Genomic DNA, 72,089 nt, shown 5'->3' with positions numbered 1-72,089 from the left:
TATATATATATATATATATATATATATATATATATATTAATTTTAAAAAGAAAACAATAAACAAGAAGGGCATAATTCACCCCATAGAGAAATATGACTCAAAAATTCGAGAAAACATGCAAGAGTGGAAAACGTGAATTATGTTTAAACGTGGACTTAGGATCTGGTACTTACAGCCACACACTCCATAGGGAGGGCCCGATTACCTTAATGGTGCACTCACCAATATATGGAAATGAAAGGAAATGCACCAAACACAAAAGTTGAGTCATTTATAGTCAGATACTCGAGACTTTATCTAAACATATGTATGAACATGCAGTTTATCATATATCAACAACCGAAATAGTTGTGGATCATTTCATAAATAAATATCACAGAAAACATATCCAAACACAATCAAGCACCAAGATTTCCTATGACGCACCCTAGTGAAATGAAAGCGAAGTCGGATAACCCTATTACGTAACCTAGCGTGCACCTTCTTTTTCATTTTTGAATGAGTGGGTGTTCTAGTAAATAAGTGTGGTAAAGTGAATGGTTGTGGAGAATATGGTGGATATGGATAAGTTGTAGAAAGACAGCCTGTAAACAATGAGGATGTGGTTTTAGCACAAAACTCATTCATTGTGTGTGTAGGGACTGTCTCAAGTCTGAAAATGAAGGTGTCCAATGGGTTGTCTTTCTGAAGTATTTGTTTACTAGGTGGATTTAAAAAATTATGGAGCACAGGAGAAACAAAAGGATCGAGTGCAAACTCGAGATTCCTTTCAAAGGGTGGAAGGAGGGGAGATGAGGTGGATGTTGTGGAAAGTAGTTCTTGATAGGGTGAATTATCACTTTCTCTAAGAAACTCATCGAATTACTCATCTAGATTGGTCATATCCTCGTTACTATGATAGTCCTCTACATCTTTGAGAAAGTCATCTATCTCATCCTCATCCGTAATATTTGTATCGACTAGTGTAGGGATGGAAATGTTGGAGTCTGAACTTCCAAAGGAAAGAAATTTGGGCATATGATTATCCGGGAACGTGTTGTTGAAATAATCTCGAGCAAAGCTCTCGATCATGCTAACCTCTCCATCCATAGACGAATCCGGTAACTGTGTCTTTGTTTTAAAAACATTGACTTCAACAGCAAGATGGCCAAAGGACATGGACATTGAACCATCGCGGCAATTAATGAGCGCATTGGCAGTTGCCAGGAAAGGACGCCCTAAGATGATCGGGACAGAGTCGTTAACGACTTCTGTGTCGAGGATGACAAAATCAGCCGGATAGTAAAAATCCTGAATTTTTACCAGAACATTTTCGACGACACCCTTAGGATACTTAATAGACCGATCAGCTAATTGCAACGTCATTTTAGTGGGTTGCATCTCGTCTAGACCTATTTGTCTATACAAATAAAATGGGAGTAAGTTAACGCTAGCCCCCAAGTCTAATAACGCGATCGTCGTATAGGAATCTCCTAAGGTGCATTGTACAGTAGGACGACCAGGGTCCTTGTACTTAACAATTCCATTATGTTCAGATAGAGTTGGGAATTGTTCTGTTAAAAAGGCGTCTTTTGGTATATTGGTCTTACGCCTAGTATAACACAATTCCTTAGGAAACTTAGCATGGTGTGGTAGCTTTTTAATAGCTTCGAGGAAGGGAAGGTTTATAGTTATATTCTTGGAAACGTCCCTAATTTCCTCATAATTTGTATCCCTAGTTAACATGGCTAATTTTTGTGGAAACGGCGGTTTCTGTTTATATTTAGCAATGGTATCACCTGGATGTTTAACCGTGGCTTCCTGTTTCTTAGGTTGTGTTGTAACTGGTACCTCTACAGTGGTAGGCTCTTCAGTTTCTATTTCGGTATCTAGTAATATAGCAGGTGTAGGGGCTACTGGTTGGGTAACTATAGGCATAGTTACTTTGTTATCAACCACTCTGCCAGAACGGAGAGTGGTGATGGCCTTTAGCTCACCTACATTTTCATATTCTATACTAGTATTATCGGTTACCTCAAAGGCTGTATTTGTTATTTTAGGATTAGGTATTTCGTGACCTGGCAACACACCTTTGGGTTGGGCTTTATCTTGAGCCAACTGTTTGGTTAAATTATTAACGGATTGTAGAAGCTGTTGGTTAGATTGAGCCATGGTTTGGAAAAGTTTTTGGCTCACTTGTATGAAGGTGTCAAGACGATCCGGTTGTGTGAGTGCAGTAGTCACGGGTGGTGTGACTGGAACTATTTCACGTGAATTATTTATGGGTGGATTTTGATAGTTATTATTTATCGGAACGATACCTCTATTAGCATTATAATTATTATAACTACCTTGACTTTGTGCTTGACCTTGTCGAGGTTGCGCTTTGGTTGTTATAATTATTAAAATTACCCTGACCGTGTCCTTGTCGTAGTGGGGCTTGGTTAAAGCTGTGTGTAGGCCTAACATATTGATTATTGTACCCTTGAGGTGTGATGTTTTGGTTATTTCTCCAACCGAAGTTGGGATTTTGTCTCCAAGGGGAGTTAGGTTCACTATTAATGGAACAAGCCTGTTCATAGGCTATAGGACCGATTAAAGTCGGGATGCTTCGGGGCTCCAAATGAAACTACATGGATTTGAATTTACATTCATGACGGGGATTGGTTTTGTTGCACAAAAATGGCCTCTTCCTTTTTGTGAGGGATTCAATTAGAGTTTTAAGCTCTGGATCTGATTTAACCTCAAAAATACACTGGTAGCCTTAATCAAGAAGAAGAACTAGCGGAGCGGGTGTAATCATCACTACCCCCAATTATTATTAAGCTTTAGTCCGATCTTCCAAAATTTATATGCCTCTCGGTGGCTCCTTTACTTAAGAAACTACCCCATTCATTATGTCTAGGACTTCTTTATGGTGGTGTAGAAGTCCTTTGAAAAAGGCACGCGAACTAACGTGTCTTTAAGCTAAATTATGATGTGGACACTCTATAAGGAGATCGGTGAAACGATTCCAAGCCTCTGAAAATGATTCATGAGGATTTTGTCGAAAGAAATGAATCTTGGAAAGCATCTCATTCGTCTTTAGGGGTGGGTAAAAATATTCTATAAACAGCTGAACAAGTTTAGCCCACGAGTCCACGGAATTAGGCGCGCCAGGCGCTTAACCAAAACGACGCCTTTATCGGCTAAGGTGAAAGGGAATACCCTTAATTTAATTTGTTCCGCACCAACCGTAGGGATGGTGGAATGTTGTTAGGACTTGTTCAATCTTACGCGTATGTGATAAGGTTTTTCATGGTCTAATCCATGAAAAGCGGGTAACAAATTAAAATATTTGGGGGATTCGAAATCCCCACCGGTCTGCTAGAACGATGCAAGATTTGGGGCTATCGCTCAAGGCTTTGTAGAAGTCAGAGAGAGGAGTCTCTTCTTCGTCGGGCATTGTGTCAGGTGATGTGTGTGAAATAGTAGCTAGAGGTGTAGTGGTTGGTATACTAGATAGACTTGATTGTTGATGTTGTTGTGTATTTACGTTCGGTGTTTTTGTTCGGCCAGACCTTAACCTCATACAAGGCTAAGACCAAACTTAGCTAAACACGTCAACACTCCAAACAATTCTGATATACTAGTATAAACCTCTAACAGGAGATGCGAGGTGTCGAAGAAAGGAATACCTGATTGCGTCCTTGCTTCGCTTATGAATAGCGTCTTGTTTACGCGTGTTCAGTGTATATAACAGGTTAGAACACTGAAAAATATGAAAAATCAAAGTTCGAATCAAAACTGTCGAAATCCGGAAAAATTAACAAAGGGCGGGTATGCGCTCGGATAGGGCGCGGTCGCGCTCCGGGTAATTTTCAAATTACAGTGTTTTTAGGGCGGTTCGCGCTCCACATGGGGCTGGTCGCGCTTTGCTCCAGTATAGAGCGCAGTGCGCTCTACTAGGCCTTGATGCTCTCGGTGTAATTTTTCCCGGAATTTTCCAACGTTGAATCGGATAACCACAGTATGAATCAAACACGGGTGGGTGGGTGAAATGGGACTTTAAGAAAAGTACTAACACTACGAAAACAATGCGAAAGTGAAACTAAGATGGCAGCGACGCCATTTGATAAACGTAAAAAGAATAGTTTTACTAATGAATAAAGCGATGAAACTCTAAACGTAAGTAAAACTAAACGATCTTTCTCGTGCCTAATTTATCAAAGATTTCTACTCTCAATCCTATGAGATATAGTGGAGTAGAGTTATTCGTTCCACTCCTAGTCCTTCCGCATGTTAATGTTCTCTAAGTATAAGTATTCAACTCTTAAAGTCTAATGAGAGATTTACGAAAAAGGCAACTAGACTACGATGCAACTACCCACAAAATGCAACTAGTCGACTATGGGAATAACTAAGGGAATGCTGCGTTGATTCGATGATAAGGAGTTAGAGGGGGATTGATTCCACCTTAACTCGACTTAATCGTATTAACGACGAATCGTCGTAATCCGAATTGAACTACTTCGCAGAACAATTGGTTCTTCCTAATCCCTAATTACATATGGCATTTCTACCAATTAATAACTAGTATGTGAATGATTAAACCCATTCTCATGGTGAACTAATCATTTCTAGAGTGGAAAGGAAATTACGACGAATCTACGATAATCGAAATCAAGCTTTCATCAAGGCTTCTCAACCCCCTCTAATGGAGGTTTCGCCGAGAATCATTACGCAATCATTTTCGATTAAATTTAAACTAAACATGATATAAAGAATTGAAATTTACTAATCTAAATTAAACAATAATTAAAATCTAATTAATGACTAAGAATTGAATGATAAGTAATAAATGAAATCAGATCTAACACAAATGTAAATGACAAGAATCGAAATTGACAAATAGATATTTTATTTATTAATACTAATGAAGAACAATGATTCTAAGAGTTAATCTAAGACAAGAATTGAATTTGAACTACACTTAATTAAAAACAATTAAATAAAAACTAGATCTAGAAGCTATTTTAATGGCTACTTTTTATTCTAACCTATCTACCATTAACTATCTACTATATTCTACCCTTAACAAAGAGCTAAGCTTTTGTTTTTATACTTTCAGATCCAAAAATCGTGCATGGGCTTGGAGCCATGTTTTGGGCCAGAGAATCAGGCCCAAAACCCAATTCTTTCAGTCCAGAAAGGCCTCTTCAGCTACAGTTGGCTTCAACAGACTTTTTGTGCACTTCTACTCCTCTAATTGGATCGAGGCTTAGACCATTGGAAAGCTCTTTCCGAGCCGGTCGTTTTCATATAAGGTAGGCCCTATTCTGAGGTCTGAGTCCAAAGATACGACCTTCGGAAGTTCTACTGACTTTGTGTGCTGTTTCTGCCCGTGTCGACTTTTCAGCTTTTGACTGGGCTTTAGAAAGGCTTTGTCTTCTTGAATCTTGGCCTTTAATCACGGAACTCCTTAGTAACCGACCTTCGCTCCTTTATTTCACTAAAGTGGCACATTTCTGCACATAATGGACTTTGAAGCCTGAAATGCATAAAATCACGTAATCAGTGTTAACTCTTAATTATTACTCACATAATTGGTCTAAAAGTATGACTGTTAAAGGGTTAAAACTACAGTTTTGGGCTCTTATCAACTAGCACCACCCCAATTCAATTCCCCGTATCTGTAACAGACCCGTCTGTGAAGACTCTCCATCCATTCCACATGTCCCAAAATTCCGCCATTGCCTGGGCCTTCTCAGCGGTCCTGGTTTGATATTGAAAAAATTATTGATTTGGGTACCGTACTATAATTGATTTTACAAAATGGGTACTGTATTATTTTTTTTGCAAAATAGGGTACCGTATTTTTCAAATCTTGCAAAAATGGGTACCGTCTATATATACTGTAATGTATATATACGTATTTGATGATTTGGCATACATAGTGCGTACACATGGGCAACTCAGTCTCCACGTAAGCAGGCATGCATGAAGCGCGTGAGTCTCATACCATTATTTCAAATCGCAAAATCAAGAAATTTCCGAAATCAAACACCCACACTCTCTCTCTCTCACGCTTGTTATCTTTGGGCTTTCTCAAAGCCCATGTTCATCTCCCTCCAAAATCCCAAAATTCCGACCCCAAAGTCCCTAAAACTTCACAAACCCTCAGTACGCTTTTATTCAAAGATCAAACCAAAAAGCAAACAGGATCTCTCTTTTTCCAAAAAGCAAAAATGAATGTAATTGTAATATTGAAGCATATGCATTATTAGTTTGAAATGTCTATTAGTTTCTAATGAATACATGAGGTGTTTATAATATGATTATAATATTTATGCTTGTCCTTGTGATAGCTTTATACATTCTTTTAGTTCCAAATTTTGTTGTTAACTTTTATTTCTTAAGTAATTAGTACATGTTTTGTTGAATTTGTTCACCACAGGTTGAATGTTAGGTCTGTGATGAGGTTGGACACTCAGCTATTAAGTGTCAATTTATGTACTCTCCCTGTAAGCAATCTACATGTGATGGGATTCGAAAGTTGGGCATATCACAAACAATAAATAATCCAAGACGGAAGTACTTGAAATGCCAACATCAATCATGTCCAAGTTATATGGAATGGTTGTATGAAGCTGTTGCTAAAAGACAATTTGGGATTGGATCAAGCTCATCAAGAAATGAATGCTTTAAGTGTGGTCAAGCAGGCCATTGGATGCAGGAGTGCCCATGGGTAGATTGTGACTGCAAGAGAAATGATTGTAGGGGAAAGAGGTCTGTTAAGACTACCAAGTATGGAATGAATATTGGGAAAAAGTATTTGAAATGCAAGAGTTGTGGGGAATTTGAATGGCTTGAAGATGCACTAAAGAGGGAGTTAAGAAATAAGAGAACCATTTTGACAACGGAACCCCTTGTTACCTTAAAAATGACTCTATCTGAATTCTCAAACCTAAATATAAAAGGATGGGCAAGTCCAATAGAAATGCAATAGCAGGAGTAGTTGCAAAAGCTGAGGGAGGAGAATTCATGAAGCAGAGGTGATTTCAAGCAAAGGTTGTTGTTGTTGAAGTGGCTAGTCTACTTGCCACAAGCCTGGAATGTCGGCATGTGGAGTTCCTTGGAGACAATCAAAGTATTATCATAACTAAATGTCTAGAAGAATGTTGGTATCCATTTAGAAGTGTAGTCTATCACATTTTAGATATTTTGGCTAATCTAGTATGTTTTAAGTTTAGTTGGTTAAGTAGGTCTTTTATTGGGGAGGCTCATGAACTAGCTAAGGCTGCAAATCCGAGCACTCTTCCACCTTGTATTGTTGTATGTTAATGAAATATCCATTATTGAAAAAAAAAGAAAGACTTGTTTGAGTGTTAGCTTCAGTTCTGTTCAACTTTTGTTCCAACTGTTAGAGTGTTAGTTCTAGTTCAAGTTGTTAACAAAAGAAACAACTTAGTGCTAGTTCTACTGAAATTCTGACAGAGAGAGCAAACATATGAAATTTAAACTGTACTAAAGTCTGACAGATAGTTCAATGTACTAAATTCTGACAGGTTTGCATAGATGGCACCATAGCTAACCTTGGGGTATATGTTTGTACTCTTATGCAAGCCTTGTGGGATAATAGAAACTCTATAGCTATAAATGTTAATAACCCTAGTTATTCTTCTTTTTTACATTCAAAGGAAGTACATACTAATAGTAGTAGAAATAATAACAGAGTACAGGAAATGAGAAGTTCCCAAACTCATGTGTGTCCTTATATAAATGTGAGATAATTGATGGAGCTTTTGATAAGAATGCTGGATTAAGAGCAGGAGCAGCTATGGCATGGGATGAAGATGGAAACCTAATAGCTGCTGCTATGGCATGGGATTGGATGGAAACCTAATAGCTTATGCTATGGCATGGGATGGGATGGAAACCTAATAGCTGCTGCTATGGCATGGGTGTTTTTGATAAAAATAATTAGGAGCAGGAGTAGCTATGTCATGCGATGAAGATGGAAACCTAATAGCTGCTGCAGTAAGAAGATTCAGAGCCACTACAGCTGAACAAAGTTAAATTTTGGCAGCTAAGGTGGCAATGAACTTGGCCCCTACAGAATCCAGTATTGTTTGGTCCCTATAGAATATTGCTAGATCCATTATCCAAAACTTTAGTAAGTTTAATTATGTATGGTTTAGTTGGTTAAGTAGAATTTTAAACAAAGAGGCACATGATCTTGCCAAATGGGCTGCCAGGTCTTCTGACATGCATAATTAAATGGTGTCAGTTTAAGTATTATACATGTTTCCATCTCTACCATTTTTTACAGGTGATTATAATACTTTAAAAATAAACATTGTATTTTTTATAGGTGTCTGGATCCTACTACAGGCAGACTTTTTGTTTATAGGCATGTTGTATTTGATGAAACAGAGTCCCATACAAGTCAAATATGTCTCTCTCTACTGACACTAACATTTCCTCTAACTTTCATCCTTTCCTTAAATGGGATACCAATGGGATTACGCTTCAAATGAAAAAGTTTTATGACAGATAGTTGCAATAGAAACATACTAGTTCCAGTTTAAGTATTATCCATGAACTACAAACATAAAGCAAAAAATAGGAAATTCTGACATGCAAACATACTAATTTCTGACATAGAGCAAACATAGAAATGGCAGCAAACATAGGAAATTCTGATAGAAACAACCAAATTCTGAGATACCAAACTATAGCAAACATACAAGTTTGCTTGACATTCCTTAACAAAAGACTCTTAAAAAACTAAACTAGACAACAATACTAGACTCCAATAATACTAGACATCATCACTTCTTTCCCATAGTTTTTCCTTTAGTTTTCATGCATTCACCTCTAGCATACAGTGCTAAAACAACTTCTTTAATTTGTTTTTTAGATGGCCCTGCTGGTGGGGTTCTGCTGGGGCTGGAGCTGGCGGGGCTGCTATGGCTGGTGGGGCTTCTGTGCTGGTGGGGCTGGTGGGTCTTGAGGTGCTTGCACCAAGCCTAGTGGATCTCCTCTGTGACACAGTAGACTTCTGGAATCCTGGTGGTGGCTCATCGTCATTAGTCAGAACAACATCTTTCTCTTTCACAAAATAGTAGGGAAGACTTTTTTGGTTTTCTTTCTTCCCCAAGCACCTCAATGTAGCATAACCTCTGACACTTAGGACAAACTCCAATATGTAGGTCTCCATTATGGTACACCATTTCCATGAACACCTTCCTTCCTTGTGTTGTCTTCATGATTTCACATAGTTTATCATAAAAATGAGATAACTTGGAAGTGTCCATTGAACACTCTTCATGGCTCCTTTCACCATGTCAACCTGAGAGTGAGTGATCAAGTGTTTTCTAAAAGTGTTAGTAGAGAGGTAAGATTGGTGTGGGTGGAGCTGTTCTTATGTAGGAGATAAATAGGAAATGAACCATTGGCATGCATTGGTACCTATAAAGAAATGAAAGAAATGAATGTGAAATGAATAGACACTACTACTCAACTAACACATTGATTAAGAACAAGTTACAAAGCACCAAATATTTACTATAAGCTATCCAAAACAGTTCCCTAATCTAGTAGTGTGCTGCAGTTCCAAAACAGTTTCGAATCCAATTGAAATTCACAGATAATCCAGGCCTGACATTCATTTTCATAGTTCAATTACATGAATTGCCATAATTCCATATTCAAAGATAAGTCAATATCTTAGTTAAAATTACATCCATTTCCATAGTCAAATTACATTCATTTCCATAGTCAAAAGAAATTCAGTCAAAATTACATTCATTTCCAAATTGGCCTAACAGTGTTTGGCTTAGTCTTAGTTGCATCAGCTCTTGTCTTAGTTGCAGTAGTTCCTTGTTTACTTGTCATTGACCTTGTTGTTGGTGACTTGCATTCAGTGATTGTCTTGGTCTTAGTTGGACCAGCTCTAGTCTTATTTCTTGCATTTAGTGATTGTCCTTGAGTTCCAGATGCTTTCGGTATAGGAACATTCATATTTTTAGTTGCAGAAGAAGAAGCTACCGACAATCTTAAACCTGAACCATTATAAACTTTGATTGGTGGTGTATTGCTTCCTGAACAAATGAAATGACTGCCAGTGTGTTCTGATATATATATGCCATAACCTTGTGGAGGCATTCTCCCAGAAGTCTTTCTCTTCTTAGTTTGGTCCTATAATATATATTGCAATATATAAGGATAAAATAATAAGGATAAACATAAGTAGTATAAACACAAGTTGGATAACTACTAACCTGAGATGGTTGTATACTGGGTGGTCGCATGGTTGATTGAGGAGTGGACTCTGGCTGTGATGGTATGTTCTTACTCTTTCTCTTCCCCTTTGTACTAACACTTTCACTACCAGTGTCCTACAATGCAAAAATTAAAAGAACAAAATTCAAACTAATAAACTAACTTGATACCATCATAAACCAATAACCTAATAAACTGAAGAAATTTAGAAAGAAATTTCATTTAGTAACAACTAACCTGAGATGGCTGCACACTAGGTGGTGGCATGGTTGGCTGAGGAGTGGACTCTAGTATGTTCTTACTTTTTATGTTCCCCCTTGTACTGACTCTTGCATTAATAGTTTCCTATAATGCAAACATTAAAAAAAAATCAAACTAATAAACTAACCTCATACCATTATAAACCAATAAACTAAATAAACTAAACTACTAACCTGAGATGGTTGCACACTAGGTGGTGGCATTGTTGTCTGAGATGGTTCTGATTGCACAGTTGGTGGCATTAAGTTGCAACAATTTCTCATATTATGGCCAACTTGAAAACACCTTTGGCATCCAATCTGCCTCCCCTGTATGCTAACCTTGGTTCGATTTGCACCTAGCTCACTTACTTCCTTTTTCCTATTCTTTTTAGGCCTTCCTGGCATCCTTCTATCAACAGGTGGCAAACAAATAGAATAAGTCCTCTTTGGCCATTGCATTTCACCAGTCAAGGGTTGCATGTAGTGCTGGTATGCCTTGATATAATACTCCACTCTGTACCAATGAGCCATATAATCTTCTGGATTTAACTTCATGTAATATATTGTTGAAATGGCATGCTGACAGGGAATGCCATTTAACCCCCACATCCTACAAGTGAAAGTTCTAGCTTCTATATCAACACATTGTGATTGGGAATAGCTTTGAGGTCTTCTAATCTCAAAAGTTGTGGCCCCACTGTAAATGGTTACCCAATTCCTGGCATTATCCTTGTTATTTTCAAGTTTTGCCCTAGCCCTTGGACACAACACATCTTTCCATTTGTTGTATATAATTCTCTTTTTATGCATCCTTTCCATACATTGCAATCTTATATCCTCTAGCATTGCAATTATAGTCTTCCCTCTTGCTTCTCTAATTACACCATTATATGTCTCACACATGTTATTCTCAATTGCATCACAACAGGGCACAAAAGAAAAGAAAGCTCTAAGCCACCATCTTGCATCTTGCTACTCAGTCAAATATTTGTTTGCTTCATCAGACAGCTTTGCTATCTCTTCCATGGTAAGATCAAACTCCTCAGGAATGCTTGCCTTGGCAGCTTGCCAAAACAAACTCTTGTAAATTGCACCTTCTAATTGGAAACATTTAAAATTTTAAATTCTTGTAAAAACAACAATTCCATATATTAAAACAACAATTGTAAAAACAAAAATATTTAAATTGCATATGAAAACAACAATTGTAAAAACAAAAATACATTTACCTGGTTGTCTCTTCCTCAGGTTTGCATAGATATGCCTTGCACAACATCTATGGTCTGTAAATGGTAACATCTCATTAATGACTTGCAGGAAACCTTTTTGTTGGTCAGTGATTAGAGTCAAACCAACACCCTGGGCAATTCCAAGTTCATCAATCAACAAATCAAGAAACCATCTCCAACTGCTTGCATTCTCAGCTTCAACAACAGGCCAATCAATGGGAAACATTTGATCATTGCCATCCCTCCCAACTGCAGTAAGAAGTTGCCCTTTGCAATACCCCTTTAAAAAGCAACCATCTAGACCTATGACAGGTCTGCAACCTTCCACCCATCACTTCTTACATGCATCAAAACAAATGTACATTCTCTTAAAAATAGGTTGAGCTAATCCTACAACTTCATCTACATCTATTCTCACTGTACTCCCTAGATTCCTCTTTAATATTTCAAAACCATAGTTCCTAATTTTGGAATATATCTCAACCAAATTCTTTTCAATGTCCCCCATACACTTTCTCTTAGCCCTGAAGCACATTGTTTCTGATATATTAAACTTGTAAGTTTGCAACACTTCAAACTTGAAATCACTTAACTTCCAACTTGGATTACTAATGATTCTATCATGATAAGCTTTAGCCAACTATTGAGAGTTAGCAAGCCTACTGTTCAAGTTCCTTGAACATTTATTCATATTAACAAGTGTCTTGATTTGGAAACTTTCTTCATTCTGCATAGGACTAGCCCACAGTCTCCAAGGAAATTCACCACCTTTTGGGTAGCATCTTGCTTGCATCCTACTTGCTTTGTTGATAGACCACTTAACTGGGCACCCAGTAGCAACATCATAATCTTTCAAAGCACCTTTCAGTTCATTTCTATGACCAAATCTCATCCCAACTTCAAATTGAATCTTCTTTATCTCAGTCTTGGTATTAAATATTGGGAACTTGTTCCTATTTCTAGCTGCTAACCTAGGCCTCATCTCATCCTCTTCACTACTAACCTCAGGACTATCATGATCATCACTACTAGCATAATCAGTTTCATTTCCATCCACCATTGGTGCTAACCCCTCAATACTTGTACCACCTCCATCAGTTGGAACATCCTCAACATTCACATTGCCATCCAAATTCTCATTCACATCCTCAATAACTTTTGACTTCTTCTTCTTCTTCATACTAACCAATTGTTGTGTTCTTACTTCAAGCAATTCTTCATCCACATCACTTATATGATCTAAACTAGCAGCATTAGACTGATCAGATTCATCCTCCATTTCTACTACAGTCTCATATTCATCACTACTCAGATCCGCTTCTATAATAAGGCATTGGGGCACAACTTTATTGTGCTCAATATACACCTCAACTACACCTGTTCTCTTGGCATACCCAACCATTTCAATTGTCTCTTTGTCACTAAGGATTTGGTGGATATTATTCTGCAAAACTCTACCTTGAGGTGCCTAATACATGTTAGATAAATTATGTATATTCAAATCATTCTTCACTATCCCCAAAAGTTCAAAATAAGAAATCCTATCAAAGTCCAACTCTATGACATACTCTATTATACCACTGTAATTTAGCATTGGTGAGGTTTTAAATCCCACAGAATGGTGGAATTCTATCATCATACTCTCATGATTAGTTTTCACTGAAAAGGAAATAAACATGAATTCAAATTAAATAAAGAACAAACATTATTATATCAACCTATACAAATATCGAAATGAAACACAAAGAAAAGTAATAATAATATAACTTACTTGTTTAGATAGTTAAACTAGGTTTTCTTTCAACAAGAATTTCCACAAGAACAGCTGAATTTGAAATTTCTTTAGACAAGGGTTTGTGAAGTTTTAGGGATTTTGGGGGAAGATGAACATGGGCTTTGAGAAAGCCCAAAGATAATGCGCGTGAGAGAGAGAGAGTGTGGGTGTTTGATTTTGGATATTTCTTGATTTTGCGATTTGAAATAATAGTATGAGACTCACATGCTTCGTGCATGCCTGCTTAAGTGGAGACTGAGTTGCCCATGTGTACGCATTATGTACGCCAAATCATCAAATACGTATATATACATTACAGTATATATAGACGGTACTCATTTTTGCAAGATTTGAAAATTACGGTACCCTATTTTGCAAAAAAAATAATACAGTACCCATTTTGTAAAATCCACTATAGTACGGTACCCAAATCAATAATTTTTTCTTTGATATTCAATGTCAAACGAACTAAGCAGCACAGCCCATTTCAACATTCTCCCTGATTTCTCTGCCTTCAGTGCCTGCTTGACTGGCAAGTTTGTCACCACTACCACTGAATGAGCATCAAAATACGGTTTCATCTTTAACGCCGAAAAGATCAAAGCCTAGGCAAATTTTTCAATTCTACTGTATCTCGTCTCGGCGTCTAACATCGTCTTGCTTTGGAAGTACACCGACTTCTCTGCCTTGTCCACTATCCTTATCAACACTTAACTGATTGCACACTCAGACACCCCTAGATATAAATGCAACTTCTCCCTCTACCCTGGGCGCGACAAAATAGGGGCCTTCCCTAAATATTCTTTTAACTCCTGGAAAGCCTTTTCACATGCCGCGGTCCACTAAAAGTCGGTCGTCCTCCTTAAGAGCTGATATAAGGGCTGACACTTGTCCGAGGACTTAGATATGAATCTATTGAGAGTCACGAGCCTCCCTGTCAATCTCTGAACCTCCTTTACATTCCGCAGAGACGACATTTCCAACAGTGCCCTTATCTTATCCGGGTTGACCTCTATTCTGCGGTAGGTGACAATATACCCCAAGAACTTCCCCGAGGTCACACCGAACATACACTTCTCTGGATTCAACATTAGCTTATATCTTTGCAGTAAAGAGAACGTTTCATTTAGCCCCGCCAAATGCTCCTCCTCGGTCATACTCTTCTCTACCATGTCATCTATATAGATTTCCATTCCCTTCCTGATTTTGCTTTCAAACATCTTCTCCCCCAATCTTTGAAACGTTGCCATGACATTCTTTAGCCCAAACGGCATCCTGGTATAACAGTATGTTCCCCCCTCTACTATGAACGCGGTCTTTTCTTGGTTAGGACTGTACATCATCACCTGATTATAACCCATTGGTGCGTCCATGAAAGAGAAAATCTTGAATTCCGCAGTCCTGTCCACTAACTCGTCTATCCGCCGCATGGGATAGCAATCTTTCGGGCATTCCCTGTTGACGTCCATAAAATCAACGCACATTCTTACTTTGACACTTTTCTTGGGTACCGCTACTACATTCGATAGCCAATCAGTGAACTTGGATTCGTGGATGATGCCAGCATCCTTCAGCTTCTTTACTTCCTCTCGTATTTCTTGTGCATAGTGCGGCTTCATGCCCCTCATCTTTTGCTGGACTGGACCGACCCTTTCTCTCATGTGTAATCAGTGACAAGTGAACTCCAGATCCAATCCAGCCAAATCCTCGATTGTCCATTCAAACACATTGCTGTTCTTAGTTAACAACTCAATTAGATTTACTTCCCAATCCTCAGACAGACTGGTCCCTATGTTGACAAACTTCTCCTCCTCTGCCTCCCCTATGTTCACCACCTCAATCTCATTTATGGTCTTGGCCCCGACGGTCAGCTCTTCCTCACCGATCGTGACCCCGGTCTGTAATTGGTCACTACTAAAAAAATGACATATTATGTGATTTTGTATTGCAATTTGTTCCCCCATTAGATCAGAGATTACAATGTATTGTAAATGATGATGCGTGTGGACAAATTTATGAAAGAAATGGTAATTGATTAATAGAATACAGGTGGGGGTCAGCCTAACCCCAGCTTAATGTTTAAAAAAAAATACATGAAACACCACAAAAGCACGTAAACAGTACTAACTCTTATTTATTATAAGCATAATTGGTCTAAATGTAATATTATTAAGGGGTTAAAACTACAGTTTTGGGCTCTTATCAAGATCTCCATGTAAAAAGGCGTTCTTCACATCCAACTGAAACAAAGGCCAGTGATGATGAACAACAATAGAAATAACAATACGCATAGAGGCTAACTTTGCCACAGGAGAAAACGTCTTGGAGTAATCAATACCATAAGTCTGGGTAAAGCCTTTTACAACCAGGCAAGCCTTTAAACGAGAAATAGTACCATCCGGATTATGCTTAATAGTAAAACCCACTTACAAGCAACCGCTTTCTTCCCAGAAGGAAGATCTGTAAGGACCCAAGTGTTCTTAGAATACAAGGAACTCAACTCCTCATCCATTGCTTGCTTCTAGCCAGGATGGGATAGAGATTCCCTGTAGTCAGAAGGGACAGAGACAGACAACAAGGATGTAGAAAAAGACTTGATAGATGGTGGTAAATGATCAGTGGAAACATATTGAGAAATAGAATACTGGGCATACTTACTAGGAAGACGCATACTAGTAGGTGGACGTTCAAGTTTCCGTAGGGCAATAGGAACATCGAGGTCAGACAGAATGGCAATAGGATCCACAGACGCAGTTGGAAGAGGGGAAGGCAGCAGAGCAATTGAACTTTTGGCCTTAAACTCGCGAACATCAGTTGTAGGAAAGGGGTGCACACGCGCTTCATCTACTATCTCTCCAACATCTGTAGGGCGTGCACGTGCTCCGGTAAGGGATCTATAGGGCGTGCGTGCTCCGTCTCCTAGTTCTCCGATATCAGTAATGATAACCTGATCATTCGCTCCCCCATGAACACCAATAGTCGCAGGAAGATGAACAACACCAGATGGCAGAACACAATCCTCAAATGCTTCAGAGGAAACCTTCCCTACTGAAGAGTAGTAAAATGGGACATCTTCAAAAAAAATAACATCAGCACAGAAGAAAGATTTGCACAGATGAGGACTATAAACCTTGTACCCTTTCTGTGTACGTGAATACCCAAAGAAAACACACTTAATAGCATGAGAGTCTAATTTTTCATGACTTGGTTGAAGATTATGAACAAAACGGACACAACCGAAAATACTAGGAAGAAGATTGAAAGAAGGTTGACCGGGAAAAAGAACAGGGTGTGGTGTTTTTCCACTTAACACTAAAGAGGGCATACGATTAATCAAGTATGTGGCAGTAAGGACTGCCTCTGCTTAATAAGACTTTGGGAGATTTGTTTGAAACATTAAGCATCGGGCAACTTCAAGAATGGGTCTGTTCTTTCTCTCAGCAACCCTATTTCGTTAAGGTGCATCCACACATGAGGTTTGATGTGTAATGCCATGGTCATCTAAAAAACACTTTAATATTGCAGATGTATAATCTTTGGCATTATTAGTTCGAAAAACATGCATGTGTGTAGAATACCGATTAGTAATCTCAGCATGGAATTTTGGAAAGACAGAAAATACTTGAGAACGATTTTCCATAATATATACCCAACAAACACGAGAGAAATCATCGATTAAAGTAATAAAGTACTTGGCTTTAAAAAGGCCAGTGGTTATACAAGGACCCTAGACATCTGAATGAACTAACTGAAAAGAAGCACTAGAACACTTATTTAACCTATTTTTGTAAGTAGCACGACGATGTTTAGCTAACTCACAAATCTCACAACTTAAAGACTGAATACTAGAAGAAATACTGGGAACTAAACATCGCAAACTAGCCAGAGGAAGATGACCAAGACGTTTATGCCACTGAACAGGAGAGACCGAGACTGTGAGAGCCTGCTTTTGGTGAGAGTGCCCATAACCATCTTGAAAGTTATAAATGTCGTCGTGCTCAAACACCCCACCAACTAGTGTTTTTGTTTGTAAATCTTGAAACACAACATGAGTGGAAGAAAACATGACAGTACATTACAGTGAAGAGATTGGGTGAGACGATGAACAGACAATAAATTAAAGGGGAAATTTTGAATAAGCAAGACAAAGACAAGGGACACATAACGAGTTATTTGAATAGTACCCCGACCAAGAATACTAGCCTTAGCCCCATTTGCTAATATGACAGATGATGGTGTATGAGTATACTCAAGATTAGAAAACAACCGGGGATTACCTATCATATGATCAGAAGCTCTTGAGTTAATGACCCAAGAGTTGTTACCATTTGTATGTAGACATGTTTTACCTGAGTCGGCTAGGGTTGCAGTAGGGTGGTTGGATAGACTCAATGAACTGACTAGAATAGCTTGTATCCGCTTCATTAGGACTGCAAGGTCTTCTTGAACTTGTTGAAAGTCGGTCACTTTCTGATAAACTACTGTGGCATTGTTGGCTTTATGCAAAGGTGGGCAACCTGTTATATCCTATCAAAAATCAGAACTATGATTTGTGCGCACACAATGCTCACAAGGATCAAAACCACCCATACCACGACCACGACCACGACCACTTCCTTGGTTGCGACGACATCCACGTCCATGACTGGCTCTACCTCCTTTACCTCTATTACCACGACCAAAGGACGAATTGTTATAATTATTCCTACTTGGAAGGATCAATAAAGCCGCACTGTCATTGTGCTTTGGAGGAGGTGCAGTGATACGAGAAAGACGAGAATATGCTTCAGACATAGTAGAGAGCTTAGATTTGGCTTGAACTCGGGATTTCACATTAGCAAACTCGGGATGTAGCCCAGATAGGACTCAAAATTCCTTTCATTGTTTCTTTAACTGATTTATGTCTGTAGAAAGTTAGTGATAAATATTCAGTTCTTCCCACTTGCTACGAAAAGAATTATAATACTCAGAGATAGACATATCGCCTTGAGTTAGATGAAAGATGTTCTTATACAACTGGAAGATACGAGATGTATTTTAAGATTGAGAGTATGATTCTTGTAGATACTCCCAAATCTCCTTAGAGGTTTTGAAAAACCACACAGTATTACACACTTTCATCTCTATAGTATTACACAAAAAATTATTAACCAAGGCATCATCTTTCGTCTAGGTTGTCTTTCCTTTATCATCTGGGGGATCTGTTAGATGACTTTCCTTACCTTTTCTAGTAAGATAAACAGTAACTGCTTCTGCCCATTGAAGGTAATTGGCAACACCCTCCAATTTGATAGAGGTTATACCAATAGAGAAAATAGACGTATTACCAAATTCATCGAATTTCGGAACAACATCAGTCATTGTAAAGAGAAGAAAAACTCACTGTATGAAAAAGTAAGATAGACTACGAGATATAATACTCTGAGCTTGTGCATGCCTTGAAGACTCCTTAAACTAAGCGCGTGCGTGCCTGTTATAAGAAACTGCGAGATACAATACTCTGAGCGCGTATGCACCTCGAAGACTCCTTAAACTGAGCGCGTGTGCACTTGCACATAGAAACTGAGAGATAAAGAGAGATGGTGATACCACGCCTTCCCCCTTTGAAAACATGATGTACTCCTCTTTATCAATACAGAGAGATTGCGGAAGCGAAACAATACTAAGACATCAACTAATACTTAAACTGGAACTTTGAAACTGCGGATCTCTCTCCTAACATTCTCTAAACATAGTCGGCTCTAATGCCATATTAATTATGCTAGGAGATTCATATAGTGGTTAGTTGGTTAGGTTGAAGAGATGAAGTAGAGAAGAAGAAGAAATGATGGAGGCACAAGAAGAAGGTAGGGTTTAGAGTTTTTTACTCTAACCTACAATTCATATATTTATACTGGGTAATTGGTTTCACTAGAATTGAAACTACTAAATAAGATACGGTCTCACACTTATAGAATGTGTGAGACTCAACATACTTCCACAATATGGAACTGTAGTTTAACTAGAAAAATATCTATGGAAAACCAAGAATTTGTTAGTTGCTTCAAATAAGGAAAGAAAAGAAAGTTTTCATCCAAAGAAAAGAAAAATAAATAAAATAAAATAAAAAGTTAGAACTCTAAAAATAGAATCAAAGGAGTCAAAAGCCAAAAGAAAAAAAATGGCTAAGGATGGAAACAAAGTGTAGAAGCAAAGTAAGAACAAGGTTTTCTCTAGTTACATATTTTGAAGACTCTATTATCTCAGACTTATCCTTTTGAATATCCATTTCCTTCATTCTTAAACCATCACCTAATTCCCGCAATACCTAATAAAGACCACTAGCTCAATTAGGAACAGGTTAGTATGATAGTAAGTGGCAAATGTGCTTGATCAACTTCGGCTTCCTTGTACGTCATTGAGTTTGTAAGGTAAAGTATGCCCACTGTGCATTGGAGTGAGCAAAACTTGAGTGGAGAAATCAAAGTGTTTTTGTCTTGACATATTTGTGAGGACCTACTTGAGGACACTATTCTAAAGTTTCAGAAACGAATCTGTTATTGCATTTCATAGCATAGTTCATTAAATATATGTTTATCCATAGATGATTGATTATTATGCACGTATTAGCTTAGGTTTCCATTTGATTATTCTGTATTTATTGCTAGTGAGATATATAGATATCTGAGAATAAATAAGGAAATAGTAATTTTTATTTCTTAGTCATTGTAGTATAGATGAAGTTTGTGAGTACCTTCTCTGGAAAACTCTCACGAGACGATAACTCGTCCACTAGGGAATTCATAGTGGTTTAAGGCCATATTGCATATGGTCAATACAATCGCACTCGGCGAAACGAGATTAGTTAGAACTCCATTTTTTGTCACTTATTTTAATTTCTCATATTTGCTTGAGGACAAGAAAAATACTATTTGGGGTTGGTTTGATAAGAGCCTAAAAATGTAGTTTTTACCCCTTAATAATATTACATTTAGACCAATTATGTTTATAATAAATAAAAGTTAGTACTGTTTACGTGCTTTTGTGTATTTCAGGTATTGGAGTCAAATATGTGAATAAATATGTCACTTTTGCAAGAGAAAGAAGTAAAGGTTGGTTTCTAAGAAGTTCTATGATTAAAGCCTAAGTTTTAAGGAGAAAAAACCTTTTAAAGCCCAGTCAAAGTTGAAAAGTCAAAGTCAACGCAGGAAGAAATAGAGCATAAAAGTCAATAGAACTTCTGCAAGCCGTTTCTTTAGAATCAGACCTCGGAATTGGGCCTACTATATGTCAAAATGACCGTCTCGGAAAGAGCTTTCTAATGGTGTAGTCGTTGGTCCAATCAGAGGAGGATAAGTGGATGAAACGGTTGTTGCATTAATTTCCAGCAGATAAACCCTTTTTGGACTTAAATAATTAGGTTTTGGGCTTGATTTAATGGCCCAAAACATAACTCCGAAGCCCATGCATGAAATTGTAAACCTAACCCTCTCCTATATAAACAGGGTTAAGGCTTAACAAAACTTGGCTACTCCCCTTTTTAGTTTAGTTTTAAATTAGGATTCTCTCTCTCTATATAACCCATTAGATAATAAATTAGTTTTCTTCTTTAGTTTAAAACCCTAGTTATTATTTTATTAGCCTAGACTCCATTAATTCAAGTCAAGTTATCTTTAATATAGTAGTTCTTCATTATGTCTTCTTCTACTTATTATTTTGTTTTTGATAGTCTCATGTTTTATAGCTAAACATCCATTAGAGAGGTTTGATTAAAGCCTTGATGAAGACTTGATGTGTTAGTATAGAATAGTTGTAGTAAGATATTTCACTTCTAGAAGGTAGTTAATTTACCATGAGAATGGATTTCAATTGCCTCACATGCTAATTATTAGTTGGCAGAGATGCCATGAATAATTAGGGATAAAAAGACCTAACTTTTATGTGAAAACATAAAGATTAGGGTTGCAACAAAATCTATACTATCATATTAAGAATTTATCAAGGTGAAATCAAATCCCCCTAATCTCTTCTTCTCATTCACATCTTCTCATTAAATTTCCTTAGTATTGCTTAGCATATCTTAATTAGTTATTTTCACCATATTAGTCTAATTAAACCATTGCTCTCATTGATATTGTAGAATTGTTTAAGTTAGGGAAATTGTTACGTTTAAGCGACTAGGAGTGGAATGAATCTTTACTCAAGTTATTGCATGATAATCGAGAGTAGAAACTTTGATTAAAGCATGAATATCTAGCTTTCTTATTCCTAGCATAAAACATCATTTGTTAGGATAGAAACTTTTATTTTCAGTTTATCAAATGGCGTCACTACCATCTTAGTTATTTTAGAATTAAACTCCCTTAGTTTTCACAACTACAATATCCCAATTCACCTACCCACCCTTTAGTTCGAATCTGACCGAGTGTGTTATTTCTTGAAAAAACAAGATTTTTGCTCCTGGAAGTCGACTTTCAAAACTATACTCGAGCGCGTCCGCACCCTTGTTTACTTTATTTCTGAGCATGCACGCCTCTTGTTACTAAATAAAAGAAATAAAAAATAAAAAATAAAAAAAATCGAAACAGTACTCTTAGTATGCCCACGCCCTTGTTTGCTATATTTCTGAGCTAACCCGTTATAAGAGCCCAAAACAGTACTTTTAACCCCTTAACAATATTGTTTTTAGACCGATTATATGATTAATAAATAAGAGTTAGTACCGTTTACGTGCTTTTATGTATTTTAGGCATTGGAGTCAATTATGTAGAGAAATGTGTCCCTTTTGCGAGATAAAAGAGCGAAGGTTGGTTGCTAAGAAGCTTTATGATTAAAGGCCAAGATTAAAATAGAAAAAACCTTTTTAATGCCCGGTCAAAACTGAAAAGTCAAAGTGAACGCGGGCAGAAGTAGCGCATAAAAGTCAACAGAACTTCCGAAGGTCGTATCTTTGGACTCAGACCTCGGAATTGGGCCTACCATATGTCAAAACGACCGGCTCGGAAAGAGATTTCTAATGGGCTAAGCCATGACCTAATCATAGGAGAAGAAAGTAGACAAAAAGGCTGTTGCAGTAATTTCCAGCAAAGAAACCCTTTTTGGACCGAAATAATCAGGTTTTGGGCTCAATTTTATGGCCCAAAACATGGCTCCAAGCCCATGCACGAATTTGTAGACCTATCCTCTTCTATATAACGAGGACTAAGGCCAAACTCTTGGATATACTTAGTTAGTTTTAATTACTCATATAAGGTTATTCATAACTTTGTTTTAAGTTAGTTTTAATTCAGTTTTAATACAGTTTGAATTCTTAGACTCTTTCAATTAGATTAATAAAGTAATTATTATTCTTTCAATAATGTCTTGTTCATATTGTTCTTATTCTATGAATGATAGTTTGATGAATCAAAGATAAACCTCCTTAGAGGGGTTTGAGGAAGTTTTGATGAAAACTTGATTGTGTTAGTGTAGATATAGTTGTGATAATCTATTCCACTCTAGAAAGTAATTAGTTCACTATGAGAATGGGTTTAATTGCTTCACATGCTAATTATTAGTTGATAGAGATTGCCATGAATAATTAGGGATTAGAATTACCCAACCTTTACGTGAAAACGTAAAGATTAGGATTACAACAAATTAAATGCGAGTTTATTAAGTCGAATCAAGGTGGAATCAAATTCTCCTAATTCCTTCCCATATTCACATCGTAATATTAAATTGCCGTAGTTTAAATCATAACATCTAAATTAGTTAAATCACCGTCTTAACATAATTTCAATCCACTACTCTCATCGATTTGTGTAGAACACATAAACTAGGAAATGTTTACATCTAAACGAGCTAGGAGTGGAACGAAATCTCTACTCTAATTATATTGAACGATAACAAGAGTAAAACTTTGATCAATAGCGTAAACATCATTTAGTTTTACTTATTCATTGCATAACTAGTTAAAAGTAGGTAAAACGATAGTTTTTACGTTTATCAAATGGCGCCGCTGCCATCTTAGTTTTGTTTAGATTCAATTCCTTTAGTAGTGTTAATCCTACCAAAATCACATTAAACCCACCCACCCTTGTTTGGTTCTAACGGTGTTTGTTTTGGTTCAGAAACTGATTTTTTTTCGTAGAAATATACTAAGCGCGCCCCGCGCCCATTTTAGGCCAATTTTAAGCGCGCCTCGTGCTAAAGTGCTTGGACATCGTCCAAGAAAAGAGCGCGCCCTGCGCCCATTTCAGACCAAATTGAAGCGCGCCCCGCGTTAAAGTGCCTAGACATCGTCCAAAGCAAGAGCGTGCCACGCGCCCTTCTTAGGCAAATTCTGAGCGCGCCCGCGCCCTATTCTAAATAAGCCCGATTTCACCGATTAGTTCAAACTTTCATTTTTTTCAAGTTATTCAGTGTTGCTATCTGCTTGAATACACTAAACTCGCATATACAAGATGCTATTCAAACACGTATCAAGGAGACATTCAGGTACTCCTTCTTCCACTCCTCGCCTCTCCTATTAGAGGATTTATTCTAGCATATCAGGGTTGTTTTGACTGTTGTCGTGTTTCTTTAACATTAGACTTAGCCTTGCATGAGATTAAGGTCAGGTAAGGAAAAAATGACTAATGTGATTTATCGTGAACGTCAACGCACACACCTATCTAGTATACCACACACTACACCTGAATCAATGGCTGAAGAAAGAGATACTCCTCTCTCTGACTTTTACAAAGCCCTGAATGATAGCCCGAAGTCTTGCATCGTTCTTGCAGACCTAGTGGGGGATTTCTGAATCCCCCTGAATATATTTAATTTGTTACCAGTTTTTCATGGGCTAGACCATGAGAAGCCTTATCAGCATATGCGTAGGATTTAACAAGTTCTTACCATATTTCATCATCCTACAGTAGGCACGGAACAAATTAAACTGAGGGTTCTTCCTTTCATCCAAGCTTATAAGGCGGCATCTTGGTTAACTACCCAAACGCCTAATTATGTGGACTCATGGGCCAAACTTGTGCAATTGTTTATGGAACAGTTTTACCCACCACTGAAGACAGATGAAATACTTTACAAGATTCATTTTTTCCACCAGAATCCTCATGAATCTTTTTCAGAAGCCTGTAATCATTTCACTGATCTTCTTATAGAGTGTCTACATCATAACCTTGCGAAAGACACGTTAGCTCGTGCCTTTTTCAAAGGGCTTTTACACCACCATAAAGAGGTCCTTGATATAATGAATGGGGATAGTTTCCTCATTAAAAGAGCCTCAGATGCTTATAGGTTTTTAGAAGATCAAACAAAGCGTAATAATAACTGGGGGGTAGTGACGATATTTCCCGCTCCGCTAGTTCTTTTTCAACAGTTAAGGCTACCAGTATGTTTGAGGTTAAATCTGATCCTGAGCTTTAAAGTCTAATTGAATCCCTCACTAAAGAGGTAGAAGCTATTTCTGTTCAACAAAAGCCTACCCTTGTCATGAATGTCAACTCTATTCTATGTAATTTCTGTTTGAGTCCTGAGCATCCTGACTCCTATTGTCCTCTCGCCTATGAAGAACAACCATCACAACCAGATAATGTTTGCTATATTAATAGTTATCCTATTTCTAACGCCCCTTGGAGACAAAATCCCAACTTCAGATGGAGAAATAATCAACAAGCTAATTACACCTCCAGGGTATAATAATCAAAATGTTAGGCCAGCAAACAATTACAACCAAGCTCCACCACGACAAGGACAAGGACAAGGACAAGGTAATTATAATAATTATAATAATAATAATTATAATGCTAATAGAGGTATCATTCCAGTTAATAATAACTATCACAACCAACCCGTTAATAATCAACGTGAGATAGTTCCTATCACACCACTTGTAACAACCACTCCTCCACAACTGGATCGTTTCGACGCCTTCATGCAAACCCAATAACAAATTTTACTGTCCATCAAACATTCCTTATATCGGTTAACCCAAGAGAAAGTACAACCAAAAGGTGTGTTTCCAGGTCAAGCTATACCTAACCCTAAAACACCAAACACAGCCTTTGAGGTAAACAATAATACTAGTAATGAAAATGGAAATGTAGGTGAGTTAAATGCTATCACCACTCTCCTTTCTGGCTGAGTGGTTTATAACGCCGTAACTATGCCTGTGGTTACCCCACTACTGGTTCCTACTGAGAAGAGCTCAAAACTGTAGTTTTAACCACTTAACAATAATACTTTTAGACCAATTATGTGAGTAATACATAAGAGTTAATGTTGATTACGTGCTTTTATGTATTTCAGGCATTGGAGTCAATTATGAGTAGAAATGTGCCACTTTTGCGAGATAAAGGAGAAAGGGTTGGTTGCTAAGAAGTTCTGTGACTAAAAGCCAATATTCAAGGAGAAAAAGCCTTTTTAAAGCTCGGTCAAAGCTGAAAAGTCAAAGTCAACTCGGGCAGAAATAGCGCTCAAAAGTTAGCAGAACTTCCGAAGACCGTATCTATGGACTCAGATCATGGAATTGGGCCTACCTTATGTCAAAACAACCAACTTGGAAAGAGCTTTCCAATGGTGAAAGCCTTGACCCAATCAGAGTTGCATAAGTAGAGGAAAAGTCTGTTGAAGTCAAATCCAGCTGAAAAGGCCTCTATTGACTGAATAAATTGGGTTTTGGGCTCGATTTTCTGTCCCAAAATGTGGCTCCTCAACCCATGCACGAAAAAGTGGATCTTGTCTCTTCCATTTGATGACACAAGACTTAACTCTTAAACATCTAGTTTTTTTAGATAGCCATGAATCCAAGAACTTATTTTTAGATCTAGTTTTTATATTCAATTAATTAGTTTAGAACAAAGTAGATTATTATTTAGAATCATATTTAGTTTTATAATAAAGTATTAGTTTTTTATTTCTATTTAGTTTATTGATTAAATTCTTATTTAGATTTAGTTGTCTTAAATTCATAATTAGTTGTTTTAATTTGATAATTAGTATTCATAATCTTAGTTCTAAATTAGTTTTAAATTCGGTTTAATCAATTTTGAATCTTAGACTATTGCTAATTTAGATTATAAATTTAACTCATTTATTCAATAATGAGTGGTTATATTTGTTCTTGTTTAAGAAATGATAGTATAATAATTCAAGGCTAAACCCTCCATTAGAGGGGTTTGAGGAAGCTTTGATGAAAACTAGAGTTTTGCTAGCTTAGAAATCTTCATGATAATCTTTTCAAATCTAGAAAGTAATTAGTTCACCATGAGAATGAGTTTGATTGTTTCACATACTAGTTATTATTTGGTAGAGATTTTCATGAATAATTAGGGATTAGAAATACTAGTTTGTTATGCGAAAGCATTGAAATTTGGATTACGACAATTCTTTGTTAGTTGATTAAGTTGAATTAAGGTGGAATCAAATTCCCCTAATTCATTCTCTATTGTCAAGTTAATATTTGAATTCCGTCATTTCGTTATTCGCATATTGATTAGTAGTTTCCCATCGTAGTATAATTCCATCGTTACTCTCATTAACTTTGATAGACTGATAATCGTAGTTAACTTCGAATTCTAAAGAACTAGGAGTGGAACGAATCTTCTATTATAACTATATTGCAATAACATCGAGAGTAGAAAAACTTTGATAATATAAGCACGTAAATAGTTTAGTTTTACTTACGTTTGAGTTTCATCGCTTATTCGTAGGTAAAACTATCATTTTACCATTTTATCAAATGGCGCCGCTACCAGGGAAGACTAACAATAAATGGAACTTTGGGAAGACTAACAATACTAATGAAAATAATTCTAAACAGAAGTAAGATGGCAGCGGCGCCATTTGGAGGATAACGCAAAGATTTCTCGCAAACCTCAGTGTCACTTGAACCTTGCCATAAAAGAGGTGGTCAGGGAAGAAGTATTACGGTTACTCGATGCTGGCATCATATACCTAATCTCTGATAGCGAATGGGTAAGTCTTATTCATGTAGTTCCTAAAAAATTAGGAATTACCATGGTACGTAACGCTAAGGGTGAATATGTTGCAACGCATGGTCCTATAAAATAGAGAATATGTATCGATTACAGATGATTAAATGCCATGACACGAAAGGATAATTTTCCTTTACCTTTTATAGATCAGATGCTAGAACGTCTAGCTGGTCATGCTTTTTACTATTTTTTGGATGGCTACTCTGGCTATTTTCAAATTATTATTGATACTGATGACCAAGAAAAGACTACCTTCACATGTCCTTTTGGAACATACTCCTATAAACGAATGCCTATTGGCCTTTGTAATGCTCCTAGTACTTTCTAGCTGTGTATGGTTCATATATTTAGTGACATGGTAGAACGCTTCATGGAAGTTTTCATGGACGATTTTTTTATCTATGGAGACTCTTTCACTAACTACCTGTCTAACCTGTCTAAGGTTTGGACACAGTGTGAAGAGAAGAGTCTGGTTTTAAATTGGGAAAAATGCCATTTCATAGTGAAAAAGGGAACAGTGCAAACTCACATTGTATCTAGTGATGGCATCGAAGTAGATAAGGCCAAACTAGATAAGATAGCGACTCTACCTATATCACGGACTGTCCGTGATATTAGAGCCTTTCTAGGTCATACAGGTTTTTATTGGCGTTTTATCAAAGATTTTTCAAAAATAGCTAGGCCTTTAACTAATCTGTAAATAGGCTTTTGAAACTTTAAAAGCCGCCTTAACCTCTACACCCATTATACAGCCTCCCGATTGGTCTAAACCTTTCGAACTCATGTGTGATGCTAGTGATTATGATGTTGGTGTTATCTTGGGACAGAAACTAGATAATAAATCAACTATTATTTATTATGCTATTAAAACTTTAAACGATGCTCAAAGGAATTATACAACTACTGAAAAAAAATTATTAGTTGTCGTTTATGCTTTAGATAAGTTTCGTCCTTATTTTGTTGGTTCTAAGACTCTAGTTTACACGGACCATGCAGCCCTTAGGTACCTTCTCGCAAAGAAGGATGCTAAGCAGAGACTAATATGATGGATTCTTCTTCTGCAAGAGTAAACATTAGAAATAAAGGATAAAAGATGGGTCAAAAACGTTCTTGCCGACCACTTATCTAGACTTACAAATGACAATGATAGTGATTCTGAGTCCATACCGGACTCTTTTCTTGATAAGCATTTGTATGGTATTTTTTCTGCACCATGGTATTCTGACATTGTGAATTATCTAGCGTCTGATATTCTTCTTGATGATTGGTCAAGAAATGAACATAAGAAGTTCTTGGCCAGAGTTAAGCTATACTACTGGGATGAGCCCTACCTTTTTAAGTATTGTGCGGATCAGATTATTCGTCGTTGTAATCCCCAGTGGAAATATAATGAGGTTTTCTCATTCTGCCATGACAAAGAGTGTGGTGGCCATTTTAGTGGTATGAAAACAGCTACTAAAATTCTTCAATGTGGGTTTTATTTGCCTACCCTTTTTAAAGATGCCCAAGTGCATTACAAGACATGTGTTCATTGCCAACAACTTGGGCGAATCACGAAGCGTAATATGAAGCCATTAAATCCAATCATGGTGGTAGAAAATTTTGACATATGGGGCATTGATTTCATGGGTTCTTTTCTTGTTTTCCAAGGTTTCATTTATATTCTAGTTGTCGTGTACTACGTTTCTAAATGGATAGAGGCCATGGCTTGCCGTTGCAATGACCATAAGACAGTTGTGTTTTTTGCTAAAGAGTATATTTTCTATCAGTTTGGCATTCCTAAAGCAATCATTAGTGATGGTGGAACACATATTTGCAACAGAGTTGTTGCATCTCTAGTGAAAAAGTATGGAGTTACACATAAAGTAGCAACTCCGTGTAATACACAAACTAGCGGACAAGTATAAGTTTCTAATAGGGAAATCAAAAAGATCTTAGAAACAACTGTAAATCCTGATAGGAAAGATTGGTCGAAGCATCTATCTGAAACCTTATGGGCGTATAGGACTGCTTTCAAAACTCCTATAGGTATGTCTCCCTTTAGACTTGTATTTAGGAAACCTTGTCATTTGGCCGTTGAATTGGAGCACCGTGCTGTGTGGACTATAAAAAGCCTTAACTTTAATTTTGATGAGGCAGGTGTCAAGTGCAAGTTGCAATTGAATGAGCTTGAAGAAATCCATAGTAATTCTTATGATCTTGCGAAAAATTATAAAGCTAACATGAAACATGTTCATGATAAGCAAATATTGCGCAAAGTGTTTGTGGTAGGTCAAAAGGTCTTACTTTAGAACTCCCGTCTAAATATTTTTCCTGGGAAATTAAAAACCCGTTGGTCCAGTCCTTTTCTGGTTCCTGAAGTCACCCTTTACGGGGCAATCACCTTGGTAAATCCCAAGGACAACAACACCTTTCAAGTCAATGGCCAACAGTTAAAACATTTTCACAAGCTATTGTCCCCTGATGTGGAAGAAGTCCTTTTACAGGACCCTGTCTATGAGGACTGACATTTGTTGCTTGGTGTACTTCCTTTCACTTCTATATATTGGTAGTACACCATTCAGGTAACTGGGCCCTCCCTATGGAGTGTGTGGTTGTAAGTACCAGATCCTAAGTCCACGTTTAACATAATTCACATATTCCACTCTTGCATGTTTTCTCGATTTTTGAGTCATGTTCCTCTATTGTGTTAATTATGCATTTTTTTGCTTTCTTGTTTTTCCTTATATTAATCCGTATTAATAAAAAGTAAAAAAAATATTAAAACCATAAATAGTATTCTAGGAAGTCTTAGGAATTAGACTTTAAAAGACCCACGTTTAAAACAAATTTTCTAAACTCTGTTGTCTAAAAACTACCATTGTAAATTCTTTTATCGGATGGATGGAGAACACGCCATCACCATTAATGAGGAAACAATGGAAATAACCAAGTTCTTGTTGGCTTTTTTTGTTGACCTTCCTATGCCTGCTGAGATTCAAGACTCATGGTGCTATTTAGTTGATAATTTCTCTGCCTACAACAATGAGTTTTTGCATGAGACTTATGGGGCCGGAATTTTCCATGTAGAGGACCAAGGGACATATAACGTAGCCCTTGGTAGGTTGTCCCTTAACGTGGGCACGGTGATGTTATTTATCATGCTAAACATATTAGGGGAGTGGCATTTTTCTTCTGCGAATGACGCCACTTGCGACGTTTTCCTTGCTCTAGCTAAGGGACGTCTGCTCTATGACCTTCCCATGACATTAATGTCTAGTTTAGCACGAGCCCAGAGTATGAGGCATAAGTATCTTCTTATGCCTGTCTTAGTTTGTCAAATCATGCTATGTTTATTTCCCATTTTTTGTGCTCGTTTCACGGATTGGGTTAGGGTCAACATAGTACGACCGACCAACTGCATTATTTATTATTTCCGTGCAATGACTTGGCCAGGGTGGAGGATACAACCTCATTGGGTTCCCCCCTACACCCCATCTGACCAAGTGGCGCTAAACAGGTTAGCGATTGTAGATGATAAATGGTGTGAAGCCTGGCAAATCATCATGGCGTGGCAGGATGCGAAGGAACCTCATTTCTTTATAAAAGAGGATGAGGATGAGGATGATGCTTAAACACTGGAGAGGAGGTAAGTTTTTTTTAGTTTCAGTTAATGTCTGCTTATATCCCAAGCAATTTAATTCTTGTTAGCCCCGTAACGGGTGGAACTCCTATAGAGTTACGTCAGTTTTTATTTTCTATATTAGTATGTTTTAACCTTGTTTTGTAGATGTTCCAGAATTTTACGCATTTCCATGGTATTTTTCTACCCTTTTTATTTAAATATTTTGAGGACAAAGCACGCTTCTTGTTTGGGGGTGGCATAGAAACACGCGTAATTTAAGGCATCTGTTAGGATATAGATATGTATAATATGCACTTGCTTTCTAGAAAAAAAATATTCAAAAATATAAATTAAAAGTTTATGCTATACACTTAGGAATAGTGGTATTGTTTTCTTTCCTTATGGTATTAATAATCAAAAAGTCTCACGTTAGCATTTGTATTTGAATACTTTTTAGAAACTTAGTTTAATATGTAGATAATAACCGTTGCATCTTTCTATAAATATATTACATGAGTATCTATGATTGTTTGGTAGTAAGTTTATGAAATCTAGGCTAGAGTACTTATTCTACAAATCCTATGAGAATATAGCCTAAAACCTTATATGAGTTAAACAATTGAGAAATGACACAAGGGGGAAGTAAAATCCGGATAGAGAAATCACACGTCCACTTGCTCGATCACTATACCATATCCTAAGAAAGAATTTAGGCCTTCTTTAGATCGATATAGCCAGAAATTCAAACCTTATGAAATTATTTTCCGCTAGTCACCCCTCTGAGCCTTTCTTTAGCCTTTCATAAACCACAATTCCTTTACCCTTTTATAAAAACAAAACAAAATAAAAAATATATATATCAACCTACCCAATTTAGCATGAGTCGGAGAATCGGATGTGTGAAGAAAAGAGAAGAGAAAAACCTGTGTAAACAAAAATTAGTTAGGTAATCCAAAAAAAAGAAAGGAAAAATGAAAATAGAAACAAAATAAAAACTCCAAAAGAATAAAAGGCTAAGGATAGAAACAAAGTGTGGAAGCAAAAGAACAAGGGTTTCTCTAGTTATGTAATATGAAGATCCTATTATCTCAGACTTGTCCTTTTTAAATATCCATTTCCTTCCTTCTTAAACCATCTCCTAATCCCTGCAACACCTAATAAAGACCTCTAGCTCAATTAGGAATAGGCTAGTGTGATAGTAAGTGGCAGATGTGTTTGATCGACTTCGGCTTCCTTGTGTGTCATTGAGATTGTAAGGTAAAGTGTGCCCACTACACACTGGAGTAGCGAAACTTGACCGAAAAGATCAGAGTAGTTTTTGTCTTGACATTTATGTGAGAACTTACTTAAGGACGCTATTCCAAGTTTTTAGAAACGGACCTGTTAGTACATTCCATAGTATTACTCATTGTATATATGTTTATTCGTAGATGATTGATTATTATGCATATATTAGCTTCGGTTTTGACTTGATTATTCTGTATTTATTGCTAGTGAGATGTATAGATAATTGAGGCATAAATAAGAAAACAATAGTTTTATTTCTTAGTGGTTGTAGTATAGATGAAGTTTGTGAGTACCTTCACTGGAAAACTCTAACGAGGCTATAACTCGTCCACTAGGGAATTCCTAGTGGTTTACGACCTTATTGCATATGGTCAATGCAATCGCACTTGGCCAAACGAGAGTAGTTAGAACTCCATTTTTAGTCACTTATTCTAATGTCTCATATTTGCTTAAGGACAAGCAAAATGCTGTTTTGGAGTGGTTTGATAGGAGCCCAAAACTGTAGTTTGAACCCCTTAACAATAATATTTTTAGACCCATTATGCGAGTAATAAATAAGAGTTAATGCTGATTACGTGCTTTTATGTATTTCAGGCATTGGACTCAATTATGTGCAGAAATATGTTACTTTTGCAAGATAAATGAGCAAGGGTTGGTTGCTAAGAAGTTATGTGACTAAAGGACAAGATTCAAGGAGAAAAAGCCTTTTTAAAGCCCGGTCAAAGTTGAAAAGTCAAAGTCAACGCGGGCAGAAATAGCGCTCAAAAGTCAGTAGAACTTCGGAAGACCGTATCTTTGGACTCAGACCTCAGAGTTATGCCTACCTTATGTCAAAACGACTGCATTGGATAGAGATTTACAATGGTCCAAGCCTTGACCCAATCAGAGAATCAAATTTGGATGAAAAGTCTGTTGAAGTCAAGTCCAGCTGAAAAGGCCTCTCTGGACTGAAGAAATTGGGTTTTGGGCTCGATTTTCCTGCCCAAAGCATGGCTCGTCAGCCCATGCACGAAAAAGTGGATCTTGTCTCTTCCATTTGAAGACACAAGACTTAACTCTTCAGCATCTAATTTTTTTAGTTAGCCATTAATCCAAGAACTTATTTTTAGATCTAGTTTTTACATTAAATTAATTAGTTTAGAACAAAATAGATTATTATTTAGGATTAGATTTAGTTTTATAATAAAGTATTAGTTTTTCATTTCAATTTATTTTATTGATTAAATTCTTATTTAGATTTAGTTGTCTTAAATTCATAATTAGTTGTTTTAATTTGATAATTAGTATTCATAATCTTAGTTCTAAATTAGTTTTAAATTCGGTTTAATCCATTCTGAATCTTAGACTATTGTTAATTTAGATTATAAAGTTAACTCATTTATTCAATAATGAGTGGTTATATTTGTTCTTGTTTAAGAAATGATAGTATAATAATTCAAAGCTAAAACCTCCATTAGAGGGGTTTGAGGAAGCCTTGATGAAAACTTGATTTTTGCTAACTTAGAAATCATCGTGATAATCTATTCAAATCTAGAAAGTAATTAGTTCACCATGAGAATGAGTTTCATTGCTTCACATGCTAGTTATTATTTGGTAATGATTGCCATGAATAATTAGCGATTAGAAATACAAGTTTGTTATGCAAAAGCATTGAAATTTGGATTACGACAATTCTTTGTTAGTTGATTAAGTTGAATCAAGGTGGAATCAAATTCCCCTAATTCATTCTCTATTGTCAAGTTAGTATTTGAATTCCGTCATTTCGTTATTCGCTTATTGATTAGTAGTTACCCATCGTAGTATAATTCCATCGTTACTCTCATTAACTTTGATAGACTGGTAATCGTAGTTAACTTAGAATTCTGAATAACTAGGAGTGGAACGAATCTTCTATTCCAACTATATTGCAATAGCATCGAGAGTAGAAAAACTTTGATAATATAAGCACGTAAATAGGTTAGTTTTACTTATGTTTGAGTTTCGTCGCTTATTTGAAGGTAAAACTATCATTTTACCATTTTATCAAATGGCGCCGCTGCAGCGATTTGATATATTCTATATTGCAATAGCATTGAGAGTAGAAAAACTTTGATAATTAGAATCGAGTATAGCTTTAGTTTTACTTGCGTTAAGTTTCGTAGCTTTTTCGCAGGTAAAACTATCATTTTACATTTTATCAAATGGCGCTGTTGCCATATTAGTTCCGTTTAGAATTGTTTTCATTAGTATTCTTAGTCTTCCCAAAGTCCCATTAAACCCACCCACCCTTGTTTGATTCTAATTGTGGTTGTTTGCTTCAGAACTGAATTTTTCTTCGCCGAAATACACTGAGCGCAACCTGTGCGCTTGGTAGGCATATTTGGAGAGCACCCCGTGCCCAAAACAATGGACATCAGCAAAGGACAGAGTGCACCCTGTGCCTTTGGTAGGCAAATTTGGAGCGCAGCCCACACCCAAAACACTGGACATCAGCCAAGGCTTAACCAGAACGCATCCCGCGCCCAAAGTGCCTGGACCTCGAGTCAGACACGAGCGTACCCTGCGCCCTATCTAGGCTACTTCGGAGCGCACCCCGCCCCCTCTTATGAACCGCCCGATTTCCACAGGTTAGTTCAAACTTCCATTACTTCAAGTTATTCAGTGTTTCTAACTTGTTCTCGCGTTTACAAGACGTTATTCATAAGGGAAGCAAGGAGGCATTCAGGTACCTCTTTCTTCCACTCCTCGCATCTCCTGTTAGAGGTTTGTACTAGCATATCAGGATTGTTTCGAGTGTCGTCGCGTTTAGTTAAGATTGGTCTTAGCCTTGCATGAGATTAAGGTCAGGCAAAAGTAAAATGTCTAACGTAATCAACCGGCAACGTCAACAAACACGCCTTTCTAGTATACCACTCACTACACCTCTAGCTAGTATACCACACACTACACCTGATATAATGGCTGAAGAAAGAGAGTTTCCTCTCTCTAACTTTTACAAAGCCTTGAACGATAGCCCAAAATCTTTCATCATTCTTGCAGACCCAATGGGGGATTTTCAAATCCCCCCAAATATATTTAATATGTTACCCATTTTTCATGGGTTAGACCATGAAAAATCTTATCAGCACATGGGTAGGATTGAACAAGTCCTTACCACATTCCACCATCCTACGGTTGGTGCTGAACAAACTAAACAGAGGGTGTTTCCTTTCACCTTAGTTGATAAGGCGGTGTCTTGGTTAACTGCCCAAGCGCCTAATTCTGTTGACTCATGGGCCAAACTTGTTCAACTATTTATGGAACATTTTTACCCACCACTGAAGACAGATGAAATGCTTTTCAAGATTCATTTCTTTCGACAGAATCCTCATGAATCCATTTCAGAGGCTTGGAATCGTTTCACCAAACTTCTTATAGAGTGTGCACAACATAACCTCGCAAAAGATACGTTAGTTCGTGCCTTTTTCAAGGGACTGTTACATCACCACAAAGAGGTGCTTGACATAATGAATGAGGGTAGTTTCCTTAGTAAAGGATCCTCAGAGGCTTATAAATTTTTAGAAGATCAAACAAAGCGTAATAATAACTACTGGGGTAGTAACGATATCTCCCGTTCCGCTAGTTCTTCTACAACAGTTAAGGCCACCGGTATGTTCGAGATTAAACCCGATCTTGAACTAAAAACTTCAATAGAATCTCTCACAAAAAATGTAGAAGCTATTTATGTTCAACAAAAGTCTATCCCCGTCATGAATGTCAACTCCAATCCATGTAATTTCTGTTTGAGTCCTGAACATCCCGACTCCTATTGTGCTCTCGCCTATGAACAACAAACATCACAACAAGATAACATTTGCTCAATTAATAGTTATCCTATTCCTAACGCCCCTTGGAGACAATATCCCAACTTCAGTTAGAGAAATAATTAACAAGTAACACCTCCAGGGTTTAATAATCAAAATGTTAGGCCAGCAAACAATTACAACCAAGCTCCACCACGACAAGGACAAGGTCAGGGTAATTATAATAATTATAATGCTAATAGAGGTATCGTTCCGATAAATAATAACTATCATAACCCACCTGTTAATAATCAACGTGACATACTTCCTGTCACACAACAGGTAACAAATACTACTCCACAACCGGATTGTTGATGCTTTTCTGCTATCCCAACAATAGATTTTACAAGCCATCCAACTTTCCCTACAACAGTTAGCACAAGAGAAAGTACAACCCACAGGTGTGTTTCCAGGTCAAACGATACCTAATACTAAAACAACAAACACAGTCTTCAAGGTAAACGGTAAATCTAGCACAGAAAATGCAAACGTAGGTGAGCTAAATGTCATCACCACTCTCCGTTCTAGCAGAGTAGTTGATAACGCCGTAAGTATGCCTATAGTTACCCCACCAGTAGTACCTACACCGGATATTGAACTAGATACGGAAATAGAAACTGAAGAGCTTACCACTGTAAAGGTACCAGTTAAACCACAACCTAAAAAACAGAAAGCCAAGGTTAGACATCCAGTTGATCCATATGCTAAATATAGAGAGAAACCACCGTTTCCCCAGAGATTAGCAATGTTAAACAATGATACACACTTTGACGAGATTAGGGAAGTTTTCAAAAATCTAACGATAAACCTACCCTTTCTTGAAGCAATTAAAAAGTTACCTCATCACGATAAGTTTCTTAAAGAGTTGTGCACTACTAGGCATAAGACAAATATTCCTAAAGACGCCTTTCTAATTGAGCAATTTCCAACTTCATCAGAACATAATGGAATCGTTAAGTATAAGGACCCTAGTCGTCCGACTGTATAATGCACCTTAGGAGATTCCCACACGACCACCGCTTTATTAGACCTTGGGGCAAGTGTTAACTTACACCCGTATTATCTATACAAACAAATAGGTCTACAGGAGATGCAACCTACTAAAATGACGTTGAAATTAGCGGATCGATCTATTAAGTATCCTAATGGTGTGGTTGAAAATGTTCTTGTTAAGGTTTAGGATATCTACTATCCTGCTGATTTTGTTATCCTCGATACAGAAGTCGTTAACGACTTTATTCCGATAATCTTAGGGCGTCCCTTTTTAGCAACTGCCAACGCACTTATAAATTGCTGCGATGGTTCGATGTCCTTGTCTTTTAGCTATCTTTTTGTTGAGGTAATTGCTTTTAAAATGATGAAATAGTTACCAGATTCGTCTGTAGATGGGGAGATTAACATGATCGAGAGCTTAGCTCAAGATTATTTTAATAACACATATCCAGAAAACCAGATGCATAAATTGCTTTCTTTTAGAAGTACAGATTTCACCGATGAGTCCTACTAAGAGGAAGTCAACACCATCTTTGAGTCTACACCTAATGTAGACCCTTCTGTTGCTCTATCTACTGAGTTTGAAGACCTGCTACCTAAGCAAGTATTCATTACTCAAGATGAGGACCCTCTAGAAGCATTTATCGACATTCCTTCCACCCCGGTGCTTAAACCTCTTCCTTCTGAGTTAAAGTATATTCAACTTGATCCGGATGGTAGTCATCCGGTAATTATATCTTCTCCATTATCTAAGGATGAAGAGGCACATTTGATTAGGGTGATTAGGGAACATCGTTCTGCGATTGGTTGGTCCCTAGCCGACATTCAGGGAATTGACCTTAATGTTTGCACTCATCGTATCCATTTGGAGGATAACGCAAAGACTTCTCGAGAACCTCAGTGTCGCTTGAACCCTGCCATGAAAAAGTTGGTTAGGGAAGAAGTCTTACTGTTACTCGATGCTGGTATCATATACCCAATCTCTGATAGCGAATAGGTAAGTCCCATTCATGTAGTTCCTAAAAAATTAGGGATTACCATGGTACGTATTGCCAAGGGTGAATATGTTGCAACGCATGGTCCTATAAAATGGAGAATCTGTATCGATTACAGATGATTAAATGCCATGACACAAAAGGATCATTTTCCTTTACCCTTTATAGATCAAATGCTAGAACGTCTAGCTGGTCATGTTTTTTATTGTTTTTTGGATGGCTAGTCTGGATATTTTCAAATTATTATTGATATTGATCACCAAGAAAAGACTACCTTCACATGTCCTTTTAGAACATACGCCTATAAACGAATGCCTTTTGGCCTTCGTAATGCTCCTGGTACCTTCCAACGGTGTATGCTTCATATATTTAGTGACATGGTAGAACGCTTCATGGAAGTTTTCATGGATGATTTTTCTATCTATGGAGACTCTTCCACTGACTGCCTGTCTAACCTGTCTAAGGTTTTGACACGGTGTGAAGAGAAGAGTCAGGTTTTAAATTGGGAAAAATGCCATTTCATGGTGAAAAAGAGAATAGTGCTAGGTCACATTGTATCTAGTGATGGCATCGAAGTAGATAAGGCAAAACTAGATAAGATTGTGACTCTACTTATACCATGGACTGTCCGTGATATTAAAGCCTTTCTAGGCCATGCAGGTTTTTATAGGCATTTTATCAAAAATTGCTAGGCCTTTAACTAATCAGCTTTGAAAGGATACCATTTTTTATTTTAATTTTATCTGTAAACAGGCTTTTGAAACTTTAAAAGCCGCCTTAACCTCTGCACTCATTATACAGCCTCCCGATTGGTCTAAACCTTTCGAACTCATGTGCGATGCTAGTGATTATGATGTTGGTGCTGTCTTGGGACAGAAACTCGATAATAAATCCATTGTTATTTGTTCTACTAGTAAAACTTTAAACGATGCTCAAAGAAATTATACCACTACTAAAAAAGAATTCTTAGCTGCCGTTTATGCTTTAGATAAGTTTCGTCCTTATTTGGTTGGTTCTAAGACTCTAGTTTACACGGACCATGCAGCCCTTAGGTACCTTCTCGCAAAGAAGGATGCTAAGCAGAGATTAATCTGATGGATTATTCTCCTGCAAGAGTTCACATTAGAAATAAAGAACAAAAGAGGGGTCGAAAATGTTGTTGTCGACCACTTATCTAAACTTACAAATGACGATGATAGTGATTCTGAGTCCATACTGGACTCCTTTCCTAATAAGCATCTGTATGCTATTTTTTCTGCACCATGGTATGCTGACATCGTGAATTATTTAGTGTCTAATATTCTTCCTGATGATTGGTTAAGAAATGAACATAAGAAGTTCTTCGCCAGAGTTAAGATATACTACTGGGATGAGCCCTACCTTTTTAAGTATTGTGCGGATAAGATTATTTGTCGTTGTAATCCCCAGTGGGAATATAATGAGGTTCTCTCATTCTGCCATGACAAAGAGTGTGGTGGCCATTTTAGTGGTGTGAAAACAGATGCTAAAATTCTTCAATGTAGGTTTTATTGGCCTACCCTTTTTTAAGATGCCCATGTACATTGTAAGATGTGTGTTCATTGCCAACAACTTGGGTGAATCATGAAGCGTAATATGATGCCATTAAATCCAATCATGGTGGTAGAAATTTTTGACGTATGGGGCATTGATTTCATGGGTCCTTTTCCTGTTTCCCACGGTTTCATTTATATTCTAGTTGTCGTGGACTACATTTCTAAATGGATAGAGGCCATGGCTTGTCGTAGCAATAACCATAAGACAGTTGTGTTTTTTGTTAAAAAGTATATTTTCTGTCGATTTGGCATTCCTAAAGCCATCATTAGTGATGGTGGAACACATTTTTGCAATAGATTTGGTGCATCTCTAGTGAAAAAGTATAGAGTTACACATAAGGTAGGAACTCCATATCATCCACAAACTAGCAGACAAGTAGAAGTTTCTAATAGGGAAATCAAAAAAATATTAGAAACAACTGTAAATCCTGATAGGAAAGATTGGTCGAAGCGTCTATCTAATGCTTTATGGGCGTATAGGACTGCTTTCAAAACTCCTATAGGTATGTCTCCCTTTAGACTTGTATTTGGGAAACCTTGTCATTTGCCGGTTGAATTGGAGCACCATGCTATGTGGGTTATAAAAAGCCTTAACTTTAATTTTGATGAGGTGGGTGTCAAGCGCAAGTTACAATCGAATGAGTTTGAAGAAATCCATAGTGATTATTATGATCTCACGAAAGATTATAAAGCTAACATAAAACGTGTTCATGATAAGCAAATCTTGCACAAAGAGTTTGTGGTAGGTCAAAAGGTATAACTTTACAACTCCCGTCTACATATTTTTCCTGGGAAATTAAAAACCCGTTGGTGTGGTCCTTCTCTGGTTACTGAAGTCACCCCTTACAGGGCAATCACCTTGGTAAATCCCAAGGACAACAATATCTTTCAAGTCAATGGCCAATGGTTAAAACATTTTCACGAGCTATTGTCCCCTAATGTGGAAGAAGTCCTTTTACAGGACTCTGTCTATAAGGACTGACCTTTGTTACTTGGTGTACTTCCTTTCACTTCCATATATTGGTAGTGCACCATTTAGGTAACCGGTCCCTCCCTATGGAGTGTGTGGCTGTAATTACCGGATCCTAAGTCCACATTTAACATAATTCACATATTCCACTCTTGCATGTTTTCTTAGTTTTTGAGTCATGTTCCTCTATGGTGTGAATTATGCATTTTTTGCTTTATTGTTTTTCCTTATATTAATCTGTATTAATAAAAAGTAAAAAAATATTAAAACAATAAATAGTAATCTAGGAAGTCTTGGGAATCTGACTTTAAAAGACCCACGTTTAAAACAAATTTTCTAAACTCTGTTGTCTAAAATTTGTTTGGGGGTGGGGTCTCGGGTTTTCCATCCGTGATTGCTAAACTTTTCATTTGTATTTCTTAGGCCATTTAATCGTATTTTGATTCAGTTTGACATTATCTATGAATTTAGATTTCATTCGATCACATAACTTACGTTAGGCACGCACTTGAGACGTTTTCCATTTTTTTTCTATATCATCCACGGTTAAAGTAGCGTGTTTTATAGATCATTGGATTGTAAATTTTCTCCTGATCGTTTCCATATCTCATTCGCAAAAATCGGACCAGTAACGAATCGGCAATTTTAGTTTAAAGTTGCGCAAAAAAATCTAAAAATTTCGGAAAGCGAATTGGGCTTGGGCCCAAATCTCGCATGCACGTGCATCCCCTTCCTCAAAACTAAATAGTCGCGATTCTTTCTTCACACTTCTTCCATTAACGATTTTAAACCCTAAAAACAAAAAAAACAAAAAAACACCACGCCAAAAGTTTTAACCCACTCCAAAACTTCTCACAACATCCCCACCACCAATTCCAACCTTTTGCAGTAGCAAAACATAAAAAAATTCCAAAAAATTTGAACCACCATCGCCACCACGTGCCACCTCCCAAAATATTTAGTGAGTTTGCTTCAAAATCGTTCCCCTCATTGCATTCAAGCCCACAAACTGACTACAACCTTCAATGGCTCAAAGTCGAAGAATTTTGCCGGAACAAGCTTTTACTGCCGACCACTTTGAGCCGTTATACAGTGAGGAGATGATTCGTAGGGATTGGAGTAATTTGTGGTATTCGACGAACGATTTTTATCAGAAAGATTTGGTCCAACAATTTTATAGGACGAGGGAGTTGGATGGGAATAAGATTTTTGTGAAGCTGAATAAATTAAGGAGAGAAGTGGATAAAAATTTGTTGGCTCGTATCTTTGGTATGGAGGAAGGACGCACTCTAGTAGCCATATTGCAGGAATCCCAAGTTAGTGGGATCGAACCTTTAATAAACAAGATGGTTTTGGAGGGTAACTACAATGCTAGTTCGCATTATGTTCGCCAATCGTCTCTGCAAACCAACCAGCTGGCTGTAGCTCAGTGGATTGGTAGGAATGTCATTGGAAAAGAGAAAGTCAGTGACATCAGCCTGAACTGTCTTCACATTCTATGGATACTCTAGGAGAGGAAGTATGAATTATGTATCCTCGAGTTTTTGATAACTATGATTAGATGAGTTGGGAAGAGTATTACACGTCTCCCTTATAATAACAAAGATCATGATGAGTTTGAGATCTACTCTAAAATCTTATCAGATTTGCCGATATTGGCATGACTATGATTAGATATTGTGGTAGGATGAAATTTCAAAGAGTTAGGAAGTTACTATTCTAAATTCAATCTAAAAGATATTAGGTTTGTTTTAGAATAATGAATATGGATTGTTTCCGTTTTAGGTTTTGGAAATATTTTGTTTCCGGCAATTGCCTTAAAGCTTTTTGGCAACTTGTTAATTCATTTTAGAAACTAAAACCCTTTATATACTTTCTTCATTCTACACTCACAACCCACACTACAAACCTTGCACTCTCACCTTTCACTCTTATTTTTTCCTCTTTTGTTTCTTCACTTCCTTTTCTGGCTATCTGGAGTCGCTTTATCTTATCTTACGAAAGCAATCTTTTTTAGAAAATTTGTTCTCAAGCGACACATACGGATTTTGGTTTCGCAAAGTGATCATACAAGCAGGATGGCAAGCTTTAATGGTAAGTTCTGATGAACTTTACTCTCCTACACTTACTTCGTATTTTTATGACCATTGTAAATTATTTTATCAGATAGATGGAGAACACGTGTTCTCCATCACTATTAATGACGAAACAATGGAAATAACCAAGTTCTTGTTGGCTTTTGTTGTTGACCTTCCTATGCCTGCTGAGATTCAAGACTCATGGGGCTATTTAGTTGATAATTTCTCTGCCTACAACTAGTTTATTGATTAAATTCTTATTTAGCTTTAGTTGTCTTAAATTCATAATTAGTTGTTTTAATTTGATAATTAGTATTCATAATCTTAGTTCTAAATTAGTTTTAAATTCGGTTTAATCCATTTTGAATCTTAGACTATTGTTAATTTAGATTATAAAGTTAACTCATTTATTCAATAATGAATGGTTATATTTGTTCTTGTTTAAGAAATAATAGTATAATGATTCAAGGTTAAAACCTCCATTAGAGTGGTTTGAGGAAGCCTTGATGAAAACTTGATTTTTGCTAGCTTAGAAATCGTCGTGATAATTTATTCAAATCTAGAAAGTAATTAGTTCACCATGAGAATGGGTTTGATTGCTTCACATGATAGTTATTATTTGGTAGAGATTGCCATGAATAATTAGGGATTAGAAATATCAGTTTGTTATGCGAAAGCATTGAAATTTGGATTACGACAATTCTTTGTTAGTTGATTAAGTTGAATCAAGGTGGAATCAAATTCCCCTAATTCATTCTCTATTGTCAAGTTAGTATTTGAATTCCGTCATTTCGTTATTCACATATTAATTAGTAGTTTCCCATCGTAGTATAATTCCATCGTTACTCTCATTAACTTTGATAGACTAATAATCGTAGTTAACTTAGAATTCTAAAGAACTATCAGTGGAACAAATCTTCTATTCCAACTATATTGCAATTGCATCGAGAGTAGAAAAACTTTGATAATATAAGCACGTAAATAGTTTAGTTTTACTTACGTTTGATTTTCATCGCTTATTCGTAGGTAAAACAATCATTTTACCATTTTATCACCTATACCTGATATTTTACTAGACAGCAAACTAGAAACTGAAGACCCTACCCCTGTAGAGGTACTAGTTAAATCACAACCTAAGAAACAAAAGGCCAAGGTTAAACATCTTGTTGATCCATATGCTAAATATAGAGAGAAACCACCATTTCCGTAGAGATTAGCCATCTTAACCAAGGATACGAATTTTGATGAGATTAGGAAAGTTTTCAAAAATCTAACTGATAAGAGCCCAAAACTGTAGTTTTAACCCCTTAATAATCATACTTTTAGACCAATTATGTGAGTAATAATTAAGAGTTAATACTGATTACGTGTTTTTATGTATTTCAGGCTTCAAAGTCCATTATGTGCAGATATGTACCACTTTAGCGAGATAATGGAGCAAGGGTTGGTTGCTAAGAAGTTCTATGATTAAAGGCCAAGATTCAAGAAGACAAAGCCTTTGTAAAGCCCGGTCAAAAGATGAAAAGTCAAAGTCCACGCGGGCAGAAACAGTGCACAAAGTCAGCAGAACTTCCGAAGACCATATCTTTGGACTCAGACCTCGGAATTGGGTCTACCTTATGTCAAAACGACCGACTCGGAAAGAGCTTTCCAATGGTCCAAGCCTTGACCCAATCAGAGGAGAAAAAGTGGACGAAACATCTGTCAAAGCCAACTGCAGCTGAAGAGCCCTTTCTGGACTAAAAGAATTGGGTTTTGGGCCTGATTCTCTGGCCCAAAATATGGCTCCAAGCCCATGCACGATTTTTGGATCTGAAACATATAAAAACAAAGTAAAACTTAGTTCTTAAGTTATCTAGTTTTATTTAGAAAACTAGTTCCTTGTAATTGTAGCTAGGGTTAGGTTAGAAAAAGTAGATCTAGATCTAATTAGTTTTAATTAATTAGTCGCAAATTCTTGTTTTAGTTTAAACATTTGAATCATTGTTCTTCATTTCATTAGATAAATAAAATAGTTATTATTAGTCATTTCGATTTTGTCATCTTACATTTATAGATCTAGTTTAAATTCTTGTTTGTTATCATTATTAGTTTAATTCAATTTTTGGCAGGAGTAGTTTCGAATTGAGTTTAAACAAGTAAAGTTCAAATCTTTATATTATGTCTTGTTTAGATTCCATGAGAAATGATAGTTTAATGACTCTAGGCTAACCCTCCATTAGAGGGGTTGAGGAAGCCTCGGTGAAAACTTGATTTTGTTAGCTTAGAATTCGTCCTGATAATCTATTCAATTCTAGAAGTAATTAGTTCACCATGAGAATGGGTTTAATGCTTCACATGCTAGTTATTACTTGGTAGAGATTGCCATGAATAGTTAGGGATTAGATTTACCAAATTGAACATTTCAATTTGGAGTGCGACAGTTCTTTGTTAGTAGATTAAGTAGAGTTAAGGCGGAATCAATCCCCCTAATTCCTTATCATAGAGTCCAGTTAGTATTTCTGTAGTTGAATTATCGTATCTTGTTAGTATAAATTGAATCCGTAGTATAATCATAGAATAGATATTTCATATAACACATCACTCTCACTGTTCCTTGTGTTTGATAAATTGAATTCTATTTAAGTCTTGAAGGTTTAAGAGTGGAACGAATCCTTACTCGTTGTATTGCATGATTTTGTTTTGAGAGTAAGAAATATTGATTTAAACGTAAGAACGGTAGGATTACGTATTAGTGTTCTTGTAGCATTAATATTTAGGATTCTACTGTTTTTTCGGGTTATCAAATGGCGCCGCTGCCATCTTAATCTCGTTCAAGACAAGAATTCAATTGCTTGAATCCAAGGGGCAATCCCCCATTCTCTACCCACCCACCCTTTTAATTTTTCATTATTATTTCTTGAATTTTCGGAACTGTTCACTGTTTTAGGCATAGGGGCTGCGGATTTACAGAGACAAACACTGCGGTGAAGGTATTTTTAAATTTTTGAAAATTCTGAAAATTTTCAGAAATAATATTTAATGTGTTGTTGATTTACTGGAATATTTTCAGATTTTTCAAAGTTGGTTTACCTTGTTAAAAAAATACGATCTTTACAGTGCTGCATTTCAGTTTTCACACCGTATGTTCTTAAAAAACAGACGAATAAGGTTACTTAGGGAGCTCTAAAAATTCTATAATTTTTTCAGGAGTATCTATCCTAAGTCAGAAGTTTTAGTAAAAATTTGACTAGTTTTTTATTTGTTTTGACCTCCTAAATAGTAGAGTGTTTCCAGTGTGTTTCTGCAGTGTTGCAAACACTTAATATCTGGAACACCAGCCGATAAGGAGAGGTTGTAGAACTCCAATTACTCTCAAATTTTTACAGGAACAAGTAGGATCTGTTAGGAGTCTCCAGTAAAAATTTAGCAATTTTTGGATTTGTTTTGATGAGTTAACCATTCGGTTGTTTGTATTGTGTCCGAAAACCGTTTTGCAAACTTTGAAGGGCTGTAGAGGGACTTTCACAGCTCCGATTGATCTAAAATTTTACAGGCTACTTGATAGACGTCTTAGAAAATTACTGTAAAAATTTCAGATTTTTTGGAGTACGATAAAAGGCCTAAAACTTGAAAACCCTGGAGCGCGACCCGCGCCAAAACACTGTAATTTCAACTTACCTTGAGCGCGACCACGCCCAACCCGCGCTTAACCCGCGCCCTACAAGGAAAATTCATCGTGAACAGCCCGATTTTCATAGGAAAGTTCAAATTTCTATTCCTTAAAGTTATTTAGTGTTTCTAACTTGTTAAATACACTGAAATCGCGTATACAAGACGCTATTCGTAAGCGAAGCAAGGAGGCATTCAGGTACTCTTTCTTTCACTCCTTGTTTCTTCTGTCAGAGGAGTTTTAATTCTAGTATAATCAGGCTTGTTTTCTTAAAACGAAATACCACACGCCTATCTAGAAATGTATGCTTAGAGTTGTGGTTGCATATTAATTGTCCTATAATATATTTGAAAAACCAATATGGCATATCAATATGTAGACCAACAATCATATGATAATTATGCAAACCCTTCACCATGTTCATGTTGTGGTAGTCCCGACCATTGGGCTTCTCAATGCCCATCATATCAAGAGCAATCTTGTAATTATTATGAGAACCCTTCACCATGTTCATGTTGTGGTAGTCCCTCACCATTGGGCTTCTCAATGCCCATCATATCAAGAGCAATCTTGTAATCATTATGGGAACCCTTCACCATGTTCATGTTGTGGTAAGATCGACCATTGGGCTTCTCAATGCCCATCATATCAAGAGCCCGAGCCTACTATAGGATATAGTAATAATTATGAGCCTCAATTTTCAAATTTTTATAGTGACTCATACAATCAAAAGTTTCCTAGTCATCCAAACTATTCATGTAATTCCACCAATAACAATCAACCAACCATTCAAATTTCAACCTAACCTATCTATCACAAGACGACATCAACCAGAGTCACTCAAACGCCAATAACTATGACTATCAAACACCATACCAACCAGACCCACACCACCAAGCTTCACCTCACTAACAACATTCGATGAAATGATGGCCCAAACCAAAATAATACTTCAGAAATCAACCGAACCTAAAGATACTAGGTTCACTTCGCGCTTTACATTTCTACCATCCCGAGATCGACACTATTTCCATAACTAACCCAAATAACCTAGTTCACACCTACCCTACATTTCATGAACCATTGCCTTCTGAAAACCCTCCCATTAACCATGATATTAACTCCACACCCCACCGGATGAGGAAATTCTTGTAAACGACTCTTTAGGACTAGTTTCGATGACCACTCAAACTTGAGCGATGTCTCCGAGGAACTTCCCACCGATCCACCGATGATGAATATAATGATTACACTTTAGAAGATATTTATAAAGATGTGACGAAGGAAGAATTTGATAACTATTGGCATTCTCGTAATATGGACCCTCCTGTTGAGCATGTCCAGGCCTTTGAGTTTGCAAACCGCACTCGGCTGGATGATGTCTCGACACATTCGAATGAGGCCATTGAGGATACTTGTAGTGTTTTAAAGGAAGAAGGTGAGGACATGGAGATTAACAATTCAAATCTAAGGCATGAACAAGTTAATGTGCAAGAAAATAAGAAAGTTACATCTTTAGAGCAATGTGAATCTCAATTCAGTTTGGCAGCTGAGGAAATAACAATGGAAGAAATAGAGGAAAATCTTAAATATAAAGCCACGAACCACAACCTTGTGGATTCAGCTAAGCCAGATGTAGAGTTCTTAAGAGCATGTGAGGATCCACCACCCGATGAACCACTAACCAACCACCATCCACCTGAGTTACCACCTCCTATAATCCAACCATCTACCACAACTAAGTCCTCCATTCACCCACCATTTAAAAGGAACCTCGATTTTGCCCTTGAGCCAATTGCCTCAGAGACCATCTATAATTTTTTCAACCTTCACAGTGAAGAGTGTTTGCCTAGCACACAATCCCATGAGTACACCATTCTGATAATTGAGAGACAAACTCTGACCGAGTGTAGTGAAAAACCTAGTTTGTCTTATTTTTTTTCATCTAAGCTTAATGAAAGACATCAGGATCCACACTTCATTCCCTTCTCACCTAAAGTATCGCTAATTCATCTTTTTGGTCATTCCAACTATTTAAAACAATTACAACATGATGGTTTGCATATGTTCTTTGATAGGATGCATAAGTTTTCATTCCTTTACTTACATGTTTGCTTCCAATTATACAACATTATTCTGTTTGGGAGTGTATTTAGTATCATGTTTTTATGGCTAGACCCCCAACTCTTCCGACTATTTGTTTATAGTTGACCACGCATCATCCACTTTGTGCCACCCCAGTTTCATGCTTGTTTGGGGGTGTGCACAGTCTAGGGGAATCTGACGTAAAATGACCCCACATTAAGTCTCGGGAATCTGACTTTAAAAGACCCACGTTTTAAAACAAATTTTTACAAACCTATTTTCAAAAATTTGTTTGGGGGGTGGGGTGTTTGGTTTTTCTATTCTTGATCACTCAAATTCTTATTCTTACCCCCACCTCGCTGCCTTGAAGAGTAGCTAGATTTCTTCTTGTTTGTTGTTTTGATGTTGTTTTTTTATTATTTTTAGTAGATAGGATGTTACGTTGTTAAATTTCGTAGTTAACTTTGAATTTGGTAGTTAAATGTTGTTTGAATTTCAATTTTAATATAATGTTGTTCTTTTCAAATTGTGCATGGTTTTATTGTTAATCCCACCTTCCCAATTGTTTGGGGGTGGTATTATTTATTCTATCATGATTTGTAGAAGATCCTCCATTTTAGAGTTTGTTTTGGAGTGAAGGTTGTTGAATATATTGTCATAATTGGCATACCTATGATTAGATGTGGTGGTATGATGAAATCTAAGAGAGTTTAGAAGTTACTAGTCTAAATCCAAAGATAAAAGATATTAGGGTTGTTATAGAATCAAGAATATGAGTTGTTTCCGTTTTCGGGTTCGAAATTTTATTGTTTCCGGAAATTGCCTTAAAGCTTTTTGGCAACTTACCGATTCGTTTTAACAATTCAAAACCTATAAAAACTTCATTCATTCTACACTCACAACCCACACTACACCTAACTTCCATTTCTCACCTTTCACTCCCACGTTTCCCACGTTTCGTCGCATTTTTCACGAATCAACACCTCGGGCGCGCCCGCGCCCCAGAGGAGCGCGCTCGCGCCCTACACTTTTGTCAGAAATTTTGTTCAGAGCGCGCCCGCGCCCAAGGTCAGCGCGACTCGCGCTCAAACACTGGAATTCCAAATACACAGAGCGCGACTCGCGCCCTAGTTGAGCGCGCTCGCGCCCTGACTTCCGTCGACCAGAAAAATTCCAGTTTTCCGCGGGTTGTTCCCGGTTCATTCGCAGCTGTTCCAGAGCGTAGTTCGAGATGACATCTCCTATAATAATACCGGAACAGTCTTTCAAAGATTTGTTTCAAAGCACTACTTATGGTGCTTGGTTTCGCGAAGTGATCACACACGTAGGCTGGGAACCGCTTATGGTTCTTGCTAGCATTTGTTCTTGGACTTGCTATGCCCGCTGAAATACAAGACCCATGGTGCTATTGGGTAGATAATATGTATGTCTACACTTATGAGTTTTTGCATGAGTCGTATGGGGCAGGCATTTTCCGTATCGTCGACCAAGAGGAATATAACGTCGCCCTTGGTAGCCTGTCCATGAACATAGGAACTGTTATGTTTTGGATCATGCTAAACATTTTAGGGGAATGGCATTTTTCTTCTATGAATGATGCCACTTGCAGCGTCTTCCTTGCTTTAGCCACGGGACGTATGTGCCATGACCTTCCCAGAACTTTGATGTCTAGTTTAGCTCGAGCCCATAGCATGAGGCATAAGTACCTTCTTATGCCTGTTCTAATTTCCCGTATTATGCTATGTTTCTTTCCTATTTTTTGTGCCCGTTTCATGGATTGGGTTGGGGTCGACATTGTGAGACCCACCAATTATATTATCAGATCTTTCCGTGCAATGACTTGGCAAGGGTGGAGGATACAACTTCATCAGGTTGCACCTTACACCCCATCCGACCAAGTGGCGCTTAATAGGTTAGCAATCATAGATGATAAATGGCGTGAAGCATGGCAAATTATCATGGCATGGCAGGACGCGAAGGAACCTCACTTCTTTATAGAAAAGGAGGATGACGAGTTAAACGCTGAAGTGGAGGTATGTTTTAGTTTCAGTTAGTGTCCGCTTATGTCCCAAGCAATTTATTTCTTGTTAACCCCATAATGGATGGAACTCTTATAGAGTTGCGTCCGTTTTCTTTTCTATATTAGTATGTTATAACCTTGTTTTGCAGATGTTCCAGAATTTCACGCGTTTCCATTGTATTTTTCCTACCCTCTCTATTTAAATACTTTGAGGACAAAGCATGTTTCTTGTTTGGGGGTGGGCATAGAAACACGTGTAATTAAGGCATCTGTTAGGATATAGATATATATAATATGCACTTGTTTTCTAGTAAAAATTTCAAAAATTCAAAAATATAAATAAATAAGTTATGTTACACACTTAGGAATATTGGTATTGTTTTCTTTCTCTATGCTCTTAATAATCTAGAAGTCTCATATAGCTTTTGCATTAGAATAATTGTTAGAAACTTAGGTTAATATGTAGTTAATACTCTTTGCATCTATCTATAAATATATTACATGAGTATCTATGATTGTTAGCAGTAAGTTTCTGAAATCTAGGCTAGAGTACTTATTCTACAAATCCTATGAGAATATAGCCTAAAGTCTTATATGAGTGAAACATTTGAGAAATGACACAAGGGAGAAGTAAAATCCGGATAGAGAAATCACACGTCCACTTGCTTGATCACTAAACCATATCCTAAGCGAGAATTTAGGCCCTCTTTGGATCGATATAGCCAGAAATTCAAACCTATGAATTATTTTCCGCTAGTCGCCCCACGGAGCCTTTCATTAGCCCTTCCATAAACCACAATTCCTTTACCATGTTAAAAAAACAAAATAAAAAATATATATAAAAAAAAAATCAATCAACCTACCCATTTTAGAATAAGTCTGAGAATAGAATGAGGAAGAAAGAAAAAGAGAAAAACCTGTGTAAACAAAAATTAGTTAGTTGCTTCAGGAAATAAAGAAAAGAAGTTTCCATCCAAAGAAAAAGAAAAATAGAAATAAATCAAAACTCCAAAAATAGAATAAAAGGGAGTCAAAAGCCAAAGAAAAGAAAAAGAAAAATATGGCTAAGGATGGAAACAAAGTGTAGAAGCAAAAGTAAATAACAAGGTTTCTTTAGTTACATAATATGAAGACTCTATTATCTCAGACTTGTCCTTTTTGAATATCCATTTCCTTCCTTCTTAAACCATCTCCTAATCCCCGCAACACCTAATAAAGACCTCTAGCTCAATTAGGAATAGGTTAGTGTGATAGTAAGTGGCAGATGTGTTTGATCGACTTCGGCTTTCTTGTGTGTCATTGAGATTGTAAGGTAAAGTGTGCCCACTGCGCACTGGAGTAGTGAAACTTGAGCGGAAAAATCAGAGTGATTTTTGTCTTGACTTTGATGTGAGGACCTACTTAAGGACACTATTCCGAGTTTTAGAAACGAACCTGCTAGGCATTTCATAGTATTACTCATAGTATATATATTTGTATTATAGATGATTAATTATTATGCATATATTAGCTTAGGTTTTTGACTTGGTTATTCTTATTCATTTGCTAGTGAGATGTATAGATAGTTGAGACATGAATGAGAAAACAATAGTTTTATTTCTTAGTCGTTGTAGTATAGAAGAAGTTTGTGAGTACCTTCACTAGAAAAATCTCACGAGGCTGTACCTCGTCCACTAGGGAATTCCTAGTGGTTTAAGGCCTTGTTGCATATGGTCAATGCAATCGCACTCAAAATAAACGGTAGTAGATAGAACTCCATTTTGGTCACTTATTCTAATTTCTCATATTTGCTTGAGGACAAGCAAAATGCTGTTTGGGGGTGGTTTGATAAGAGCCCAAAACTGTAGTTTTAACCCCTTAATAATCATACTTTTAGACCAATTATGTGAGTAATAATTAAGAGTTAATACTGATTACGTGTTTTTATGTATTTCAGGCTTCAAAGTCCATTATGTGCAGATATGTACCACTTTAGCGAGATAATGGAGCAAGGGTTGGTTGCTAAGAAGTTATATGATTAAAGGCCAAGATTCAAGAAGACAAAGCCTTTGTAAAGCCCGGTCAAAAGATGAAAAGTCAAAGTCCACGCGGGCGTAAACAATTGCACAAAAAGTCGCCAGAACTTCCGAAGACCATATCTTTGGACTCAGACCTCGGAATTGGGTCTACCTTATGTCAAAACGACCGACTCGGAAAGAGCTTTCCAATGGTTCAAGCCTTGACCAAATCAGGGGAGAAAAAGTGGACGAAACATCTGTCGAAGCCAACTGCAGCTGAAGAGCCCTTTTTGGACTGAAAGAATTGGGTTTTGGGCCTGATTCTCTGGCCCAAAACATGGCTCCAAGCCCATGCACGATTTTTGGATCTGAAACATATAAAAACAAAGTAAAACTTAGTTCTTAAGTTATCTAGTTTTATTTAGAAAACTAGTTCCTTGTAATGGTAGCTAGGGTTAGGTTAGAAAAAGTAGATCTAGATCTAATTAGTTTTAATTAATTAGTCGCAAATTCTTGTTTTAGTTTAAACATTTGAATCATTGTTCTTCATTTCATTAGATAAATAAAATAGTTATTATTAGTCATTTCGATTTTGTCATCTTACATTTATAGATCTAGTTTAAATTCTTGTTTGTTATCATTATTAGCTTAATTCAATTTTTTGCATGAGTAGTTTCAATTGAGTTTAAACAAGTAAAGTTCAAATCTTTATATTATGTCTTGTTTAGATTCCATGAGAAATGATAGTTTAATGACTCTAGGCTAACCCTCCATTAGAGGGGTTGAGGAAGCCTCGGTGAAAACTTGATTTTGTTAGCTTAGAATTAGATCCCCGATAATCTATTCAATTCTAGAAGTAATTAGTTCACCATGAGAATGGGTTTAATGCTTCACATGCTAGTTATTACTTGGTAGAGATTGCCATGAATAGTTAGGGATTAGATTTACCAAATTGAACATTTCAATTTGGAGTCACGACATTCTTTGTTAGTAGATTAAGTAGAGTTAAAGCGCGAATCAATCCCCCTAATTCCTTATCATAGAGTCTAGTTAGTATTTCTGTAGTTGAATTATTGTATCTTGTTAGTATAAATTGAATCCGCAGTATAATCATAGAATAGATATTTCATATAACACATCACTCTTACTGTTCCTTGTGTTTGATAAATTGAATTCTATTTAAGTCTTGAAGGTTTAAGAGTGGAACGAATCCTTACTCGTTGTATTGCATGATTTTGTTTTGAGAGTAAGAAATATTGATTTAAACGTAAGAACGGTAGGATTACGTATTAGTGTTCTTGTAGCATTAATATTTAGGATTCTACTGTTTTTTCGGGTTATCACTAACGATAAACCTACCCTTTCTTGAAGAGATTAAAAAGTTACCACATCATGCTAAGTTTCTCAAAGAGTTTTGCACTACTAGGCGTAAAACAAATATTCCTAAAGACGCCTTTCTAACTGAACAGTTTCCAACTTTATCCGAACATAATGGAATTGTTAAGTACAAGGACCCTGGTCATCCTACAGTACAATGCACCTTAGGGGGATACTCACACAACAACTACTTTATTAGACCTAGGGGCGAGTGTTAATTTACTTCCTTATTATTTATATAAACAAATAGGTTTACAAGAGATGCATCCATCTAAAATGACGTTGCAATTAGTAGATCGGTCTATTAAGTATCCTAAGGGTGTGGTTGAAAATGTGCTTGTTAAGGTTCAGGATTTCTACTGTCCAGCTGATTTCGTTATCCTCGATACAGAAGTCGCTAACGACTCTGTTCTTATCATCTTAGGGCGTCCTTTCTTGGCAACTGCCAACGCGCTTATAAACTACCACGATAGTTTGATGTCCATGTCTTTTGGCCATCTTTCTTCTAAGGTAAATGTTTTTAATATGATGAAACAATTACTTGATACGACTATCGATGGGGAGGTTAGCATGATCGATAGGTTAGCTCAAGATTATTTCAATAACACGTTTCCAGAAGATCAGATGCACAGATTCCTTTCTTTTGGAAGTTCAGATTTTGAGGATGACTCCTACGTAGAGGAAGTCAATGCCCTTTTTAAGTCTACACCTATCTAAGATCCTTCTGTAGGTCCATCTATCGAGTATGAAGATTTGATACCGAAACAAGTCTTCACTGTTTACAATGAGGAACCTCTAGAAACCTTTTTCGACATTCCTTCCACCCCTATGCTTAAACCTCTTCCTTCTGAGTTGAAATATATTCAACTTGATCCGGATGGTAGTCATCCGGTAATTATATCTTCTCTGTTGTCTACGGATGAAGAGGCAAGTTTGATTAGGGTGATTAGGGAACATCGTTCTGCGATTGGTTGGTCCCTAGACGACATTAAGGGGATTGACCCTAATGTATGGACACATCGTATACATTTGGAGAATAATGCAAAGACTTCTCGCGAATCTCAGCGTCGCTTGAACCCTACCAAGAAAGAGGTGATCATGGAAGAAGTCTTACGGTTACTCGATGCGGGTATCATATATCCCATCTCCGATAATGAATGAGATATATGATATTATTTGGTCAAGAAATGAACGTAAGAAGTTTTTGGGCAGAGTTAAGTTATACTACTGGGATGAGCCCTACCTTTTTAAGTATTGTGCGGTTTAGATTATTCGTCGTTGTATTCCCCAGTGGGAATATAACGAGGTTTTATCCTTCTGCCATGACAAAGATTGTGGTGGCCATTTTAGCGATATGAAAATAGGTGCTAAATTTCTACAATGTGGGTTTTATTGGCCTACCCTTTTTAAAGATGCCCAAATGCACTGCAAGACGTGTGTTTGTTGCCAACAACTGGGGCGAATCACTAAACATAATATAAAGCCTTTCAATCCCATTATGGTTGTAGAAATTTTTGATGTATGGGGCATTGATTTCATGGGTCATTTTCCTATTTTTGTGAAGGAATACATTTTCTGTCAGTTTGGCATTCCTAAAGCCATCATTAGTGATGGTGGAACACATTTTTGCAACAGAGTTGTTGCGTCTCTAGTTAAAAAGTATGGAGTTACCCATAAGGTGTCAACTCCTTATCATCCACAAACTAGTGGCCAGGTAGAAGTCTCTAATAGGGAAATTAAAAAAAATATTAGAAACAACTGTAAATCCTGATAGGAAAGATTGGTCTAAGCGTCTAATTGATGTCTTATGGGCGTATAGGACTACTTTTAAAACTCCTATAGGTATGTCTCCCTTTAGAGTTGTATTTGGAAAACCTTGTCACTTGCCTATTGAATTGGAGCACCGTGCTATGTGGGCAATAAAAAGCCTTAACTTCAATTTTGATGAGGCAGGTGTCAAGCGCAAATTGCAATTAAATAAGCTTGAAGAAATCCGTAGCGATTCTTATGATCTCGCAAAAGATTATAAAGTTAACATGAAACGTGTTCATGATAAAAAAAATTTTGCGTAAAGAGTTTGTAGTTGGTCAAAAGGTCTTGCTTTACAACTCCCGTTTGCATATTTTCCTTGGGAAATTAAAAACCCATTGGTCTGGTCCTTTTATGGTTACTGAGGTCACCCCTTATGGGGTAATCACCTTGGTAAATCCCAAGGACAACAATACCTTTCAAGTTAATGGCCAACATATAAAACATTTTCACGAGTTAATGTCCCCTAACGTGGAGGATGTCCTTTTACAAGACCCCGTCTATGAGGACTGACCTTTTATGTTTGGTGTACTTCCTTTCACTTCCATATATTGGTAAGTGCACCATTCAGGTAACCAGGCCTTCCCTCTGGAGTGTGTGGCTGTAAGTACCAGATCCTAAGTCCACGTTTAGCTTAATTCACGTTTTCCACTCTTGTATGTTTTCTCGGTTTTTGAGTCATGTTTCTCTATGGTGTGAATTATGTCCTTATTACTTTATTGTTTTCCCTTATATTAATCCATATCCATTAAAAGTAAAAAATAAAGAAAACCATAAAAATAGTAATCTAGCAAGTCTCGGGAATCTGACTTTGAAAGACCCACGTTTTTAAACAAATTTTTTAAACTATGTTGTCTAAAATTTGTTTGCGGTTAGGGTGTTTCGTCTTTCCTTTTCTTGATCTCTCAACTTCCTATTCTTGTTGTTTATGCTGTTTAGTCGTATTTTGATTCGGCTTGACAATATCTATAAATTTAGATTACATTTGATCACATAATTTATGTTATGCACTCACTTCGAGGTGTTTTCCATTATCCTATATGTCAACCATGGTTAGAATTGAATTCTTTATAGATCATTGGATTGTACTCTCTTTGATGATCGTTTTAAAAGCTCATTCGCCAAAATCGAACCATTAATGAATCGAGAATTTCAATTTTAAGTTTGCGTGCATTAGGACAGAATGGGCAATTTTTGAATTTGTTTGGGCTTGGGCCCAAAACCTTGTATGCACGTGTTTCGCATGTGTTTCTCCATCACCCTAAAGGAGAAACCCTTCGTGAGTTCTCCCCCATTTTCACACCTCCATCAGCCTCCATTAACGAAACACCAAACCAAAAAAAAAAAGAAAAAAACAAACAAAACCACTGATTCTTATAACTCCAATTTAACAACCCCACTCCAATTTCACTATTCCAAATCATCTTTTCCATCTTCAACTCCATTAAACCACCAAAAACCCAACATCCATCACGCACCCACACCATTCAAACCACAATTTAATTCCTTGCTTCAATACCTCTCTTCCACCTTACCCTAACCCCATTTTCAAAATCAAAAACAAAAAAAATGGCCCAAAAATGAAAAATTCTCCCAGAACAGGTTTTCACCTTTGACCAATTTTCCCCCTTTTATGGTAATGAGATAAGGCGTAGGAGATGGCAAAAGTTTTGGTATATGGAGAATGATTTTTACCATCCGGATTTGGTTTTGAATTTTTACAAGAAGAGGGAAATTGAGGGTAAAAGGATTTTTATTAAGGTGAATGCGACAAGGAGAGAAGTTTGTACGTGTATGTTGTCTAGGATTATGGACGTTAATTACACACACAACCTCGTAATTACAATACAGGAATCGCAGTGGGGTGGAATAGAGGCACTGATGAGAGTGACTATTTTGGAAGGAGAGTACAATGCGAGATCGCATTGTGTTTGACAGTCGTCTCTGAGAACCAACTAGCTGGTTGTAGCTCAGTGGGTTGGTAAGAACATCATTCGCACCTTGAAGGCCAGTGATATAGTTTGAACTGTTTGCACGTTCTGTGGGTATTGCAGGAGAAGATGTATGATTTTTGCATCCTCGACTTTGTGTTAAATATTATTAGTGGCGTTGGAAGCCATTTTGCACCCTAACCTGCATTGATTATTAAGCTCATGCTGTTATTTGGTGATGTTCTGAAATCTGAGCGGATTATGTTGAAATTGCATTCCAATGCAAAGATTTATTCAGAATGTATTCAGAAGCCGTGGTGGTTGCCTGAGGATAGGGTTGTTGATTTGGATGATGATGAGGAAGATACAGCATGTTTTGAGGCCGATGCCTTGGAAAAGGCGACTTTTGATGGAGAACGCATGACATTGCTTAATCGTGGCATGTGTTCTCTTAATACCATTTGTGTGGATCTGCAGACTAGTTAGGTTAACATCTATCAGAATTTTGAGGAGCTCAGTGCTAGTATGGCGACCCTAGTCCAGCGGGATAAGGAGAGTGAGGAATCCATGAACGCGTATCTAGAGAGTTAGCGGAAGTTCCAAGTGGAAGTTCTACGACGCTTCCCACCCTATCAGAGTTCTACTTCTGGCGAGTTTGAGAGGCATGAGCGTCGTCGACGAAGGACTGATGACTCGGAACCATCCTCATCTCGTGGCTCGTAGTTTAGTTGTTTTGTGTTCAGAAATTTTTCCCTATTTTAGTAAAATTTTATGTTTAGTTGTTTAGTTAAGTAGTAATTTAGATTATGCAATTGTTTTGGAATATTTGGTTCTGGTTGAATTGTAAGTTTAATTAAATGTTTGTCCAAGCATGCTATTGTTTTTCATTAATCCCACCTTCCCGATTTGTTTAGGGGTGGCATTAATTGTTCAACATTGTTTTGTTTGCTCTGTCCACCATTTTGGAAGTATTTGTTGCAAATTTGTGAGAATATGATTATGTGAGAATGTTACTAATTTGGTGTAGCTAGGTTTAGCTAGTGTTGTAGTGGTGGAAATTTTAAGGAATGGAATTGGAAGGTTGCTATTTTAAATTCAAACCATTAAGCTATTAGGTTTGTTTTTGGAATAATGAATCTAGTTTGTTTCTGTTTTTGGTTTTAGAAATATTCTGTTTCCATCAAGTTGCCTTAACAATCTGGGCAACTTGTGGAACTAGATTAAGAAACTAAACTTCTATAAATCCTTGATTCACTCTTCACTCCACACCACACCTCTCCCTTTACACCTCTCATTGTTATCTCTCACTTTTATTTTTCACTTTTCAAGTCAGAGCACTGAACGGTACACGGAGTATGTCCCGCATTCAAGTGCTTGGAAGTCGAGCAAGACAAGAGCGCGCCCTGCGCCTTGGCCTTTGTAGCACTTCCACTTCTGACTTGTATTTTTGGATTCTTCCGAGGTTGTTTCCAGCAGTCCTAGAGTGTATTTGTTGAAATGAACTCTCCTACAGTCATACCAGAGCAGTCTTTTGAAGATTTGTTCCGAAGCGACACCTATGGAGGATGATTCCGCGATAGAATCATGTAGTCAAGATGGCAGCATCTACTGGTAAGTCCTGATGACTCGTATTCACCTCAACTTATAGAATATTTCTATAATAATTCAAAGTTCTTTTGTCAACCAGAGGGAGAACAAGTGTTCTCTGTTGTAGTTAATGATACGACAATGTATTTCAGCAAGTTTTTGGTTGCTTTTGTTGTGGGAATGCCTATGCCTGTTCCTACAAACTCATGGGGATATCTAACTAATAATGCATACCTTTATAACTATGAGTATTTTCACGAGACTTATGGGGGAGGGTTTTCGTGTAATGGACCGAGGGGAGTATAACATAGCCCTTGGCAGCCTGTCCCTGAACGTAGGTATTACCATGTTCTTCATTATGATGAATACTTGAGGGGATTGGCAGTTTATTTCTGCGAATAATACTGCTGGTGACGTTTTCCTTGCTTTAGCTGAAAGACATTTCCTATATGACATTCCCAAGGTTTTAGTGGCTAGTTTAGCTAGAGGCCATAGTATGAGACATAAGTACCTTCTTATGCCTGTTTTGGTTTGTCGTATCATGTGCTGTTTTTTCCCTGATTTCTGTACCCGCTACACAGATTGGGCTGGGGTTAAAATTATGAGACCCACCAATTGCATTGTTCATTTGTTTCGTGTTATGACTTGGCTGGGATGGAGGGTACAACCTCAATGGGTTGCTCCTTACACCCAATCAGACCGAGTAACACTTAACAGGTTAGCACGGGTTGATGATACATGGAGAAAGGCTTGGCAAGTTATCATGGCATGGCAGGACGCAAAAGAACCTCGCTTCTATGTAGAAGAGGATGATGATGCCTAAATGCTGGATAGGAGGTAAGTTTTTCTTTTTGTTAGTATCTGCTTATGTCCCAAACAATTTACTTCTTGTTAACCCCATAACGAGTGGAACTCGTAGTATAGAGTTGCGTCTGTTTTTCTTTACCTATATTAGTATGTTATAAATTTGTTTTGTAGGTGTTCTTCAATTTTTACGCGTTTCAATGGTATTTCCTAACCTCCTTATTTTAATACTTTGAGGACAAAGCATGTTCTTGTTGGGGGTGGCATAGAAACACGTGTAATGTAAGGCACCTGTTAGGATATAGATATGTATAATATGCATTTGTTTCTAGTAATAAAAATTCAAAAATATAAATAAAAAATTTATGTTATACACTTACGAATATTGGTATAGTTTCTTTGTCTATGATGATAATAGTCTAGATATTTCACGTTAGCTCTTATATTAGAATAGTTTTTAGAAACTTAGGTTAATATGTAGGTAATAATATTTGCATCTTTCAATAAATATATTGCATGAGCAGCTATGTTTGTATTGGCAGTAAGTTTCTGAAATCTAGGCTAGTATACTTATTCTACAAATCTGGTGAGAATACAGCCTAAAGCCTTATATGAGTGAAATATTTGAGAAATGACACAAGGGAGAAGTAAATTTCGAATAGAGAAATCACACGTCCACTTGCTTGATCACTATACCATATCCTAAGCGAGAATTTAGGCCCTCTTTGGATCGATATAGCCAGAAATGCAAACCTATATGAAATTATTTCCACTAGTCGCCCCTCTGAGCCTTTCTTTAGCCTTTCATAAACCACAAATCCTTTACCCTTTTACAAAACAAAATAAAAATAAAATCAGCCTACCCATCTTTGAATGAGCCTGAGAATAGAGATGAAATGAAAAATAGAAAAGAGAAAGACCTATGAAACCATGAATTTGTTAGTTGCTTCAAATAAGAAAAGGAAGTTTCCATCCAAAGAAATGAAAAAATATAAATAAATGAAATAAAAAGTTAGAACTCCAAAAACATAATCAAATGAGTCACAAGCCAAAAGAAAAAGAAAAAAAATGGCTAAGGATAGAAACAAAGTGTAGAAGCAAAGTAAGAACAAGGTTTTATCTAGTTACATAACATGAAGACTCTATTATCTCATACTTGTCCTTTTTGAAATTCTATTTTCTTCATTCTTAAACCATCTCCTAATCCTCGCAACCCCAAATAAAGACCTCTAACTCAATTAGGAATAAGTTAGTGTGATAGTAAGTGGCAGATGTGTTTGATCGACTTCCCTTTCCTTGTGTGTCATTGAGATTGTAAAATAAGGTGTGCCCACTACACACTGGAGTGAGCAAAACTTGAGTGGAGAAATCAGAGTGGTTTCTGTCTTGACTTTTATGTGAGGACCTACTTAAGGACGATATTCCAAAGTTTCAGAAACGGACCTGTTATTGCATTTTATAGCATAGTTCACTGATTATATGTTTATCCGTAGATGATTGATTATTATATATGCATATATTATCTTAGGTTTCGACTTGATTATTCTGTATTCATTGCTAGTGAGATGTATAGATATCGAAGAATAAATAAGGAAACAGTAGTTATATTTCTTAATCGTTGTAGTATAGATGAAGTTTGTGAGTACCTTCACTAGAAAACTCTCACCAGACTATAACTCATCCACTAGGGAATTCCTAGTGGTTTAAGGCCTTATTGTATATGGTAAATGCAATCACACTCGGCGAAAAGAGATTAGTTATAAATCTATTTTTTGTCAATTATTTTAATTTCTCATATTTGCTTGAGGACAAGCAAAATGCTGTTTGGGGGTGGTTTGATAAGAGCACAAAATTGTAGTTTTAACCCCTTAACAATGTTGTTTTTAGACCAATTATGTGATTAATAAATAAGAGATAGTGTTGTTTATGTGCTTTTATGTATTTCAAGCATTAGAGTCAATTATGTTCAGAAATGTGTCCCTTTTGCGAGATAAAGAAGAAAAGGTTGGTTTCTAAGAAGTTCTATGATTAAAGGCCAAGATTCAAGGAGAAAAAACCTTTTTAAAGCCCGGTCAAAGTCAACGCGGGAAGAAATAGCGCATAAAAGTCAGCAGAACTGTCGAAGGTCGTATCTTTGGACTCCGACCTCAGAATTGGGCCTACCATATGTCAAAACGACTGGATCGAGAAGATCGTTTTAATGGTCTAAGCCTTGACCCAATCAGAAGAGCAAAAGTGGATGAAAAGGCTATTGCAGTAATTCCCAATAGAGAAACCCTTTTTGGACCAAACAAATCCGGTTTTGGGCTCGATATTATGGTATAACTTCAAATAGGGAATGGTCCTCGTTTTTGAGATTATGCAGAGGATCCAGTTTAGCGGCATAAATTTATAAGGTCTACATTTGTGCGACAGTGGATGGGATATTTAAAGAAAGAAATGGGCGACGATTCAATAGCAATGCTAGACCAGCTGTAGTAGTATTGAGGAAAATCATCAGAGAAACCAAGACGTATATTTAGACTCAAGCATCTGAAATCGAAGATTCTCTTGAAGCAAGAAAGCTATGTCAGTCACTGGGTATTCAGCTCAAGTTCAGAGCAAGGATGATGTGTCAGTGCAATTGGATCCCACCAGAGGAAGGCAAGGTAAAACTAAATGTTAATGGAGCTTTGACGGATGAGGGATCTGGTCATGGAGGTGCCATCAAAAACTGTCATGGCGAGGTGCTGACAGCTTATACAGGCAGTGGTGACATTCAAGTTGTAATCTATCAGGAGCAGAAAGCAATTGCGATCGGGCTCGAGCTATGCTATGAGTTAGGCTAACATAAAGTGGAAGTTGAATCTAATTCCCTTACAGTAGTGAAAATCATCACTAAGATTGCAAAACCACCATGGACATGTTCGAATTTGGAGTCCCTGATCTCAAAACTAGCTGTGAAATTCAGCTTTTGTACTTTCTCGCATGTTTTTAGGGAAGCTAATAAGCCGGCAGACTCACTTGCAGGATTTAAGCCTTCTAAATGTAATGATTTGTTAGTGTTTATACCTCCTCTAGATAGAGTATTGCATAGACTCATAGAGGAGGATGCTCTAGGTACCACCTATGTAAGACTTGGTTAATTAATGCAGGTGAGGGTCAGCCTAACCCTAACTTATTTTTAAAAAACAATTATGGCCCAAAACATGGCTCGAAAGCCCATACACGAATTTGTAGACCTAGCCCTCTTCTATATAAAGAGGACTAAGGCATCACTCTTGATATATAATTAGTTATTCATAAACTTAGTTTTAAGTTAGTTTTAATTCAGTTTTAATACAGTTTGAATTCTTAGACTCTTTCAATTAGATTAATAAAGTAATTATTATTCTTTCAATAATGTCATGTTCTTATTGTTCTTATTCCATGAATGATAGTTTGATGAATCAAAGCTAAACTTCCATTAGAGGGGTTTGAGGAAGCTTTGATGAAGACTTGATTGTGTTAGTGTAGATATAGTTGTGATAATCTATTCCACTCTAGAAAGTAATTAGTTCACCATGAGAATGGGTTTAATTACTTCACATGCTAATTATTAGTTGGTAGAGATTGTCATGAATAATTAGGGATTAGAAATACCCAACCTTTACGTGAAAACGTAAAGATTAAGATTACAACAAATTATATGCTAGTTTATTAAGTCGAATTAAGATGGAATCAAATTCCCCTAATTCCTTCCCATATTCACATCGTAGTATTGAATTGCCATAGTTTAAATCATAACATCTAAATTAGTTAAAACACCGTCTTAGCATAATTTCAATCCATTACTCTCATCGATTTGTGTAGAATACATAAACTAGGAAATATTTACATCTAAATGAGCTAGGAGTGGAACGAATTCTCTACTCCAATTATATTGAACGATAACAAGAGTAGAACTTTGATCAATAGCGTAAACATCATTTAGTTTTACTGATTCATAGCATAACTAGTTAAGAGTAGGTAAAACAATAGTTTTTACGTTTATCAATCCGCGCCTTTTTCAAAAATTCTAAAACATTTCAGGCATAATCCTTAAGGTGTTATTGATTTACTGGAATATTTTTAGAATTTTCCTAATTGTTTTACCTAGTGAACTAATACCGTCTTTACAGTGCTGCATTTCAGCTTTCAAACCGTAAGTTCTAGAAAAATAGACGAGTAGGGTTACTTAGGCAATTTTGAAAATTCTAATATTGTTATAGGAGTATCTATCATAAGTCCAGAGTTTGTAGTAAAATTTTGAAGAGTTTTTTATTTGTTTTGACCATCTAACTAGTTGATTGTTTTCAGTGTGTTTCTGCAGTTTTGCAACATTTAAGTTCTGGTACAACAGTCGATAAGGAGTGTTTGTAGAACTCCAATTGTTCTAAAGTTTTACAGGAACCCACATGATCTGTCAAAAGTCTCCAATAAAATTTTGGCGATTTTTGAATCTGTTTTGCTTAGTTAACCATTCGGTTGTTTGTGTTGTGTCTGAAAACTATTTCACAAATTTTGCAGGGTAGTAAAAGTACTTTTATAACTTCGATTATTCTCAAATTTTACAGGCTTCTTACTGTATGTCTTAGCAAACTACTGTAAAATTTTCAATTTTTTCGGAGCTCGCTCGCACCCTGACCTCCAATAACCTATGTTTGTGTTTTTCTTAAGTTTACAGCGCGCACACGCCCTAGTTACCTTATATTTAAGCGCGCCCGCGCCCTCTGAAGTAAGCCCGATTTATAGGTTAGTTACAGGTTATATTTTAGTTCGAAATATTTGTTGGTTTAGTGTTCCACACTTCTACAGGACACTGAGATTAGTATTAAAGACGCTATTTATAAGCATAGCAAGGAAGCATTCAGGCTCTCCTTCTTTCACTCCTCGTTTCTTCAGTCAGAGGATTCTATTTCTAGTAATAATCAGGCTAATTTTTGTATGCTCATTAGGAGTTGTCTATTAGACTTAAAACTTACATGAGATTAAGATCTGGTACGCATACACCTGCTGTATGAGCGTATGTTACCCCTACTGAGATCCAGTCCCCCCTCCTCTTTCTTTTTTTCTCTTTCTTTCCTCTAACACTATTCTTTTTATACCCTCTCCTTCCCATCACAGCCGTCCACCTATCTTCCCATCTACCGTTTCTCGGTCTTCCACGCGTAGGGTTTTAGTGCACCTTTGCTCTCCGCAGTATGATACTGTACACTCAAATATGCAGCTTGTTTTGCTTCGGGCCTACTATTCCTGGCTATCTTCTACTCCCCGACTCCAGTTACTGTGGCTTGCATCGGTCCATCGACCTTTGACCTTGGTAATCACGGATCCTACCACTACAAATGCCCCTTCTCGATGTCGTGGCCTTTGACGACTGGCCTAGGATCGAGAACCTTCTCCTTTTTTTTTTTATCTAGACTTGTTTGGTCTTCCATCGGGGTTTGCGTGCATTACAGGGCACTCATTACACGCACCATTTTTGCGCCTCCTCGTGTTCTGCACCCCCACGTGTCAATCTCCTGGCGGTTCCTCTGCCGTCTCTTCGGCTTCCGCACCTGGTCAATTACCTTTTTGCCCCCGCACTATTTAGACTCCCATTTCCATTCTCTCCCTCACTTTCTTCATTTAGTTTCTCTTTCTCTGCACCTTTCTCCCTTTCTCAAACCTTATTGCTCTTCCTTCCCCTGAATTCTTCCTCTTTGGTATGGCTCCGGTTGGATTTTGTCATCATTGGGCTCAGGTTCAGGTTCGTTTCTCTTGGTTTTTGTTCTTCTTACCTTATTGCTGGCATTGTCTTCTTCTTCCTCTTTACTTTACAACTGTTAGTATCTTCTTCCCCTTTCAAGTCTGTTCTTCTTTTTCTCGATGTCAACAATAACGTCTGAGAACCCTTCTCCCTTTCATTCTGATGGCTCTTCGTCCTCTAGATCTACTGAGGTGGCCTCTCCACCTCCTGTGGCTGTTACGGCGGCCCTATCCACCTCCGGCCGCCTCCTTGACCCCTTATTGCCGCCTTCTAGATTTCGTAGCCCTAATTTGAGTGCAATTAGGGCTGCCTACGGCATTCTAACGGGCATTTTGATAGAGCATGTGCCTTCAGTCACCCATTATCCCCACTTAGTGCCGCCGCGGCCCGGGTGCTTAGTAGTGACCGTAGGTCAGATTGTTGTCGGGCTGCGGATCCCTCTTACTGTGTTGGATATAGAGGTGTGTAACCATTTCAACATTCCTCCCTGTCAAGGCATCGACAATTTCTAGAGAGTCACGTATGCCACGAATTACAATAACAGGACCGGCGACCCACAGCTAACCAGCCGTGATATTGTCTCCCAGTATTTCATAAAGAAAAGTACCAAGGATGTTGGTGTAGGGTACCAATCCTTCTGTGTCCGTCCCCAAAAGAAAACTTTCTTACTCCGCGTCACCACATCGGAAAAACAATGGCACCACTACTCGTTGTATATTTCCGGTAACTTCCTGCCCGCGGACCTCCTTGGCGGGGTGACACTTAATCATCTCGTTTTTCAGTCTAGTGGTGAGTTTCGTTACTGTCTTTCCTTCTTTCGGCCTTAGCATTGCGAACTAATATTCTCTTGTTTGTATTCCCTTGCAAGTTGGCGGCCTAATTCCAAATCAAGAGTATATTTCGGCTACAACTGTCCAATCTTTGACAGACTCCGCGACCTCGGTACTGCCCAAGCTGACCGTTTGAACGTCCACCCCACCACGGGCACACCTCTGCTTGAGATTCCGCAGCTTCGCGACTTCTTGGGATTTTCGGCACCCTTCTACCATCCACCCCCTCCCAAAGAATGCAGACCTCGAGCCTCTCCTCCCCCCAAAAACCGTTCCCTCTCTCACTCCCACCGTCGTCAGCTTACTCAAGGCTCCCACCCCTCATCCGCAGCCCCTTCAACCCATGCTCCCCACCTCCCCTTGGCTCCCTAACCTTTGCCCTCCTACCGGGTCATCTCTACCTGGGAAGATAATTACACCCCTCCACAGTCACCCTCCGCGAACATGGATCTCTCACAGATGAAGTTGTTTGATAATGATGATGAAGTAACATAAATCTCTCCGTCCGCGGTGGCTATTCCTGCTGATGGGCCACCGAGCAAACGTCAGAGGACGGTAGTGTCCGAAGACCCGATTCTCGTCACCCGAATAGTGGAGGAAAAAGAAGCTCCCCCTACCACCACCCGTAGACCAGGCAACGAGACTACTCCCCCCACTGACTCCAGTAACACCCCTGCTGATTTTGCCCCCATCTTTAAAGTTCGCCACTGCAGAGTCAATATCGCGGACTCTACCATCGAGAATCCCGTCGTTGCCTCCTCCATCTTCTATGGCTCACATTTACCGAAGGACCTGGCTTATACAGAAGTAGGCACCTTTGAACATCACCGCACCTCCCTGTACACCAACTGGGAGAAGGTACTTCCCCTTCACTCTACTCTTGCTCTTTGGTCTTTCCTTTCTAATTTACTTGTTTTGTTTGTACTTAGGTGAGTCTGAACATATCCTTTATGATCCACGGTCTATTCAGTGTTTGGTCCAAGGTAGAGTCTCTAGATAAAGAGGTCGGCGGTCCTGACGGTCTGAGAGCTATTTGTGGCCGACTCCAACAAGACCTAGAAGTTGCTGATCTAGCTATATAAAACCCGGGCACAAGACGAACTGAGGATTGTGGAAAACAACCATCAGGATTATATGGATTCTGTCAATGATCGTTTGAGTCAGCAACACACTTCTCTCCTTCAGCAGCACCAACAAGATACTGCGGCACTTATGGACCAGCATAAAGCGAACATGGCGACCCTCCAAACCCACTACCGATCCTTGGCTGACAAGAGGGTGGCCAGGAAAATCCAAGAGGAACATGCACGACTTCTCAAGGAGGGTCCCCTCCTCCCCGAGGTGCCGCCGATCACCATCGATAAAGAGATGTGCATCGCTGACCAGTCCAAGCCTGAGAGGTTGGTTAACGCTGAGGAGACTTCTGAAGAGACCGTGAATGAAGCATGTGTTGAGACCGCTACCCTTTCTGCTGAAGATGTCAACACTGATGACCCCATTGATATCACGTCGGATATCCCTTTAGCTTCCCCTTAAATTTGTTTTTGCTGAATCTGTACTTGACAATGTATGTTCTGGTGACTTAACGGTGATGCATACTTTTATTTTGGGTTTTTTTCCTTTTGAGAGGAGAGTTGTGGTGTATTGTGATCTTACTGACGATGTGTGCCTCCTACCGGAGATGTTTTCTTTTCATAGATTATGTTTAATTAAGACTTTTGCTATCTCCAGTCTTGTACACTTTTGCTTCCTCTTCCTTCCCCTATTTTCTTTTCCATCCACTACTTTCTTTTGATTCGGACGTGATGTCTGCGAAGGGTTCTACCCCGCACTCTCTATGGCTGATAAGCCTGCTGGGACATTACTGATAAAACATAAAATTGATCGTTTACCTACGAAATGAACGATGAAACTCAAAATGTAAGTAAACAAAAACTATCTTATGTGCCTATATTTTATCAAAGATTCTACTCTCAATCCTATGAGATATAGTGGAGTAGATGATTCGTTCCACTCCTAGTCCTTCCGCTTGTTGTGTTCTCTACGTATAAGTAATCTTAACCAAAAAGTCTAATGAGAGATTTACGAAATGACAGCTAGACTACGATGCAACTACCCACAAGATGCAACTAGTCGACTTTTAGAACAGCTATGGGAATGCTACGTCGATTCTATGATAAGGAGTTAGAGGGGGATTGATTCCACCTTAACTCAACTTAATCCTACTTACGATGAATCGTCGTAATCCGAATTGAACTGCTTCGCAGAACAATCTGGTTACTCCTAATCCCTAATTACACATGGCATTTCTACCAATTCATAACTAGCACGTGAACGATTACACCCATTCTCATGGTGAACTAATCATTTCTAGAGTGGAAAGGAAATTACGACGACTCTACGATAATTGGAATCAAGCTTTCATCAAGGCTTCTCAACCCCCTCTAATGGGGGTTTAGCCGAGAATCATTACGCAATCATTCCCAATGGAATTCAAACAAGACATGATATAAAGATTTGAACTTTACTTGTTTAAATCCAATTTAAAACTACTAATGCAATAATTGAATTAAACTAATAATGACAAATAATTAAATCTACGAATTGAAATTAAACAATTAATGGAAATGAAACTAGATTATGGAGAACACTATTTAATTAATCTAATGAATAATAAAATAATGATTCAAATACTAAATTAATAATCTAACTAATCTAGGTCTAGCTATCTACGTAATAAGGGAATTTAGATCTACACAATTGTAAATGACAAAAATCGAAATTGACAAACTAGCTATTTTATTTATAAAACTAATGAAGAACAATGATTCTAAAGATTAATCTAAAAACAATAATTGAATTTAAACTAAACTTGATTTTATTACATGAGAACTAGATCTAGAATTATCTATATTTTTAGGTCTAACTAGCTACCTCTAACTATCTACCATTAACAAAGAGTTAAGCTTTGGTTTTTATACTTTCAGATCCAAAAATTGTGCATGGGCTTGGAGCCATGTTTTGGGCCAGAGAATCAGGCCCAAAACCCAATTCTTTCAGTCCAAAAAGGCCTATCCAGCTACAGTTGGCTTCAACAGACTTTTCATCAACTTTTGCTCCTCTGATTGGGTCAATGCTTAGACCATTGGAAAGCTATTTCCGAGCCGGTCATTTTGATATAAGGTAGGCCCAATTACGAGGTCCGAGTCCAAATATATGGTCTTCGGAAGTTCGGTTGACTTTGTGCACTATTTCTGCCCGCGTGGACTTTGACTTTTCATCTTTTGACCGGGCTTTAGAAAGGCTTTGTCTTCTTGAATCTTGGCCTTTAATCACAGAACTCCTTAGTAACTGACCTTTGCTCCTTTATCTCGCTAAAGTGACACATTTCTGCACATAATGGACTTTGAAGCCTGAAATGCATAAAAACACGTAATCAGTGTTAACTCTAAATTATTACTCACATAATTGGTCTAAAAGTATGACTGTTACAGGGTTAAAACTACAGTTTTGGGCCCTTATCAAACCACCCCCAAACAGCATTTAGCTTGTCCTCAAGCAAAGATGAGAAATTAGAATAAGTGACAAAAAATGGAGTTTTATCTACTCTCGTTTCGCTGAGTGCGATTGCACTGACCATATGTAACAAGGCCTTAAACCACTAGGAATTCCCTAGTGAACGAGTTATAGCCTCGTGAGAGTTTTCCAGTGAAGGTACTCACAAACTTCATCTATACTACAACGACTCAAAAATAAAACTATTGTTTCCTTATTCATGCTCTAAATTAACTATACCTCTCACTAGCAATGCATATAGAGTAATCAAGTCGAAACCTAAGCTAATATATGCATAATAATCAATCATCTTCAATAAACATATATACAATGAGTAATACTATGAAATGCCTAGCAGGTTCGTTTCTAAAACTCGGAATAGCGTCCTTAAGTAGGTTCTCACGATAATAGTCAAGATACAACACTCTGATTTTTCCACTCAAGTTTTACTCCGATTAATGCGGTGGGCACACTTTACCTTACAATCTCAATGACAACAAGGAAGCCTGAGTCGATCAAACACATCTGCCACTTACTATCACACTAACCTATTTCTAATTGAGCTAGAGGTCTTTATTAGGTGTTGCGGGGATTAAGAGATGGTTTAAGAAGGAAGGAAATGGATATTCAAAAAGGACAAGTCTGAGATAATAGAGTCTTCATACTATGTAACTAGAGAAAACCTTGTTATTTACTTTTGCTTCTACACTTTGTTTCCATCCTTAGCCATATTTTTTCTTTTTCTTTGGCTTTTGACTCCTTTTATTCTATTTTTTTTTTGGAGTTTTTATTTTATTTCTATTTTATTTTTCTTTTCTTTGGATGGGAACTTCTTTTCTTTATTTTCTGAAGCAATTTAACTAACTTTTGTTTACACAGGTTTTTCTCTTCTTCTTTCTTCCTCATCCTATTCTCAGACTTATCTAAATTGGGTAGGTTGAATTTTTTATTTTGTTTTGTTTTGTAACAGGGTAAAGGATTTGTGGTTTATGAAAGGCTATAGAACGGCTCAGAGGGGCGACTAGCGGAAATAATTCATATGTTTGAATTTTTGGCTATATCGATCCAAAGAGGGCCTAAATTCTCGCTTAGGATATGGTTTAGTGATCAAGCAAGTGGACGTGTGATATCTCTATCCGGATTTTACTTCTCCCTTGTGTCATTTCTCAAATGTTTCGCTCATATAAGGCTTTAGGCTATATTCTCACAGATTTGTAGAATAAGTACTCTAGCCTAGATTTCAAAACTTCTTGCTAACAATCATCGATACTCATGTAATATATTTATAGATAGATGCAAAGATTATTACCTACATATTAACCTAAGTTTCTAAAAATTATTCTACTGCAAAAACTACGTGAGACTTCTAGATTATTAAGAGCATAGAGAAGGAAAACAATACCAATATTCCTAAGTGTATAACATGAACTTATTTATTTATATTTTTGAATTTTTGAAATTTTGACTAGAAAACAATTTCATATTATACATATTTATATCCTAACAGATGCCTTAATTACACGTGTTTCTATGCCCCCACCCCCCAAACAAGAAGCATGCTTTGTCCTCAAAGTATTTTAAATAAAGAGGGTAGGAAAAATACCATTGGAACGCGTGAAATTCAGGAACATCTGCAAAACAAAGTTAGAATGTACTAATATAGGAAATAAAAAATTGACTCAACTCTATACGAGTTCTACCCATTATGGGGTTAAGAAGAATGAAATTGCTTGGGACATAAGCGGACACTAACTAGAATTAAAACTTACCTTATCTCCCGCTTTATTCGTCATCCTGCTCATCATCTTCTTCTATAAAGAAGTGAGGTTCCTTCGCGTCCTACCATGCCATGATAATTTGTCAGGCTTCCCGCCATTTATCATCTATTATTGCTAACCTATTAAGAGCCACTTGGTCTGACG

This window comes from Coptis chinensis, chromosome 2 (assembly GCF_015680905.1).
Source record: "Coptis chinensis isolate HL-2020 chromosome 2, ASM1568090v1, whole genome shotgun sequence".
Classification (NCBI taxonomy): domain Eukaryota; kingdom Viridiplantae; phylum Streptophyta; class Magnoliopsida; order Ranunculales; family Ranunculaceae; genus Coptis; species Coptis chinensis.
The sequence above is the reverse complement of the archived record's forward strand: the minus strand, read 5'-3'. Positions refer to the sequence as shown.